At 47.3% G+C, this 71007-nt stretch overlaps 2 protein-coding genes across 2 annotated transcripts; both read left to right on the forward strand.

Annotated features, from left to right (window-relative positions):
• The first annotated feature begins 753 nt into the window (after positions 1-753).
• LOC138154592 (Golgi integral membrane protein 4-like) lies at positions 754-50674 on the forward strand. Its single transcript, XM_069079559.1, has 17 exons — positions 754-896; positions 1025-1217; positions 9807-9950; positions 31763-32243; positions 37878-37952; positions 38312-38361; positions 39394-39447; positions 39954-40104; positions 40671-40753; positions 41315-41455; positions 44039-44275; positions 44833-44987; positions 45879-46063; positions 48230-48297; positions 48387-48557; positions 48664-48729; positions 49391-50674. The coding sequence occupies exons 1-17, from the start codon at positions 754-756 to the stop codon at positions 49469-49471; spliced, it is 2478 nt and encodes an 825-aa protein (XP_068935660.1). The 3' UTR covers positions 49472-50674.
• A 4307-nt stretch (positions 50675-54981) lies between these two features.
• Positions 54982-59742, forward strand: FNDC10 (fibronectin type III domain containing 10). Its single transcript, XM_069078376.1, has one exon. The coding sequence runs from the start codon at positions 55013-55015 to the stop codon at positions 55760-55762; it is 750 nt and encodes a 249-aa protein (XP_068934477.1). The 5' UTR covers positions 54982-55012; the 3' UTR covers positions 55763-59742.
• Positions 59743-71007: the final 11265 nt, after the last annotated feature.

A 71007-nucleotide genomic window follows, 5' to 3' on the forward strand; every position in this document is an offset into this window, starting at 1 on the left:
GGCCATGACTTCATCTGAGACTGGAGTGCAGGAGATGGTGGGGGATGATGCCTGAATGATGTGAGATGAGGAGGGAGGGAGGGAGGGAGAGGAGAAAGCTCTTGGAGAAATGCCTCTGCTTTATTCAGTGAAATTTGAGGTAAGATTCTGGGCTGCAAGGGTCTGGGGAGGGGATGCCTTGGGAAGCTTGAGGAAAGGTAAGGTTTGGAAGAGTGCTTGTCGGGAGTGGGATAGCAGGCTGATTAGGGGAGGAACAGAACGCTTGCCTCGCTGCAGTGAGATTGGAGGATACACGTTGGCTGTTGGCCCAATCTGTGCACGTCAGCTTTCTGATCACATGATGTTTGGCCGAAGGGAAGGAGCAAACTCACCTCATAGGACCTTGGGGATATAGATTCAGGACAGATTGGGGCCTGCGAAGCACGCTCCAGGCGAGGCCATTGAGGTCCGGGGAGTTGCTGTCACTTGTCCAAGGCCACAATGGTCTTAAGTGACCGAGCCAGGATTGGAGCCCGGGTTCCCCGGGTCCAAGCCCGGGTTCCCCGGGTCCACATCCGCCACTCTTTGCTCTGCTTCTTGTCTCTCCAGATCAGCCTTAAGCCAGGGGAGGACAGGAGCCACAGGACGCCCCAGAGGACCCAGAGCAGGCTTTGCATAGTTGTATAGTGCTGAGCACTGGTGCTCACTAAAATATAGCAGGAGCTGGGTTGGCCTGCACCCCTGGAGTGTAGGTGGGGATGACCTGCATGGTCTATGCCGTTGAACGTGTGCAACGCTCTCCTGGCGACCTTTGAGGGCATGCACAGCTCTACCCTGAAAGGATCAGCACTTTGGGGGGATGCAGTAAACCTGGGCGGCCCCTTGGTGCTGCTGCTCCCCACCAGGGCAGCATTTGGGTGGGCTAAGCAGAAAGGAGGCCCGTGCTGGGCTCTTTCCCCTTTTGTTCATTGTGGCAGTCTCATGACTTCTAGGCCAGGTGTACCTAGGGTTGGAGATTCCTCTTTTCTTCTGTTTCTTTCCTGAGTATCAGTCCTGAGAAGGATGTTTTCAACTTTGTGGGTTCTGAAATTCGGGGTCCTCCAGGTTCTCTTCGGATGCTGGCTGCCCTTTGGGAGGAGCTTCTAGATGTGCTTGCCCAGCCCACCTTGGCGATGGCCACCAGTGGGAGGTTGAGCCCATTCCCTGACCTAGCTTGTCAAGAGACAGGGCCTGGAAGGGTTGGTTTTGCCATCGGAATGCTGACTCATCCCCCACATCCCACAAGATGCTTCTTGTTTTGTTTGGATGTTTTGAGTAACCATCTCCTGGGAGAATATAACTGTGGTTATAAGTTCCTGATTCTTGTTTAAGGTTTTGTTTGTTTTTTTTTTTTTTTTTGGTCAATGCAGGCTTCTGACCTTTTTGTGTTCTTTAGCATTTCTTGTGTGTGGAGGAAATAAATAACAGGTCTTATACACTGGACAATGAGTACCTTTTTAAAATTTTATTTTTAATTTATGGAATAAAACAAGCATTTCCATGACATAGCACAATCAAAAGATTATTGCACATGAAACTTCAAATCTACCATGCACAATTTGCTATTCCGTTAAAATATTTAACAAAATTATCACGTAAAATTCTTTTTTTCCTCCCCCCAGGTTGCTACCATTACGCACACACATATACACATATACATATGTAAAATTATTCTATACTTATTTCTGTTATCAATTCTTTCTCTGGATGTAATTAGTGTCTTCCTTCATATGTCTTTTATAGTTCCCCCCTCCCCATAAAACTATCATTAAATACCTTTCTAAATCCCCCTTTTTGGGTTGACCCTTAACATGAAGAAAATTTGATCTTAAGTGATTTTATTCCTTCCCCTATTGCTCTGGGGTAGGGGTGTAAATTCAAGAAGAAAAGGGCCTTGATCACTCTCTTTGGAGGCCATGGCCCCCCAGGACTGAACCTGGTCTGTGCCTGTGTGGCCAGAGCTAAGAACTCCCCCTAGTGGAGAGGGAGAAAGTGAGTGTATCAGCCCCTCTGTGGCCCAGCAGGGGGCCTGGCTGTGTTAATGAGCCCCTCCTGCCCTAAGTCTTGTCTTCAGTCTCACTGTGTTTGGTTTCATACATTGGTTCTTTCCTTCAGAGGAGGTGGTACAGTGGGGAAAGGACCCAGTCTCGAGTCAGGGATCCTGGGTTTTAATCCAGGCTCTACCACTTTCTGTATGTATTTTTGCATGTATCATTTCACTTCCCTGAACCTTATCTGTCAAATGAGGCTAATAATACCCATAGAACCCACTCCACAGGACTTTTGCAAGGATGAAATGGAGGTTTCTGACATCAAATTAATGTTTATGCTGAAGCAGCATGGTAGAGAGGGTGCTGGATTCAAATTCTCGTTTTTCCATCTATTATCTATGTGACCTTGGATAAGTTGCTTGTGACCTCTCTGGGTCACAGCTTCCTAATTCATAAAATGGGGGGAGGTGTAGACTCAACAGTCTCTGCTGCCCCTCCCAGCTCTTAAATATCTGTTCTTGTGTTCCTGTGATCTGTCATAATTTTTACATTTCATCTCTCTTTCCTGTCACCAGGAAGCCTGTCTGGAAAGCTGGGGGAGGTCAAGCCACCCCTTCCCTTCCCCTTATTGAATTTTCCCTGAGAAGCCTGGAGTTATTTGTATTCTGATCCCAGGCAAATGCTTCCTTGCATGTTTGGACAGGGTCATTCATCATTTCACTGGCTGTTTTTAAGCCTGGAGAACAGAGACAGGCTAGCTGGAACTTGGACAAACTTCCTGACTCCTCCTCCTCATCATTCTCCCCCAGAACCTGCTCTCTGCTTCTCGGAGTAGAAAGACACTGTATTCGCCCATTGTGCCCAGGGCAAACTGTCTTTATCCATTCCCACATCTCTTGCGGCAATGAGGTCAGAGATTGCTATTCTTGCCAATAATCTCCCACTGTGCTCCCAGGGAATTCTTTGAGTTAAGGGGGGGGGGGGGAGAGCTAGCCTCCAGGCAGCAGCCCACAAAGCTGGGGAGGGAATGTTCTGAATGGGTCGGTGCGTGCCTGCGCTCTGCTGGAAGACCAAAGCCTTTAAAATTATGCCCAAGAACAAGGGCTCTGCTGAGCAAAGCAGCCGCAGCCAGAATGCAGATGCTTGCAGCTGGGCCCTGTGGCTTGCTCCTGCGTGTGAGTCCTGTAGGGAAGATCAGACTTGTTTCCCAGTGCTTGTCTACACAGCCCTGAAGAGTATTTTCTATGCTTGAGTTAGCAGGAAACACATGGGATCCAACCTGGGAATGTATGTCCATTTCCAAGAGCAAAATAAAAGGTCATAGGATAGGGATGGTTAGGTGGTGCAGTGAATAGAGCACCAGCCCTGGAGTCAGGAGGACCTGAGTTCAAATCTAGCCTCAGACACTTAACACTTACTAGCCGTGTGACCTTGGGCAAGTCACTTAACCCCAACTGCCCTCCAAAAAAAAAGCAAAAAAAAAAAAACAAATAAAAAGGTCATAGGATGCTACGTCCCACAGCCAGCATTCCCATCCAACCAGCATTCATTTCTCATAATCGATACTGTATGTCCCATGAGTGGGCAAGACACCTCACCTCCAGCTCAGCTCACTTGGCTGTGCATATAGTATGACAGCGCCTCATTCCCAGGACTGTTGTGGGGAGCAGATGGGATCGCCCGGAAAACTCTTTGCAGATTTTCAAATGCCATATAAATGCTAGTGCTGGTGATGACAATGCACCAGTCATGTGCTCCGCTCTAAAGACAGAAAGGGAAGAAAAAATAATAATAATGGGACAGCCCCTGTCCTGAAGAAGCTTATGTTCTATGGGTAGCTAGGAGGCTCAGTGGATGGAGTGCTGGTCCTGGAGTCAGGAAGACCAGAGTTCAAATCCACCCTCAGACACTTACTAACTGTGTGACCCTGGGCAAGTCAAGTAATTCTGTGTACCTAAGTTTCTCTCACTGTAAAATGCAAATAATAGCAGCACCATGAAATGAGGTAATATTTCTAAAGTGCTTAGTATAACATCCGGCACATAGTAGGTGCCTAACAAATGCTTATTCCTTTCCTCTCTCTTCTACTTTTAACACTTTTAGTCTCTGGGATTTCTTATCCCAGTTCCCTCTCCACTGGCAAGTTGAATCCCCAGAGCTTGCCTACACAGGGTTCTAGGGGTATCCTTGAGGGGTCTGGGTGTTTCTTCTGATGCTCTTGGCTCAAGCCTCCATTCTAGGGTATCCTCTACAGTATCATTGTGATTGATTAGGGCCCCAATATAATTTAACCCATTGATGTCTTCTTCCTATTGATAGCCCATGAACATCAATTAGCTTTTAGGGAGGGACATTTACAACAAAGATATAGCAATAACCAAAGTCTTATGCCCCTGAAACTGGGGGCACCTTCTCCCCTCCTCCCTGACCTTTGGGAACTCTTCTAACTCTTCAAAGCTCACAAGGATAAAACCTAGACACTGGAAGACAAGAAAAATGGAATGCTCCCTGCCCGCCAAGGCCATTGATGTAAAGTTATATTTCCTCTGTGTTCTTGGTTTTATTACCATGGAACTATGCATAGATGGTTCTGGTCATTCTTTTAATTGCTTCTGCTTTGTTATGATTTTACCTGATATTTGATGTTTTGTTTGTTATTTGATTTTCTGTCCTCTTTTTAATCTCACTGATGCAAGGTTTATCCATTTATTAGTCATTTCAAGGAAAAAGCTTTTCATTTAATTTCTATGGGTTTTTTTGGGGGGGGGTTCCAGTTTATTTCTTTTCTCATTTTTAACATCTCCTCTTTTGTGATGATTTTTTTATTGTTGCCGGGTCATGTCCAGTTCTTCATGACCCTATGGCCCAGAGCATGCCAGACCCTTCTATCCTCCATGATCTCTCAAAGTCTGCCCAACTTCATGTTCATTGCTCCTGGGATGCTACTTGCCCATCTTATCCTCTGCTGTCCCCTTTTCCTTTTGCCTTCAGTCTTTCCCAACATCAGGATATTTTCAATGAGTCCCATTTTCTCATTATGTGGCCAAAGTATGTCAACTTCAGCTTTAGTACGTGACCTTCCAGTGAATAGCTTGAATTAATTTGAGCATTGACTGCTTTGATCTCCTTGCTGTCCAAGTGACTCCAAGTCCAAGACTCCCAAGTCTCCTCCAGCATCACCATTTGAAAGTGTTGATTCTGCAGAGTTCAACTTTCCTGATAGCCTAACTGTCATAGCCATACATTACTATGAGAAAAACTACAACTTTGACTATATGGCCTTTTGTCAGCAAGGTGATATAGCTCTGTTTTTCAGTATGCTGTCAGATTTACCATAGCATTCCTTCCAAGGAGCAAGCATCTTAATTTCATGGCAGCAGTTGTTTTCTGCAGTGATCTTTGAGCCCAAGAATATAAAATCTGACACTGATTCCATTTTTCTCCCTCTGTTTGTCAGGAAGTGATGGGACCAATTGCCAAGATCTTGGGGTTTTTGATTCTTTATGTTGAGCTTGAGGCCCTCTTTTACACTCTATTCTTTCACCCTCATCGAGAGACTTTAGTTCTTCCCTTCCTATCCTCAGAGTGTATCATTTCCAGGTCTGAGATTGTTGATATTTCTCCCAGTCACCATAATTCCAGCTTTCGATTCCTCCAGCTTGGCATTTCCCATGATGAACTCTGCATATAATTTTTTTTTTTTTAAGCAATTGGGGTTAAGTAACTTGCTCAAGGTTACCCGGCCAGTTATTTCTGGGTGTGGTGCTGAGTGTCTGAGCCCGGGATTCGATCTCCAGGTGGTCCCAACACTGGAGCTGGTGCTCTTACTCGCTGAGCCACCTGGCCGCCCCAATCTGCATATAATTTCAATAAAGTGACAATATGCAGTCTCATCATACTCCTTTGCTGATCTTAAATCAATCAGTTGTTCCATGTTCAGTCCTAATTGTTGCTTCTTGGCCTGCATACAGGTTCCTCAGGAGACAAATAAGATAGTCTGATTCTTCTCTCTTTGCCACATTTTGTTGTGATCCACTCAGTCAAAGGTTTTATGATAGTGAATGAAGCAGAAGTAGAGGTTTTTCTGGAACTCCCTCGCTTTCTCCATAATCCAGTGAATGTTGGCAATTTGGTCTCTAGTTCCTCTGCCTCTTTGAAAACCAGTCTGCTCTTCTGTTAATTCTCAGTTCACATGTCACTGAAGTCTGGCTTGCGGAATCTTAAGTATAACCTTGTTGGTGTGTGAAATCAGCGCAATTGTTGGGTCATTTGAACATTCCTTGGCATTGCCCTTCTTTAGGACTGGGGTGTAAACTTATCTCTTCCAATCCAGTCGCTACTGTTTTGTTTTCCAGATTTGCTGGCATACTGAGCAGCACTTTAGCAGCATTATCCTTTAGGATTTTAAATAGCTCAGCTGGAATTCTGTCCCTCCACCAGCCTTATTGTTAGCAATGTTTCCTGAGACCCACTTGACTTCATTCTCCAATGAAGTCAGACTCACACCATCACAGTCACTGGTGATGTTAACATCTTTCTTGTATAGTTCTTTGTGCATTGTTGCTGCCTCTTCTTAATCTCTTCTGCTTCTGTTAAGTTGCTACCATTTTTGTCTTTTTTCATGCCCATTTTTGCATGAGGCGTTCCCTGGATATCTCTAATTTTCTTGAAGAGATCTCTTGTCATTCCCTTCCTATTGTTTTCTTGTGTCTCTGCATTGCTTATTTAATAAAGCCTTATCTCTCCTTGCTATTCTCTGGAGTTCTGCCTTCAGTTGGGTATGACTTTCCTCAGCTATTTGTAAAGCCTCATTAGACAGTTTTGCTTCCTTGCTTTTCTTTGTCTGTGGAATGTTTTTTGTTGCTGTCTCCAGTATAATATTGCAAAACTCTGTCCATATTTCTTCAGGCACCATAGCTACTAGATCTAATCCCTTAAGGCTATCTATCATTTCCACTTTATATTCATAAAAGATGATATTTAGGTCATGCCTATATGGTCTGATAATTTTCCCTCCTTTCTTCAATTTAAGTCTGAATTTTGCAATAAGAAGCTCATGATCTGAGCCAAACTCTGCTGCAGGTCTTGTTTTAATTGACTGTATAGAACTTCTCCATCAGTAATCTGATTTCTCTGTTGACCATCTGGTGATGTCCATGTGTAAAGTCACCTCTTGAGTTGTTGGAAGAGTGTTTGTTATGACCAGCGAGTCATCTTGACAAAACTCTATTAGTCTCTGCCCTGCTTCATTTTTGAGATTATACACAAGTACTGCTTTTCTCCACCTTTCATTGACATGAGGGCTACTCCCTTTCTTCTAGGGAATTCTTGCCCTTAGGAGTATATTTAAGTATAATTAAATTCACCCATTCCCATCCATTTAAGTTAAACAACACCCCAGATATCAATGCTCAGCCTTTCCTCTCCTGTTTGACCACAGCCAGCTTATCTTGGTTTATAGATCTTACATCCCAGGGTCTTATGCAATATTGATCTTTACAGCATCAGACTTTGCTTTTGTCACCAGACGCATCCGCAGCTGAGGTACCTTTTGGCTTTGGCCCAGCTGCTTCATTCTTTCTGGAGCTATCCATGCTTATCCTTTGCTCCTCCCCAGGAGCACGTTGGACACCTTCCAACCTGAGAGGCTCATCTTCCAATGTCTCTCTTTTATCATTTTAACACTGCCCATGGGGTTTTCTTGGCAAAGATACTGGAGTGGTTGGTGGTTTCCTTCTCCAGTGAATCACCTTTTGTAAGAACTCCTATCTATGTCTTGGGTAACTGCACAGCATAGCTCATAGTTTCATCGAGCTGCACAAACCCGTCCGCCATGACAAGGCAGTGATCTGGGGGGGGGGGGGAATTGTATGTTATTGGATATGAATTTTCCCCACTGTGTGTTGGTGTAGATCTCAGAAATTTAGATATGCTATTTCATCATTATTCTTTTCTTATTTTTTTAGATAAATTATTTACTTGTAATTTTCAATATTCAATTCCGTAAGTTTTATGTTTTCTCCCATTCCCTCCCCCCTCCCCAACACAGTGTACAATCCAATATAGGCTCTACATATATATTCTTATTAAATATATTTTCACATTAGTCATGTTGTATAGAAGACTTAGAATGAATGGGAGGAACCATGAGAAAGAAAAAACAAAACAAAAAAAGAGAGCAAATAGTCTGCTTCCATCTCCGTTCAGACTCCATAATTATTTCTCTGGATGTGAATGGCATTTTCCATCATGAGCCTTTTTTTTTTCTTTTTGGAAGGGGGAAGGCAGGGCAATTGGGGTTGAGACTTGCCCGAGGACACACGGCTAGTAAGTGTTAAGTGTCTGAGGTCACATTTGAACTCATGTCCTCCTGATTCCAGGACCAGTGCTCTGTTACTCACTGCACCACTTAGCCACCCCTCTCATGAGTCTTTTGGAGTTGTTTTAGGTCCTTGCATTGCTGAGAAGAGGTGAGTCTATCAAAGTCAGTCATCTCACAATGTGGCTGTTACTGTGCGCAGTGTTCTCCTGGTTCTGGCCCCTCACTCAGCATCAGTTCATATGAGTCTTCCCAGGTTTTTCTGAAGTCCGCCTGCTCATCATTTCTTATAGCACAATAGTATTTCAGTACATTCATATACCACAACTTGTTCAGCCATTCACCAGTTGATGGGCATCCCCTCAATTCGATCATTTTCTTTCACATAATTATTGTTTCTATGATTTGTTCTTTAGCCCACTCACTGTTTTGAATTTAATTGTTAAGCCTCCATTTGGGTGGATCTAGGATTGGAAGGGTCTGTAGAGGTCATCTGGTGCAACCCCCTTATTTTACAAGGGAGGAAATTGAGGCCTGGAGAGGTCAAAGGGCATGCCCAGGTGTCAGAGACAGTATTCAAGTCCAGGTCCCGTAACTCCTGATATGGCCCTGTCTCCACCAAACTGCAGTGCTTGATCACGGACAGTTCGATTAAATTAACACTAAAAGATAGTTATATCACTTCACTGTCTCTGTTTTAGCAGGGCCTCCAGAGCCAGTGTCTCACTTTACCACAAGCCTCCTTGGTATCTGCCTTGGCTTTACAACTCTTGAGTCTCTTTGTCTCTCTCTCTGGTCCCTTCCCTTGGTCCCTGATCATCTTCCTAACAACATCAGAGAGATTAGAGTTTCCACTTTGGTCCAAAATGATCTCAGTTGGGCAATCAGGGCTGCTGGATGAAGGGGCTCCCAATGTGTGGGGAAGATCATGCATCTGGAAAGGCTCAGCTGCCATCTTGCCTTCTTGCAGGCTTAATGCTGCAGAAGTCAGGTTAGCTTTTCCCAAGCCAAAATGGTCCATGGGTGCTGTCTTTGCTAGGCTCCTCACATATCTGGAACCTTCAGCATCTGTAAAATTCAAACATTTGTGAGGAAAGCTATTGTTTCTCCGAGAAGACAGTTGTGCTTTTACAGAAGGAAACCTGAGGGCCCTGAAAGTTGGTTGCTTTTTTACTCATTCATTCTGTGTCCACTGAATGGTACAAGCCTGGTTAGGTCCTGCCTCCCCACAGATTTTAGGCTGAGATTCTCTTAAGCTGGGCCCCCAGAAGGCTTGCAGCATTAAGAAAATGTGGAAATATTTTCAGAACAAAAGCAGGATCACTGATATCAAACACAAGCTCAGTGTGAGCTGTCTCTGGCTGAGCCTGGCAGGGGAGCTCAGACGTCTCTTGCTCTAACCCTTTGATGTGACTGTCTCCCCAGGCCTCCAGCCATAGCCTTTACCAAACTGTTCCATCCCCCTCTCTTCTGCTCAGGTCTGGGAGTCCCAGGAACTGGCAGAGAATAGTGGTGAAGCCATGGCAAGGAAGCCACAAGAACCACCCTTCCCTGGCATGTGGGCCAAGCTCCCCCACACCATGCTTTCAGCTTCCTCCCAGGACGGCTGGCTGCCCAGCCAAGTGAGATCCTGGTGTCTGGGCTTCATTCCTTCTCCTTGTATCCTGTTCTCTCTCTGAAACCCAAAGACAGTTGCTCAATTACGTGAGAACAGACCTCTTTATAGCCTCAAAAAATGTCGGAGAACTCTCACCACATGCTTCTGATAGTCTCGCTTTAATTTTCAACACATGTTATCTTTCAGAGATTCTTGGTGTTTTCAATGCAGTTTTGATGCTAAATTTAAAAATACAAACGATTTCTGTATTACCTACTGCTACTGAGTGACATGTGAATTTTTATATGAATTATGCATTATGAATAAAGTTTGCTTTAGTTGGTGGGGAGGGAAGAGGCAGAGATGTGAGAAGGCTCTAATTGGCTTATTCTTGTGTGCTGGGTGAAGCCTCAGCTGATGTGCTGTGTGGGAGGGGAGGTTGGGAGAAAGCATCCTCAGTTAAGAGTTAGGGACCTTGGAGGCCATCTGGTGCATGCCCCTCATTTATCGATGAGGGAGATGAGGCCCATCGAGCTTCGGTGACATGCCCAAAATCACACAGGCTGCACAGCGCCTTCATGTATGTTCAGTCACATGGCCAGACTCTCACCATGGAGCCTACCTTCTGATCTGTTGTATGCTGGATATCACTGGGCAAATGTCACCATGGTTACTAACTCTTTAGTTCTGTGTTTGGTACTTTTAGATGCTGTTCTTCCTTACCTCACATCTCAGTATGCCTCCTAGATGTGCCCTTCATCTGAGTGGTTTTCTCTAGGTATTTGGGGAGCTCACTTTTAAGTCTCAGAGATGAAACATTACTCCCATAGTGAGACAAGCAGATGAATGCTAGTTTAAGCATATAATGGGGGTTCAGGGTAAGGCTTGGACCCCTCACTGCTTTATATTAGACCACTAACTAGATGAATGCACGAATCTTATCTTGTGCCAATTGTGGTTCCCAGGATTTGGAGAGAAAAGAATAGGCCATTCAACAGATTGCTATTTTTTGTTTAACAAATATGTCAAGGCTTGTGCAATATACAAAGCTACTTTCTACCAGGAAGAAAAATATCAAGAAGTTCTTGGTGGTTTTTTCTTTTTTTTGAAATTTTCAACAACATTTTATTTAAATACCATAAATGAGATTTCAAAGGAAGACATAGGAGACACATAGGAAATCTCATTAATGAATTAAATTAATTAAATTAATATGGAAAATAGTCCCCAATAGCTAATGGAAGCTTTTATTCCATATGAAATTGTTAAAATTTATGCTAATTAAGTAAAATGTTGAAAATTTCATTCGTTTCTTTTCTTGAAAATACACAGTTAATGAGATTTCCTGTGTGTCCAAACTTTAGGGACATCCTGTATATAAGCTTTTTTAAAAAAAAAAATTGATTTGTTTATTTACTTTTAGTTTACAACATTCAGTTCCACAGACCCTTGAGTTTCACATTTTCTCCCCCTCCTTCTCTTCCCCCTCACCATCATGGCAGCATGCACTCGAATATAGGATCTACAAATATCTTCACATTAATCATTAATCATGTTGTAAAGAAGGATTATAACTGATGAAATGATCAGTAGGAAAGAGGAAACAAAACAAAACAAGAAAAAGAAGCACAACAAGTAGTTTGTTGCAATCTGCATTCAGACTCCGCATCTCTTTCTCTGGATGTGGACATCCCTTTCTGTCTTGAGTCTTTTGGAGTTGTCTTCTACCTTACATTGCTGAGAGGAGCCCAGTCTATTGAAGTTAGTCATCACACATACATTGGGTCTGTGACTGTGTACAGATTTCTCCTAGTTCTTCTCTTCTCGCTCGGCATCAGTCTCTCCAGGTTATTATGAAGTCTGTCTGCTCCTCATTACTTATAGCACAGTAGTATTCCATTACATTCATATACCACAACTTGTTCAGCCATTCCTCAGTTGATGGGCATCCTCTTGATTTCCAATCCTTTACCACCACAAAAAGAGCCACTATAAATATCTCTGTACATATGGGTCCTCCTCCCACTTCTCTGATCTCTTTGGGATATAACCCTAGAAGTGGTATTGCTGGGTCAAAGGGTATGCACTTATTTATTTATATAGCCCTTTGGGTATAGTTCCAGATTGCTCTCCAGAATGGTTGGATCAGTTCACAACTCCACCAACAATGCATTAGTGTTCCTATTTTTCCACATCTTCTCCAACATTTATCGTTTTCCTGTTTTGTCATCTTAGCCAATCTTACTGGTGAGATGTGGTACCTCAGAGTTATTTTGATTTGCATTTCTCTAATCAATAGTGATTTAGAACATTTTTTCATATGCTTAGAGATATCTTTAATTTCATCTTCTGAGAATTTCCTATTCATATCCTTTGACCATTTTTCTGTTGGGGAGTGGCTTGTATTCTTATAGATTCAACTCAATTCTTTGTATATGTTAGAAATGAGGCCTTTAGGGGTGGCTAGGTGGCACAGTGAATAGAGCACTGGCCATGGAGTCAGGAGGACTTGAGTTCAAATCCGGCCTCAGATACTTAACACAAAAACTAGCCATGTAACCTTGGGCAAGTCGCTTAACCCCAATTGCCCTCCAAAAAACAAAAAACAAACAAACAAACAAAGAAGTGAGGCCTTTATCAGAGATACTGGTTGTAAAAATTCTTTCCCAATTTTCCACTTCCCTCTTAATCTTGGTGAAATGCCAAGCAAAGGCAACTTCCCAAGGTTCAAAATACCAGCATAGCTGCTCTCCATTTTATTCAGTGACAAATTAAGAACAGAGAAAATCAAAATATAGCATAATTCAAAATACAGCATTCACCAAGTGTAATTCAATAATTTCCAAGTACTACTCCACCCCTGGACATTACATTAATTTAGTCAATCACAAAGTCCTTCTTCTAAGTACTACTCCACCCCTAGGCAGTACATTCATTTAGTTAATCACAAAGCCCCTCTTCTCAAATGATTAGTTTCCAATCATAAGTAAAGTACATTCATTTGGTCAGCCACAGAGCACAAAAAAGTCAAAAGTTTCCCACCCTCGGATCACAACGGAATAGGCCATCCATCCCAGAGTTACAACAAGCTTAAGCACAGCATTTAATACCCAAAGAGAGGTCTTTTCTTCATCTTAACCCGAGGCAAGTTCTCAGCAATCTTTGTTCCTGGGGAGACAAAGCTTAGCAAGGCCTCGAGATACATTGCCAGAGTCCTCATTAATTCATTCTCTGTCTGCAGAACAGTCCTAGGACCCCTGAAAACATTAGCAAAACCCTCTTCCAGGATTTCTGTAAACATACAAAAAGAAAATCCTTCTTCAGGGCTTCTGAACCAACAGCAAGGTTCCAGAACCTCTGCAACAACAGCACTGGCCTTCACCAGTGGGCGCAATTCACTCTCTGTCTGCAGAACAGTCTCAGGACCCCTGAACCAATAGCAAGGTTCCAGGACCTCTGCAACAACAGCACTGTCCTTCACTAGTGGACACTATTCACTCTCTGTCTGCAGAACAGAACCTCTGCAACAACAGGACTGTCCTTCACCAGTGGACGAATCTGGCAAAACAACATCAAAACAGACAGACAAAGTACCAGCATAATAGCCATGTCTCCTCAGTCCTTGGCAGCTCTTGGTGGCAGCTCTCAAATTCCTGGGCAGCTTGAACTGGCCCTCAGCAATCCTCTCCATCTCTTGGCCTCCACGATGCTGCTTCCAAAAAATTCTTCTGCCTCTCTCTCTGCTTGTGCCTCTCTAAATTCATGTCACCAGCTCCTCCCAGTTCAGCCCTCTCTTTTCATGTCAACAAGTCCATCCCACAAGTGGGATTCACAAGCTCTGGGTTTTAACACAATAAATCCGAAAACCAAGGCAATACAGGGGGATCTTTAAATTCCATTACTGTTATACTTGGTAACACTGGCTTTATTTGTACAGAAGCTTTTCAATTTACTGTAATCAAAATTATCCATTTTGCATTTCATAATGCTCTCTAATTCTTGTTTCATCATAAAGTCTTCCCCTCTCCACAAATCTGACAGGTAAACTATCCCTTGCTCTCCCAGATTGCTTACAGTATCAGCCTTTATACCTAGATCATGCACCCATTTTGACTTTATTTTGGTGTGTGATGTTAGATATTGGTCTATGCCCAATTTCTGCCATACAGTGTTCAGTTTTCCCAGCAGTTTTTGTCAAATAGTGCGTTCTTATCCCCAAAACAGGGGTCATGGGGTTTATCAAACAGTAGATTACTATAGTCATTGGCTACTGAGTCTCATGTACCCAATCTATTCCATTGATCTACTACTCTATTCTTCAGCCAAGTAGTTTTTTTTTTTTGCCTTTTTGGAGGGCAATTATGGTTAAGTAACTTGCCCAAGGTTACATGGCTAGTTTGTGTGTGTGTGTGTGTGTGTGTGTGTGTGTGTGTGTGTGTGTGTGTGGTTGTTAAGTGTCTGAGGCTGGAACCGAACTCGGGTCCTCCTGACTCCAGGGCTGGCACTTTGCTCACTGAGCCACCTAGTCACCCCTCAGCCAAGTGGTTTTGATGATGGCTGCTTTATAATACAGATAAAAATCTGGTAAGGCTAGGCCACCTTTCCTAGCATTTCTTTTCATTAATTGCCTTGATATTCTGGACCTTTTGTTCTTCCAAATGAATTTTACTACTATTTTTTCTAGCTCTAGAAAGTAATTTTTTGGTAGATTGATTGGTATGGCACTAAATATGTAATTTAATTTAGGTATAATTGTCATTTTTATTATATTAGCTCGACCTAGCCATGAGCAATTGATGTTTTTCCAATTAGTTAGATGTGACTTTATTTGTGTGAAAAGTGTTTTGTAGTTGTGTTCATATAGGTCCTGGGTTTGTTCTGGCAGGTAGATTCCCAAATACTTTATGATGTCTACAATAACTTTAAATGGGATTTCTCTTTCTATCTCTTGCTTTTGGATTTCATTAGAGATATATAAGAATGCTGAGGACTTATGTGGATTTATTTTCTATCCTACAACTTTGCCAAATTTGTTTATTATCTCAAGTAGTTTTTCACTTGATTCTCTAGGATTCTCTAAGTATATCATCATATCATTTGCAAAGAGTGATAGCTTAGTCTCTTCTTTCCTTAATTTGATCCCTTCAATTTCTTTTTCTTCTATTATTGCTACTGCTAACATTTCTAGTATGAGATTGAATAAGAGAGGTAATAGTGGACATCCTTGTTTCACCCCTGATCTTATTGGAAATGCTTCTAGCTTATCCCCATTACATATAATACTTACTGATGGTTTTAGATAGATAGTACTTATTATTTTAAGGAAGACTCCATTTATTCCTATACTTTTTAGTGTTTAAAAATATCAAAAAATTGGGGTGGCTAGGTGATGCAGTGAATAGAGCACCGGCCCTAGAATCAGGAGGACCTGTGTTCAAATCTGGCCTCAGACACTTAACACAAAAACTAGCCATGTGACCTTGGGCAAGTCACTTAACCCTAATTGCCCTCCAAAAAAGCAAAAAACAAAAAACATATCAAAAAATTATTGGTGGTTTTTTCAAAGCCAATAAAAAAGGGGTGTGCTGGATCCAGGTTCCAGAGAGCTTGTTGTTAATTTTTAGTGTGACCATTAATACTTTGGAAGTCCACAAAGCCTACAAATCAGGGCTTGATTTATTATTTTGTTGATTGTCTCTACTTTAAAAAGTGATGGAAAAAATATTAATAATGCAGATTCAACTTAAAAGTGGGTCCTGTGTACATTCCCCTATGCCCCCTAGAGAGCCACTTGTTAAACGTCTATCAGTAAGTAACTGTTGTATGAGATCTGACTCAAGGTCCATTTCTTGGATTAACATATGGACCTTTTTTTCCTCAGAAAACCAAGGTAATACCAGTTCTGAGAATCAGGAACACTTCCATCAAGATATATCCACAACGAAAAAGCAATGCCAAGTCTTTAGCTAATGACTTTTCCATGCAGAGGATGGATGTTCCATGGGCAAAACACAGAAGGAAGTCTTAAGTTGGTACATTTTAGGTAAGTTAGATGAGCATATTTTTTTTAGTTAAAAAAAGATTAAAGGTATGATTTCTATGAAAACAGTGGGTGACATACAAAAATCTGAGGACATATGAAATCAGCACAAATAATATTTATAAGGTGATATTAAGAAAAACAAACACTTGTCTGGTTTTCTTAATATCACAGAATTGGAGAATCTAGTCCAGGGGTGGGGAACCTGTGGCCTCACAGATTCCCCACCCCTCCTCTAGTCAGATTTACACCAGATGAAAGGAATTCCTACTTTTGCATACCCACCAACCGCCTTTTGAGACAGACAGCCCATTCCACTTTGGAACAGTTCTCATTGTTAGGAGGTTTTTCCTAATATTGAGCCTATATTTGCTTCTTTGCAGCTTTCTGCCATTGCTGCTGGTTCTTTGGCACTGAGGCCAAATGGAATAAGTCTCTAGCCTTTCCTCTACATGATAGCCCTCCAGAGCCTTGTAGATAGCTCTGCTGTGATTCTGGGGTCCTTTCATCTCCAGGCTAAACATCCCCATTTTCTTCAGCTACTCCTCATCCGATGGGAACTCCAGGCCCTTCGTTAGCCTGGCTGCCCTCCTCTGACCATTCTTCAGCTCATCAATGTTCTCTTCAGCTATGGTGCCCAGAAAAGAACACAGTGGTGGAGAGAAGGTCTGACAAGGACAGAGTACATTCAAGGCTATCATTTCCTTCTTCCTAGAAGGCTGTGCACAGCCCTTCTTAATACAGCCCAAAGCTCATTCGCTCTTTTGGCTTCTGACTCCTAACAGGGTTCCAGCCCACTAAAATTCCCTGATCTCTTTCAGAAGAGCTGCTGACTAACCATCCCTCCCCCATCCTGTGCTTGTGAAGTTGAGTGTTTGGGCCCAAGTATAGGACTTGACATATATTCCTTGACATGAATTTTATCTTGTTAGATTCAAACCAATTGTTTGGCATATGAAGATCCTCTTGGATCCTTGTTCTTAATTGAAGACATGCACAGAAGCTTTCCAGAAGAATGCTGCTGTGAACAGCTTTTAAGGTTCTGATTACACAGTATAGTGAACACTCTTCCATACAAATCAAAGCAAAACTTTCACAGAAAATCAAGGTACAGCATTCACAATATTACAACTTATATTCATAACAGCTTATCATTAAAATGGCCACATAGTTTTCGCCAAAGTGGTCACAATATTTAGAACAAAGAACAATCATCTCAAAGTACAATAGTCAAAGTCTTCCACTCATGGGGCAAAGTCTTGATTAACTCAATCAGTCATATATTCAGCAATCAATTACTAAGTATCATACACAATCCCTCCACCCCTAGGTCACCAGTAAACTACAATTTCATCTTTACTCAGTACCCAAGGAAAGGTCTTTTCATCTTGACTTGGGGCCTGTTCTCCCATTCCCTGGATCCCCTTCCATGGTCCCAGATTCTACCTGGATTCACCAGACTGTCACCTGGGTTCAATGGCAGACGGTTCCCAGTTCCTTGTCCAGCTCTCTGAGTAGGTCCTGCTCCACACTGAAGTTCACAGGGTTTGGTTTGTATCAGATCCTTCAAAATTTCTGCTCCAGGGAATTCAAGGCTCAACCAAGCCACAAACAAACAAAGTCTCAGCATCCCTGTCATGCTTCTCCCGGACTCCTCTGTCACCTGGGTTCTTCTTCAAATTCTCAGGAAATTCTGGCTCAGTTCTCCATTCTCTCTTCTGTAGCTGCTCTGCCACCAGATGCTGGTTCTAAGAAATTCTGACTGTGCCTCTCTGGGGCTTTTCCTTATATACACACAGCATTAGCTTCCTGTTTCAGCCAACCCCTTCCTGTACAGGAGACAGGAGTTCATACCTTCTGTCTCCCCAACAGAGGCTTGATCAATTACTAAGTGCTAACTAAGTACCTGCTACCTAGGCCAACATAAAGGGATCTTCAGATTCAAATTGCCTTACCATCACATTCTGCCCCTCCCTCTGCACATCTGGTCAGTTCACCATCTTTGTCTTTATCCAAATCATTAATTAAAATGTAAAGCACAGAGCCCTGCAGCACTCTACTGGAGACCTCTGGCTGCCTTGACATTGAACTCTTAATATAATTTAGTAAACTTGTCTCCAGAACGAAAGAGAGTTAATCTGGAATGACTTGTTGTTTTGAAAATTTTATTTGTTTATTTATAAGCAATTATCTCTCTCTTCTGTTGTTCCCACTACCTATCCAGCTGACCAGTAAAACTAAATTCACATAATCAAATAGAGCCAGTGCTCAAGTTGACCACATCCAAAAATATTTGTCTCATTCTGGATTTCAAGCTTGCCTTGTGGCCAGAAGTGGGTGGGGGGCAAGGAAGGACTCTCAAGGCCCCTGGATTTGTGGTTTATAATTTCATTCTTGAGTTCTAAAGTCTTTCCAAGCTGTCACCGCAGTTGTGGTCCTTTCTTCAGTGGGATTCCATTCACAGAAGTCTTCTCGGCTTCCTCTGAAAGTGCTCAAGATTTGTTTGGGTGAAACTTTTCCAGTTTCATATAAATCCCCATTGCTGTGACCTCTTCTGAGGGAGGCACTGACCTCTTGTGCATCACTGCTCCTCTTTCCAAGTGTTCTCCAACCCTCTCTTTAATGACCTGGTCTAGACTTTTCTCAGCATTGAAGTTGAGCTCACTTTCCCATAATTGGCAGCTTTGGTTCACTTTCCTTCTTTGAAAAGCAGGATAACAGTTGCCCTTCTCCCAGTCTTCTGGTGCCTCTCTTATTTTTCACGATTTTTTTATTAACAGTGGTTCAGCCTTCACAGCTGCCAGATCTTTCAGAGTCCAAGAATGTAGTTGATTGGGGGCAGGGGACTGGAACTCACCAAGGACAGATGGTGCTCCTTGAGTATCTCCTTACCAATCAAGTCCCTGTTATTCACTTTTGTCTCATCCCTTCCAAAGTAAAGGGCATTCTCCTTCACAGAGACACAGAAACAAGTAAGGTCTGAGTAGCCCTGTCTTCTCTTTGCCATCACTTATCGTTGGCTCATCTACCCCAAGAAAAGATCCTACATCTTCCTTAGTCCTCCAAAGATGGGTCTATTGAGGAAGGATGTATTTTTATGTTTATTTATTTTTTATTTATTTTTTGCTTTTTTGAAGGGCAGTTGGGGTTAAGTGACTTGCCCAAGGTCACATAGCTAGTAAGTATGACAAGTGCTGAGGCTGGATTTGAACTCAGGTCCTTCTGACTCCAGGGCCAGTGCTCTATGCACTGCACCACCTAGCCACTCCAAGGATGTATTTTTAAAAGAAATGTTTGGGGTTTTTAGTCAGTTTTATGGTTATCTTTTATTATTATGTCAATTAGATTGTCAAAGTATTATCCTCTATACAAAGAGAGAAAAAGGTTTAGTGTATAACAAATATATCCAAAAAGTCTCACATTATGTGTATTGTTCCACACCCATAGTCTCCCCCTTCTCCACAAAGAAGCTGAAAGGGGTGCCTTCTTATATTCCATTATTGGGACCAAGCTTGGTCACTATCCTTTGACAGCATCCAGTTTCAATTATTATTTTGTGGGGGGTTTTTCCCCATTTACATTGTTGTCATGATTGTGTGTTTGTTGTTTTCCTGGTTCTGCTGCCTTCAGTTTGTATCAGTTATATAAGGCTTCCCATGATTCTCTAAATTCATATTGATGCAGAAAATGAAATATGGGATGACAGAAAGCAACCATGGGTTCCAGGAGGTTTGGGAATAAATCAGTGTTTTACTAATCAAAACTATGACCCCGCATATTTGAAAAATCATAATACTGTGGTATTCCAGAGAGGATTAGGCCAGAGTTTGAATTTTTGCTCTGCTGTTTATTGCCTGTATAACTTTTGGCAGGTCAGTCAACCTTACTGGGCCTCAGTTTTCTTATCTGCAAAATGAGAAAATTCAACTAGATAACCTCCAAAGTAGGCGTTCTTAACCTGGGGCCCATGAATTTTTTGAAGAAATATTTTAATAACTGTATTTTGATAGAATTGATTTCCTTTGCAATACAGCATATTTTATTTTATTTTACACATTTAAAAACATCATTCTGAGAAGGGGTCTAGAGGCTTCACCAGATTGTCAGTTGGGTGGCACAGTAGAGAGAGTACTGGGTTTGGAATCAGAAAAACCTGGATTCACATCCCACCTTTGGTAATCTGGAGACAATTCCCAGCTGGCTGGCAGCGCCCTCCTTCACAGGGGTTTGGCAAGGTTCAGATAAGATCTCACATGTCAAAAGGAAAACATTAGAGAAATGTCAGCTCTTTACTCCAAGGTTCTAAAGACATGCCCCATGTTTTATGTGCTGTGGCCATTTCAGCCAATTTCAAGGTAAGGAATGACCTCATTCATCCTGCTCACTCCTAACCCCCCATGCTTAGAGATAAGGCAGGAGAGCAATCCACAGCCTATTGGTTAAATGGAGCTCTATTTCCCTTTGAGAATTTGACAGCTTATACCATACAAAGAAAGACTTTCAGAGCAGCTTCTACTCTTGAGGTTTTCACAGTTTTGGGATCCTGAAAATTCTAGGTTGTTTGGGTGGTTTTTAAAAATAAGGTTTTAGAAATATCTTTTGTTTACTAATTTATTGATTTGTTTATTTATTTATTGCCAAATATGTCTTATAAGATTTTATCCAGTCAATCTGGGTATTCCAAGGCCTTTCTTTAAGAGATGTTGGGGAAAAAAATCTTTGTTACATGGAATGGCGGCCTGAGGCAGGGCATGAGGTGGGGGTGGGGGTGGAGATTTAGTCAATGCAAAAACAAAAGGTACCAATTAACATTTATTTTTTAAAAAGAGACTTTTGCTAATGGCCCTCCAAATCCCTTATATTTAATTCTCTGTGCCCATATTGCATCTTGCTAGTAAAATGTAAGTTTACTAAGGACAGAGACAGCCTCATTTTTGTTTCCTGATACATGATGGGTGTTTGATAGAAGTTTGACCAACTGAATCGACTGGTCACCAAGACCTAGCCACTGTGGTCAGAGACCAGGCCTTGTGTAGCCCTCCCGCCAGCCAGACCTGGCTGAGGCTGAGGCCTTCCTTGGGAGAGTCAGTGGAGGAACTTCAGACCAATCCAACAAAGCCTAGCCTGCCTTGTGGCTCATTCCTAGAAAGGGATGTTACAGGGAATGTCTCAAGGGGGACAGTGGGAGTGGGAGGAGAGCAGGTCAGCAAAAATGGCGACTTCCCTGCTGTCCTCAGGAAAAGCAAAGGACCAGAACCGGAAACCCTGGCACCTTTCCCAAGCACTGGGATAGGAAGCACTGCCTTTTCATTGACTCTGCCACGTTAGAGGCTCACAAAGAACAAGGCTTGGGTCTTTGGGAGCGGCTCCAGAGTCACCTTTGTCTTCTGGCTCTAGTGTGGGCCAAGGGCAGAGCCGCAGCTTCAGGAGCTGGGAGAAGAATTAGTGTCGGGAGGTATCAGTGAGACCCGCCCATTCCATCCTGGTGAGGAAGCACTGGGCAGAGGAGTACAGGTTCTTAAATCTGACCCAGTCATGGAGTCCAGCCCTCTGCATTTTACAGATGAGCTAACAGGCCCAGAATGAGGCAGTGACTCCAATCAGTTATTAGCATTTGTGTCAAGGCCCGTGTGTTTTGGGGGCTGTCCCCTGCATGTAGCAGGGCTGGGTCTGTAAGGCTCAGGGGGGCAGAATAGACATCTCCAGCCAATTCCTCCCCAGTGTTTTTCCAAGGGAGGCTTCACTTCCTGCCAGGAGCAGAAGCAAAGGACTGGGACCAGACGACTGGCCACTCTGCTCTCCTCTCAGTGCTTGGGAAAGGTGTCAGCGTTTCCGGTTCTGGTCCTTTGCTTTTCCTGAGGCCAGCAGGGAAATCACCAACTAGAATTATGTCTTTCTACTCCCTTGAATATCATTTGTCCGGGGAATAAGTTTTTCAGGTTCAAGCTTTGTGACAGTGGTCACTGTTCATTATTGGGGAGGAGTAGGACCCCAAGCTTTCCCCCCCAAGACTTGAACCCTTTCCCACCAAATACCAGTTCTGTAATGAACCATACATAGCACTTAGCCAAGGAATCCATTAATCCAAATCAGTAGCAAAACAGAAGTCAGAGAAAGTGTACTATGCGGAGAAGGGCCAGACAATCCAGAGAGAAGGAGCTTTTCCACTGGGACCAAGATTACTCAGCTCAACCAAGAGATGGAGTCCCTGAGCTCTGCCAAAGGGAAGTTCCCATAAGCCTTTTGTGTTGCAAGCTGGGGGTAGAGGCATGATGGAGCTTGCTCCCTCCTGTCATGGTGGTGTCTTCCCAGCAACCTGAAGGGAGGTTGGCATCTTCCATCTTCTGTCCAGGAGCCAGGAGCGCCTCAAGTCTGAACAGACTCTGCCACTGGAAGCCAGTTTGGAGAAGCCTTCAAGCCTCAAGAGAACTCAAGGGCTTTTAGTGTCCTCCATTCTTCCCACACAGGATGGACATTCGTCACACAGGACAGGCATTCATCTCCACCAGTTAGGAGGAAATCTCACACCAATGAACTTTGGGACTCGGGTTACATTTTTTTAAATTTTATGAAGCTTTAAGGAGAGTTTTTTAGACCAGCATGGTGACACCATGTCTTCTTTCCTCCATTCTTTCTTTTATTTTTTTCTTTCTTTCTTTTCCTTCCTTCTTCCCTCCCTCTTTCTTTTTCTTTCTTTCTTTCTTTCTTTCTTTCTTTCTTTCTTTCTTTCTCCTCCCTCCCTCTTTCTTTCCTCCCTTCCTTTTTCTTTCATCCCTCCTTTTCTTTCCTCCCTCCTTCCTTTCCTTCTTCTATCCCTCCTTTTTACCTTCTTGACCTCCCTTCTTCCCTTTTCTATTTCCTTCCTTCCCTCCTTCCTTTCTCCCACCCTCCCTCCTTCCTGTTTCCTTTCTTCCCTCCTTCTCTCCTTTCCCCCTTTCTTCCTCCCTATCATCCAGGCTGGAGATGCTTCAACCAGTTCTAATTCTGACCAGCCCAGGAACTTTGGTCTGCTCCCCCCCTGCCCTTTAGGCAGCCTGATGGTATCCCCTCACCAATGCCAACACACAATAAGCTTCAGCCCTCCTGTAACTCAGAACCCCCAAGTTCAGGTGATCCCTTCCCCAACTCAGAAGCAGAGAGTGCCCGAGCATGCCATTCTGGCCAACACCATAGGCTTGGGCAGCTAAGTAGCAGACATCTTCCAAAAGCGCCTGCACTGTTATTTCTTGCTAAATATCTACAATGTTACTGGGCAGGACGTCACTGATACCTCATAGAGGTAAGCTCACAGACCCCCTGTGGTGCAAACAGGCTTGGGCACAATGTTTCAACTTCCAGAACAAATCCCTGAGGTTTTTCTTGAATGGCTCTTTTCTTCTCTTTAGCGTGCGCCCCCTGCTGGAGAGTTGGGGGCTCTCTCTGTGCCCCTCAGTGATGGTTGTTAGAATGATCAGACGTAGATGAAGTGTCTAGGAAAGTGTGTGTGTATGTGTGTGTGAAGGTTCTGGGCTGCTACCTAACACCAGTTTGTGTTAAAGCACTAGATGTGGTGTACTGTATAACTTTTGGGATGGGGCAGAGATGTGCTGGTAAATATTTAACATCTGGAAGGAATGACATACTATTAGGTTAATCTGAATTATTACCGTTTTCTCCATCATTGTCTTAAGTCTAGGCAATGAACAAATCAAGCCCTCATTCTTAGCCTTTCTGAGGTATAAATGCCCGCACTGAAAACTGAACAATCCACCCAGTTTGACCTGGCTCCACTCTGCCCCTGAGCAGAGCCTGAGATAATACTAGTCCATGGGAGGGACCTCTCAGTCAATGAACGAGCATTTATCAAGCCCCTCCTGTATGCCAGGCACTGGGTTATGTGGTTCAGAGACAGAAAAGATGTAATGGACCTTGTCATCAAGGAAATGACATTCTGGTGTGAGGGCAAACAACAAGTATATATATGAGTAGATGCAAAATATATACGCAGTGAGTACGAAGTAATTTGGAGGCAGGAGGGCCTAGCAGCTGCAGAGATCAGGGAGGGCCTCATGGAGGAAGTAGCTCTTTAGGTGAGCTTTTAAGGGAGAGAGGACTTGGGAGAGGGAGAGCAGTGCAGGAGGGCACTGTGGCTTCTGAAGCTGGCCAGGCACATGCCCCACTGCCCTTGAGGGCATGGCACAGTGCCCACAGTGGCACTGGTCACAGGATGCCCTCCCCTTCCAAATCCCTTGACTCCCACCCATAACCCAGTGCTTGAAAATTGTATTGTTTCAGGATGAACGAATGAATGAAAGAGTAAATATTGGCAGTGGTGGCTGATGGTCAGGGAACTGCAGGTGGCACCTGGTATTACTGTTCTTTGGGGCCCAAGGCAGACACCAGACCCTCCTCTCTTACATCTATTCCTCTGTCTCCATCAGACCCATTAGTTCCTGCTGTGTCCCCAAGGTTCCCTTTAGCCACAGGCTCAGACAGCATTGTTAGGCCTGGCCCCAGGATCCTTCCTTCCTTTCCCTTTTTATCTCTGCCTAGCATAATGTCTGATATAAATCAATAAACATGTATTAAGCACCTACTATGTGCCAGGCAATTTGTTGGAGATACAATGACAAAAATTAAACTTTCCTTGCCCTAAAACACCTTATATTTTATTGGGGCAGGGGGAGAGGAAGAACAGCATGTATATACATAAGGAAATTCAAAGTAATGGGGAGACACCCATCAAAAATGAAGGGCAGAGGGAAGGGTGGCGTACGGATAAGGAAGGTTTGGAGCTGACAGTGGATGGGGAATGAAGGCCAGGGAAGGCAGCCTCTAACCCAGAATCACAGGGATTTGGAGAGAAGTCACAGTCCAGCAGATTGCCACAAACCTGGCAGTAACAAAAGCAAAGTAGGGGCGGCTAGGTGGCGCAGTGAATAGAGCACTGGCCCTGGAGTCAGGAGGACCTGAGTTCAAATCCGGCCTCAGACACTTAACACAAAAACTAGCCGTGTGACCTTGGGCAAGTCAGTTAACCCCAATTGCCCTCCAAAAAGCAAAAAGAAAAAAAGCAATGTTGATTGTTGATCAGTTCCTGAGGAAGAGGTAGAAAATGGGAGAAAAGGGTCAGGGCAGGTGTCCAGTCTCTGGGCCTTCCCAAAGGTAAAGGCAGGGATGATCAGTGGAGTCCCAGTACCAAGCTGCTTAGAGAGGAGTGAGGCATGATGGAGGTGCTCCCCTTCAGCTAGGGTGCCTCTGCCTAGGGACTCAGCTACCTGAGGTGGGGGAAGGTGCTTAGGTGGGTCTTTTCTCCTGGACTGGTGGCCTGTGTGGAAGAGGAGGGAGGGCAGGGCAGCTGTCCTGACCCTGGCTTGCCTGCTAGTCAAACTGAGGGTCAGTGGTATGCTAGGGTCAGTGAGGTGAGTCCTCATCCTCCTCCAGGGTACCAGCAGTCTTTCCTACTTTGCTTCATAGAATGACAGACCAGGAGTTACAAAGGACCTGTGTTAGACAGCATGTACTTCAGCCCCTGTTTTCTAAAGCTGAGGAAACTGAGGGCCAGATTAAGTGATTTGGTGGTCACAGAAATGAGAACAGGGGTTAAACCTTGAGAATTGAACTCTTCCTCCAAATTTAGTGTTCTCTCTAGCATTGGTATGACCAGGCCCCGTCCTTTCCTGCTGCTTGATGCTCAGGTAGATTCCAGGCCTGGCTAGACTGCAGGCTGGCCAAGGATCCATGGACTCAGCTGACTGCCCCCTTCCCTACTGGAAGGAAGTCCAGGGCAAGTTCATCTCTTCTCCACCCCTCCAGATTCCCCTCCAAGAGAGTCAGCTCTTAACTCCACCTTAAGCATAGAATGTCATAGTTGGAAGGGACCTCAGCGGCCGTCTGGCCCAAACCATACCTGACAAAGAATCCCCACTTCAAAATTCCCAACTGATCTTTCCTTGTTGTTTGTTCAGGCAGTTACAACTCTTGATGACCCTGTATGGGCACATACATGGGCAAAGATACTGGAGTGGTTTGTCATTTCCTTCTCCAGCTCATTTTACAGATGGGGAAACTGAGGCAAACAGGGTTAAGTGACTTGTCCAGGGTCACACAACCAGTAAGTGTTTGAGCCACCTTTGAACTCAGGTCTTCCTGACTTCAGGCCCTGGACTCTGTGCACTATGGCGCCACCTAGCTGCCCTTTCTGTCTTTGCTAGCCACCTCCAATGAGGAGGAATTTGCTATGTCCTTTAGAGACCCGCCCCAATTACCACTAGCTCTAATTGTGAGGACTTTTTTTCTTTACATCCTGACTGGATGCCAGAAACCCTCACAGAAGGGGCATTGTGGGGAGCCCTTTCCTACAACCTCCCTGACAATGTCCCATACCCTTCTCCAGCTGGTTGCTGACCCTGCCCACCCCCATTCTCATGAGAGGTAACCCAAAGCCTGTACCCCACTACAACCTTTGGTCCTACTACCCCCTTCACAACAGTTTGTGGGCCAGGCCCTTTGGGTCAAGCATGGCCACTCACACCACTTAGATGAGCAAGGAGCCACCAACTGTGGTCCTTCCAGTAAGACAGAGGACCACTGGACCTTGTTCTCTACCCTGTCCTCCATGCCCTGGGCATGGCCACCCACCCTGCCGCTGAATCCTCCTACATGGGCTGTTTCTCCCAGGTAGAATGGGAGCTTCACTTAATAAATACTTTTTTCATTCATTCATCAAGCCAAATGCCCTTTCTCTTTCCCCAAATCCCAGCCAGTAGGTTAGGGCTGGCTTGAACAGGTAGGCCCTGTTTCTGCCAGCACCTTCCTTTCATCTTCAGACCTCAGCTGGGGCTTCACTCAGGCTCTGTGAAGGGGGCTGGAAGCGGAGAAAAAGAGGATGTGCCATTCCAGAGGAGGAGAGAAGAGGGCCAGGGAGAAGACGTGAGGAAGAGAGGGAAGGGACAGCAGATGGCCCCACTACTCTCCCACAGTTTGTGATGCACAGCATGCCTCCCTGCCCATTTCTGCTGGTGTCTTGTCTACGGTAGAATAGAGCTGCCCAGAAAGATGACGGCCCTGGGGATGGAGATGCTACTCGCAAATACGCCTTGTCTAGTGGATGCCTTCTGGGATAGAAAGCTCTGAACACAGGCTGAGATGAGTCAGAAAGGGAAAGAGCAGGGCTGGGGAGTGAGCCCCAAGGTGAGAGAACATCCTTAGGGTGGGGATTTGGAAAGGAATGAAGGAGAAGAGGAGAAGGCAGCAAGCTGATCTAAACTGCAGAGACTGAGGAGGAGGAGGAGGAGGGGCCAGCGCAGTCTAAGGTATTCTGGGCCAGGAACCTGGCAATGTGATTTGCATTCCTCCTAGGCTTTTGTGACCCTTTAGTCTCCTGCTTCTCCTACCTGGCTGACTTCTCCTTAGTTTCCTTGGCTGAATCTGTCCCCCACACTGGAAAAGGGTTCCTCTTCTTCCAATGCCCCCCCCCCCCCCCAGCAAGGTCTGTCTGTCCTGGATTCTCTTCTCTCTACACTCCTTCTCTGGATGATCTCTCATGAGGTCTCATAATGGCTTTGATTATCTTCTCTATGCTGATGACACCCAAATCCACATAGAATGCTGTATTTTCTGTCCTCCATCTCTCCACCCCCCATCCCCAGCTATTCAGGATATTTCAACCCTATAGGAATTTTAATCTCTTGTAATGGAAAGAGTACCAGATTTGGAGTCAGAGGACCTGTATTCAAATCCTGGATTCCACTTCCTTACTTGACCTGCCTACCCATTACTACCTTTTCCTGTCCTCCCACACTGGCCTGCTTTCTGTTTCTGTATCATCTTCATGCCTTTGCCTTGGCTGTCCTGAATGCCTGGAATGCTTTGCCTCCTCATCTCTGTCCTGGCTTCCTTGGTTTCCTTTCAGGCTCAGATCTAACCACACCTTTTGCAGGAGGACTTTGCTGGTCCCTCCAGCACCTTGCCCTGAGACTATCTTCCACATCCGTGTGGCCATTTACATCTATGTTGTTCCCCCCTCTCCCCAGTTGGAAGGGAAGCTCCTTGAGGGCAGGGATTATTTTCTTTTCCCTGGCATATAGTTACTGCTTAATAAATCCTGGTTGATTGACTATGTGACTCTTGGCAGTTAATTCCTCTGGACCTCAGTTTCCTTATCTGAAAGGTCCCTTCCAGCTCTGCATCTCCGATCCTATGATCAGTGTCTGTGTTATCTTCCTTCAGCAGAATGTAAATTTTTTGAGGTCAGGGACTTTTTTTTCCTTGTTTGTCTTTGCAACCCTAATTCCTTAGCACATGACAGTTATTTAATGTTCATTGAGTTTCATTTCATTTTAATTTCTGTATGCTTTGTCTACATTGAGTCAGTCCTTCCCCTCCCTCTAGCCCACCCTGGACACAGCTACCAGGATGAGCTTCCTAAAGTGCAATTTGGGCCGCATCATTTAACTTTAGGACCCTTAGCTGGCTCTGGCTCCCTATTGCCTCTGAGCTAAAATGCAGACTCCTCAGGCTGGCTGCACCCTGTTTTATAGACTTCTTTCGCAGCACTCTTTGTGCTAGTGATGAGCCCTAGCCCATGTGGTGTTTCCCAAACCTGGCGTTCCCCCTCTTGTCTTTTCCAAGGCTATCCCCTCATGCCTACAAGGGCCTCCTTCCTCATCTCTACCTCCCAGCATCCTTCCTTCCAAGTTCAGTTCATGTACTGCCTCCTATGGGAAGCTTTTCCTGGTTTCTCCCCAGGTATTAGTACTCTCTCTTCCTCCCCCTCAAATTATCATCTACTTGTGTGCATATCCTTGACCTTTTGTGCATTTTGGATCTCTTAGCAAAACGGAGGTTGCTTTTTCCTTTGGTCTTCATATCTCCAGTGCTAGGTACTGGAGCCTTGCATGCAGTAGGTGCTTAATAAATGCTATTGGCCTGTATTATACACTCTCTCCCCCAGTGGAGAAAATAGAGTTTGGCACCTAATAAAGGTCTGTTGAGTTTAAGGGCCTTTGAAGTTATAAAATGTCAGGGAGGGACCCCCTTGGTCACTTAAACCAGTATCTGTTTGAAGCTTGAACTCCCACTGCATTCTCTGGAATCAGGTTCTGCTTAAACACCTCAGGAACCCTAATGTCTGTGACTCTCTGTCTCTAAGGGCTGGACAGAGTGCCCTGGAATAGAGCAACTTCTAGCAAGGTCTGTGCCTACTTTGTGGTTATGCAGAAGTGCCAGCAGCACATAGTAGGGCCTTCATTCATGCATGCTTGTCTGAGGTCACACATCGTGTTCCATTCTGAGCCCGGAATCCCGGCTGTCCATTTGAGAGCCTAGAGACCCAGACAGCGATTCTAGTGGGGAGGAACAAACAAAGGTCTGGGAATTCAGAGGTTCTCTGGGCCTTTTCCACTGCAGCAGCCACAGCTGCCTTATCCTTCCTAGGCTGTGTCTCTGGCACTGATCCATGGCAGGAAAGGAAAACCCCAGAAGGGACAGAGTTGCTCCCTGCTGTTCCCAGGCCAGGGAAAGGGGGGGCCACTTGGAAATAGACTGCTGAGCAGAGGGCTGTACAGGGGGATAGGGAGGAGAAGCAGCCTTAGAATGGGCACTCTCTGGCCAGCCTCCCTCCTGTCTAGAGAAGGGAGAGGAGGTGGGAGGGCCTGGGGCTCCTGGGTTGGCAGGAGCAGGTCTGGGAACCGGATGTCCTCTGCCTGGTGAAAAAGGAAACAGACCAACTGGGGCTCCAGGGAGTTGAGAGCAGACCTCCATGAGGGCTGGGGGGGTGGAGGGTGGGGGCAGAGAATCTGACTGGTCAGAGTGGCTGCAGGGCGGGGAGGTGGGGGGGGGGCATGTTACTGTTGTTCTTCCTCCCCTTCCCTTTGACAAAATCAAGCTGGGTTTAAGTTTTGAGCTTTCTCCCGAGCTCTGGAGGGGACACATCTGTCTTCCACTGGGCTGAGACCTGAATCAAACAATGGCTGACCCCTGGAAAGGATAAACATGCTCTCCCCCTTCTGAGGACCCCAAAGAGATAAGGGGGGAGGGCAGCTTCCTTCTTTCTGGAGTGGAAGGATGGAGAGACAGAGACCTTTCTGATCCAAGGAAGCAGGAGTCTGCCCCTCCCACCCCCAGCTGCATTTAACAATTGATTCAGAGAGGAAGGGGGAGTCTGAATCCAGAGCAGCAGCCTTGAACTGGCCAGAGATTTAGTGGAAAGAGTCCTGGATTTGGATTTAGAGGATCTGGGTTCAAATCTCACCCCTCTGGGACTTCCTGAGGGACCTTGGGCAAGTCCTTAACCTCTCTGGGCCTCAGTTTCTACATATGTAAAATCAGAGGGTTAGACTAAACAGCCTCAAAGGTCCCTTCCTCTTCTAAATCTGAGATCCTATGAATAGGAGACAAGAAGAGACTTAAGTTTGGATGGAGACTAGATTTTGCCACCACCTTGTTGTTTGACCTTGGAGAGGTCACTTTTCCTTTGCTGGGCTTCAGTTTGACTAATCTGTGCAATTAAGCAAGCATTTATTAAGTTATAGCTATGGTCAAGGCACTGGACCAGGCATTGGGGAGAAAAAAGATAAAACAGTTCCTGTTTTTGGGTAGGAGGCAACATTTAAACAGATAAACAAAAAAATGGGATTTTTGTTTCAGGAAGCCAGAAGTGCATTAGCAGTATCTGCACAGGATATATAGAAATGTGTGTATGCAATTCTGATGTATCTAATCTAAAGGTTGTCTGTACAACTGCAAATGAGGGGACTGGATGTCCAAGGGACTTTGCAGCTTGGAATCACTGAGCCTACTAAACTAGATAACTGAGGAGATAAATCACAGGACTTGGGAGTTCAAATACAGCTTCAGACACTTGGTAGCTGTGTGATCCTGAACAAGTCACTTCACCTCTGTCTACCTGAGTTTCCCCATCTGTAAAATGGGACTAAAAGCACCTACTTCCCAGGCTTGTCAGGATCAAATGAGATAAACCTTAAAATGTTACATCAATACTAGCTATTATTTTCTTCATCACCATCATGATGTCATCAGAGAGCCCTACCAGCTCAGGGGTATTAGGAAAGGCTTTGTGCAGGAAGAGGAGGGGAATAAGAGGGTAGCATATGGGGGGGAGACTCTGAGATCACTTCCCCCTTCCTGCCCTACCCTGCCATGATCCTGCAGGTCCCTTCCAGCTCCAAAGCCAATGACTGTAAGTCATTTTCACAAGATCATAGGCAGAACACTGGGAGAGGGCCCCCAAAATCACCCAGGCCAACGCTCCCATTTTACAATGAAGAAACCGAGGCGCACAGTGTGACTTGCCCAAGGGGCACTGGCCGACCTAAGGCTGAACTCCGAGGCCACTGCTCTTTCCATAGCCCTCCCAGGGCCTGTTTTCTCACCAAATGGAAAGAACCCCCTCCTCCCCCCTCACCCCCCCCCCCCCCCGCCTTCCCCTTGAGGAATAAAAACCATGAACCAGTAGCTTGTGGGAGATCCGGGGGCAACCGATCTCGAGGGGGCAGAGAACCCAGCCACGGCCCTGGGCGAGCCCAGCAGCATTGCCAGACTCGGAGCCCGCAGAGGTACTCGCGTGCCTACGTAGGAAACCTCTGGCCTCTCCTGGAGCACCTGGGGGCCAGGCCGACCCCGGAACCTGACCTCAGAAGATGCCCCGCCCCCTACACATCCCCTCGAGGAGGGTGACAACGAGAGGGGGCCGTGGCACCGTGCCCCGGCCGGGCGCCTCGGGGCGCAGCCTCTCCCAGGCTCCTCCTAGGACCCTCGGTTAACTCCGCCCCGCCGGTCCCTCTCGCCCGTCCCAGGGCGGGGCCGGTCCCCGGTGCATTGGTTCGCCGCCGTGTCAGTTTCCCGGGGGGTGGCACTGCCGGCCGGGAGGGGGCGGGACCCCCGAGGCACAGGACCCGGGAGTCCGGCGGGGCGAGGCCGGGCCGGGACTGCGAGCGGCGGCGGCGGCGGCCAAAGTTTGGCCGGAGCGGGGGCAGCGTGTTCCCCATCCCTCGGGGCGGCCGCCGGAGCCAGAGCAGCTCGGACATGCCGCGTGGGGGGCGCTGAGAGCCGGCCCGGCTGGGCGGGAGGCAGGGGGGCGCCCGGGGGCCATGGGCTCGGGCGGCTGCTCGCGGCGCCACAAGGGGCTGGTGCAGACGGGCTTCCTGCTGACCGCGGCGCTCGGCCTGCTCGGCGGGCTGCTGCTCTACGGCCACCTGGAACAGAAGGCACGGGCCGCCCAGGCGCTGGCCGCCACCTACCGCGGCCAGCAAGAGGCACTGTCGGCGCAGCTACAGGGTGAGCTGGGGGCGGGGGTGGGGGACCTGGGGACTGGGAGGGTGCTGGGGACTGCGGGGGGACCTGGGGACTGGGAGGGTGCTGGGGATTGCAGGGGGACCTGGGGACTGGGAGGGTGCTGGGGACTGCGGGGGGACCTGGGGACTGGAAGGAGGCTGGTGTACCTGGGAACTGGGATGGGACTGGGGGGCTACCTGGGGCCTGGGAACAGGGGCTTTGTGAGATTTAGGGACTAGGGGGATGGAATTAGGGGTAGGAATAGGGTTACTATGGAGGTCTAGATGGGACAGGGACCTGGGGACTGAGAGGAGTCAAACCTCTAGTGGGACCTTGAGGGGCACTGGGGTGCAGCCCAGGCTGCTGGGGGACTCTGGGGACTAAGAGGGGGTGTAGGCTGCTAGGGGGCCAGGGGATTGGGGGAATCAAATTAGGGTTAGGGTTACTAGGGAGATCTAGGCGGGCCAGGGACCTGGGGATTACAGAGAGAAGCAGCTAGAAGACTGGGAGGAAGTGAAGGGACTTAAGGGGTAGGGGCTATAAACAGTGCAAGCTAGAGGGCAGCTAGAAAACCAGGGCCGGGGGTAGCCACTGCGGGGCTGGGGGTTGCAGGGAGCCAGGCAGGAGGCTAGGAGGCAGAAGAGGGAGGAAAAGCTGCCCCAGGACTTGTAGGGGCTCATGAAGATGGGGGCTCTAGGGAGAAATTGAGGGACTTGGGGATTACAGCTGTGTGTGTGTATGTGTCTGTCTGACTGTCTGCCTTCCTGTGGCCTCCTGCACCGGTTGTTTTCTGAGTGGGATCTGGAACCCTCACCATTGTGTCAGGCAGGAGCTAGAGAGACATCTTGCCTGAGATCCCATGGCTGAATTTGGAGGGGAAGGACTGAACAGAGAATGGTTGTCCCAAGGAACTTTCCCTGCCTGGCTGGATGGCCTGGGGGAGGGATTTGCTAATCTCTGACTCAGCTGTGCCAACCCTGTTCCTAACACCCCCCCCCCCCCCAGGCTCTTCTTCCTGTCTCCTCTTGGGCCTTGGGCAGGCCTGTCTAAGAGTTAGTGTGTGTGAGGGGGAGAATGTAGGGAGGAGCCCATGGTTCTTAGCATCCCTCTCTCCCTTCTTTGGCCCTTGAGTTCTGTTACTGATTCTATAGAGGCAGAAACAGAGAGCCTGTTTGGGAGTTCAGACTAGAGGGCTATTGGGAGGGAGGGTCATTGCCAAGCCCATTGGTGTCTCTGTGCTTGGGCCCAGGGAGATCCTGTCATTCCTAGGGACAGAGAGAACCAGGAAGGGTGAGGAGGGAGAAGGGCCATGTGAGGGGCTCAGAGCCAATGGAACTAGTGCTGCTCTCCACCCTGGGCCTGTTGGGATTTGTAAACACCCTCCTGCTCACTTCCACCTTGAAAGACTCATCCCATAGAGGTCTTCTGGGTGGGGAGCCACAAGGAGTTTGCCCAAGAAGGGATCTGGATCCTTCAGAGGTAGAGATACTGAGGCTGGAAGTGGCCCAGTTGTTTGAAAGGGATTGCAAAGTGAGCCAGGCACTAGAGACCCAGAGAAGGCTTCCAGTGTCCCCACAGCCCTCCTGCCCTCCCCCACTTCCCCCAGCCAATTCTTCCTGTACCAGGTCATTAGCTTGGTCCTGGAAAGATTCATCTGAAAGAGCCTCTCTAACTGGCCCTATGCCCAGAGCAGTTACCTGGTCAGGGCTCCACCAGCCCTCCTTCCCCCAGCCCCAAACTGAGGCCCCTGAGTAGAGAAGGTCTCCAAGGACAAGCATCTTCAGAGTCTGTTCAACCTTCTGCTCCTCCTGAAGTCAGTAATTTGGGATCTCTGACCTTCAGTCAACCCTCCTCCAGTGTGCCCACGTCTGTGTCAGGCACTGAATGAAAAAATACATTCCCTGCCCTCAGAGCGCTTACACTCGATGGGGCTTCTTGTCTCCCCAACCAGAGTGCTGCCCATACAGTGAGAAGAGAGGGGCCACAAGGCTGACTGACAAACCAGGCAAAACTCAGCCGTCCTTCAGATAGGACCGTAAGTGTCTGCCCTCTTCTTCCCAACGGGCTGCCTTGGCTCCAGCTTCCTTTGTGAACAGCCAGCCTTGAAATAGCAGCTGGCATAGAGCACAATTTGAAACAAGGAGCACTGGAATGTTTTCAGCCACAGCAGCCTTGTTGGAATAAGTGCACTACTGCCCTGGGGACTACTTGGAAGGGCAGCACTCATCTGAGACGTGGTTTATTTAGTAAGCAATTGATCTCTATCACATTGCAATGATATTGGATGGGTGATCTGCATCCTAGTAGTCAAGAGGTGGATGAATGGAGGCAGGTAAAGTCATCCCACCCCCACCCTGAGGAAGCTAGACCTGCAGATGAGCCTTGAATGCTCCAATAGGCACCTGTCACTACACTGGGCAGTTGAGATATGAAGACCTTGGGCAAGTCCTTTCTCTTTTCTGGGCCTCAGTTTCCTTACCTGTAAGAAAGGCTGGAGACAGCATGCTGAAATGAAGAGACTTGAATTAGGAGTCAGAGTATCTGGTTTGAATGGACCCCTGGATCTGCCTCTTCCTCAGCTGGGTGACTTTGGACCTGAACCCTCCTGAGTCTCAGGTTCTTTACTTGAAATGAGGGATTTGGGCTAGGTTATCTTCTCAGTCCTATTGTCCCTTGTAGGGGAGCCAAGCCACCTTCACTCCTAATTCTGCTCTATCTCTAAAATCAGCCCAAGCCCCAGATGTGTGTGTATGTGTGTGTGTGTGTGTGTGTGCGCGTGTGTGAGTGATCCTTGGCCTTCTGTCACCAGCCCCTTTAGGCCTTTGTCCACTGGACATAAAGATGGAGTTTTTCCAAAGGACTTTTCCTAGGTCCCAGAGAGGGAGATAAAAGTCTGTCCTTCATAATGCCTTCCTTCTTTGTTAGCACAGGCTAGATCCCACCTAGCTGGCCCTCATAGCCAGACCTGGCTTGTCAGGACTTCCTGAATAGTTGTTTGGGGTCACTGAGTCCCACCCAGATCCCATCTTTGACTGCTCCTGTCCCTGTTCTCCATTCAGTCCTCCTGACTCTTTCCTTGTCAGGATTAGTGATCTGGGAGGAAGTTATGGGTTATTTGAGCAAGAAAGAGATGCTTGTATTCATTTGTGAGCATGAAAGTAACTGACATTTCTGTGATGCACAAGATTCACAGAGTGCTTTAAGGACATTATCTCATTTGATCCTTTACAACAAGCGTAGGGGTACACTAAAGGTATAATAATATTATCCCCATTTTACAGATGGGAAAATCGAGGTTCCAAGGGGAAGGGACTTGTCCAGGGTCACACAGTTGGAGTGGCAAGATTCCTGTAGTGAATAGAACTGAACTGGGAATCAGGAAAAATTGAGTTACCTCAGAAACTTACTATCTGTGTGACCTGTGGCAAATTACTCTGGGCCTTGGTTTCCTCCTTTGCAAAGTTAGAACATGTTAGCTTGTAGCTTAGATGTGTAGATCAAGTGAAGTAATATTTGTGAAGTGTTTTCCAAAACTTAAAGCAGGCTAGAAATACAAGTTATATTTCTATTATTAGCATTCTTTTTATGGTTATAATTGTCATTCCTCATTCCCAAATCCAGCCCTGTATCTATATAGTATCAGGTGTGTGTTTTGTAGGAGCATACTCATGTTTTCCCATGTATGTATGTATGTATGTATGTATGCATGTATTAGCAGGACACGGGGAGAGAGAAAGGGGCTGGTTACCTGATAGAGTTGGCCCTTGTTTCTGGGGCTCTGAGCATAGACCAGCAGAAAGGCTGGAGACTGGGACAGGAACCTCTCCACAAACTGTGTGTGTATGGGGGGGGGGGCAGAATTATCAGATTTCAAGGTGGGAGGCACTTTAGGGATCATAGAATCCAACAGTCTCATTTTATAGAGGAGAGGTTGGGAATTCCCCCAAGGTTCCCATGGCAGTCAGTAGCACAGTTGGGATTTGGACCCAGATTGCCTGACTCCAAAGCCCAGGTTCCTTCCTCTTCCCCGGGCCTTGCAAATGAGAATGTTTTTCTGCTCATGCCCTTGGAAGTCTGGAAAAAAGCAGGTGACCCGAGTAGGTTGATGAAGCCATCTGGGGTTCTTGGCTGGGGTTCACAGTCAGGGAGAGGCCTGGGCTCCCACAGACAGCTCTGTGTGAGGGGGCACAGCCTCCTTCTTGTCCTAGATTCTTTGAAGCCACTTACTCATGACGGACGCTGTGTCCTCCTGAAAAGGAGACTGTTTGGGAGGCCAGCTGCCCTGTCTGTCCTTCCTGGAGGGCCCCTAGCCCTGTATCCACCTCTCCCCAGCACCAATTGCAAGGCTTCCCTTGAAGAAGAGGGTTTAATTATCTTTTGGGAAGCCTTCCCTGTTGAACTTTCCCTTTGACCCAGGTTAGGGATGAGACCTCTCTTCATCCCTCACTCATGGGGTCTTCTGAGAAGGGAGGGAGTCCATGGCCAGGGTCCCAACCAGAACTGAGAGCTGGCAGGAGTCTCTGAGGTTTGTCTAGGGCAGCCGGTAAGGAAGTTGAGACCCAGAGGGCTACCCAGGCAGTAAGGGATTCAAACTCAGTAAGCTTTGCCTCCAAACACAGAACTCTTTCTTCCCACTCCCGAGAGCTGCCTCGGTGGCTAGAATTGTCTGTCCAGTCTTTCTTGGGGAGAAAATCCATGTCAGCCAGCCTGCTTGATCAGCCAACTTCAGTCCTGGCCAAGGCCTCATTTGCAGAGTTGTCTTGTTTCTCTGGTGCTTACCAGAGAGGCCCAGCTTCCAGGTCCTGCCCCTCAAAAGCTCAGTCATAACTTGGAGTCTCCCATCTGGGGTCCAAGACTGTATTCTGTCCTTGGAAATCAGGCAGCAGCATCAGAGCAGAGAGAGGGCAAGAGCTAAGGCTATCCCTACACTGTCTTTTCCTCCTTCAGCTGAAGGCCAGGAAACTTTGGCCTGGGGCCTACTCAGGGAGGTTGGAGCAGGGCGGGGCCTGGGTTTTTTCAGTGGGAGTTTGGGGAGTATTCTGTTTCTGCCTCCTCTCAGGACCCTAGGGAGTCCCTTGGCTGGGGACTGGGTAGGTAGAGGGCCAGTCCTGATGAGAAACAAGCTGTATTCTGTCTCTGTTGGGAGCCAGGGTCTGGAGAGAGGAGGGAGAATCTGGCCAATGAGCCTAGGAGGCAGTGCCGGGCCTGGGGGGGGCTGTAATTTTCCAGATTCAGAGGTTTCCAAGCAAGAACAGAAGCTTTTCAGGAGTTGGCAGTGTCTGTTTTCAGAATATGTTTGTGGCCTGTGACTTGGCATGGGGAGGGAAACGGGGGTGGGGGGGCAGGTAGGAAGGGAGGGAAGGGACAAAGAGAAGGAGGAGGGCTGTAAGTCTCTGGGATGTGTGTATGTTCTCTCCCCCAGAATGCTTAGCTCACTCCCAATCCCCTCCATACCCCTAACTCCCCCTGGAAAATTGTGAGCCAGGAAAATGTATAGCAGTGGGGTCTGATGGGTAACAGGAAGTCAGAGCAAGCCCTCAGTTTGTCCATTGAGGAGATGGACACATTTCTCTCCTTTCACTCATTCATCTTCACCTGGGCTATCTTCCCCCCAACCTTCTGGCCTTTTCCCCACAGTGGTGTATGAACATCGGTCCCGCCTGGAGCGGTCCCTACAAAAGGAACGGGGGGAGCACAAGAAGACCAAGGAAGGTAAGGTGCCTGTGGTGGCTCTGGGGACTCCAGACTGGGGTTCCCACCCCAGGGACTCTGAACATCCTGATTGGGGAGGGATGCCCTCCATCCCATAAAGAGTCAAGCCTGGCCTTACCTCCAGGCTCCTTGGGTCCCTGGCTAATATGATCATTGGATGGAATGGGATGGGATGGGCCTGTGTCCTCCATGGGTGACTTCTGGGCTCCTGACTCCTCCCAGACTGGAAGCTGTGAACCTAGGGAGGAATTCTGGTGACTCTGTCTGGTGTGATTCCTGAAACTAGAGAGTGGGCTAGGGTGGGAAGAGAGAGTCTTGGCAGTGGGATGGGGTGCATGCCAAGGCCCTCTCCTCTCCAGATTTCCTAGTGTACAAACTGGAGGCACAGGAAGTCCTCAACAAGGAAAAGGTCAGTGGGGCTGAGTGGGGGTGGGGGGGCATTCTGTACTCTAAGAATAGGAGGGACCCCCCCACTACTGAGCTGTAGCTGGTAAGTGGAGAATCTCTGGGGTCACATGCCTGCTATCAGAGCATAGCATAATAAGGATGTTTTGGCATCTTCTGGGGATATAAAGTGTGTCTGATGGCTTCACAGCCTGGGATTGATGGGGTTGGAAAGGAGGAATTAGTGAATTACAGTGTTTGAAAATAAACCCAGCTCTGTGGCTTTCATTATGATAATGGGCAGTTCTGTGGACTGGGAATCAGAATCCCTGCATCCTAATCTTGATTTTGCCTCTAATTTGCTGTGTGACCTTGAAAAATCACTTCTGCCCCCTTTGGGTTGGGGGCGGGGGGCAGAACTCTGCCATAGAATTAGGGGTGGAGAGGGTTTGGACTCAATGATCTTTAAGGTACTTGAAATCGTAATATTCTCTGTTCTGAGACCCACCAAACAGCCAGTTTGTGGGCCTTTGTGATTAGCATGATTATGGTTTATATGTGAATGGCAGTTCCCATAATTCTGGTCAGTGACCTCAGTTTAAGCAAGGTCCTGATGACCAACAGACTTGGCCAGGGCTGGGTCCTTCATTGTGACAAGTAGCCTGTGACTGGTCAGTTGTCTGTGGACCTTTAGCGAGCTGATGCTCCTTCCAGACACGAGCCCATGATCGACGCTATGGGCACTCTGGGCCGTTTTTGTGTCTTGGACTTCTCAGGAAGTCTGGTGAAGGCTATGGGCCCCTTCTCAGAATCAGGTTTTTACATCTTAAGATATATAGAATTACAAAGGAAACCAATTATATTGGCAATGAAGATAGGATTTTTTTTTTCCTATCCAAGTTCACAGACTCTCTGAAATCTGTCTACAGACCCCTTGGGTGTCTATGGACCCCCAAGTTAAAAGCCCCTGGTGTAGAGAGATGTGTTCGCACCTACTTACCACTGTGTTTAATGAAATGTCTGTTCTCTCTTCATGGACCTGGGGCCTGGGCTACAGCAAGACTCGATGAACCGCTATGGGGCCCTAAGCTCCCAGCACAGGATCCTCAAGGCAAGGAAAACAGGGGAGAAGGGAAGGGACTAGAGTAGGGACAGCTCCTTTCCCAGTCTCAGGATCACCCCCTTTCCCCACTGCTCTCTGGGACCCTGGCCTTGCTCCCTCCCCAGTGTCCTAAGCCAGGCCCAGGGCTTGGGGGCTGGGTGTTGGCCAGGGTGCTTGGACGCCTGGTTCTGATATGGCCCCTCATCGTGCTGGGCAGGGCTGTACTCTGGGAGGGGTCTTGTGTGGCAATGCAGGTGGCACCTGTCTGGGTCAGTGAGTTTCTCCACCAGGATGGCAGAGCCAAGGAGGTGGGCTGAAGGTGGGGGCTTGACTCAAGCCCCGGGGAAGGAGTAGGCCCTTGGTTGTGGGGAGGCTGCTGTGCTACATCGTCTCTCGGAATCTCTCTGGTGTTTGAGGACCCCGAAGGACTTGGCTCTGGGGGAGAAGAAAAGTCTGGGATGGGGGGAGGGGAGCTGGTGCTTAGCCTGACGTGGGGGCCTCCCTTCAATTCCCAGAACCAACATGAGGATGTGAAGAAGCAGCTACTGGACCTGCAGCTACAGCACAGCGGACTGAGGCTGGAGCATCGGAAGGCACTGGAGAGCCACGGGCAGCGCTATGCCCAGCTACAGCGTGAGAAGGACAGCCAGGTGGCCAGTCTGCAGGGTGAGGCCCAGAAAATCTGAGGGGCAGGCTGGGCCCCTGGCCCCGGGGAGCCCAGGCTGAGGGGCAGGCAGGGACCCTGGCCTCAGAGAGCCCAGGCTGAGGGGCAGGCAGGGCCCCTGGCCTCAGGGAGCCCCTGGCTGTGGCTTCGGGGGAGGTGGGGCCCCTCGCCTGAAGGGGAGGCAGGCCCTTCTCTTTATGGAACCCTTGAATGACGAGAAGGTGACACTGCCCAGCTTGCATAGAATACTTGGTCTGAAGGGAAGGGCCAGTCTCTTCCATGGGGGAGCTGCTGCTGCTCAGAGGGCAGAGATTGCCCTGTTTCCAGGGGACTGCTAATGTAACATGTCCTAGCCATGAGGGAGGATTGAAGGCAGGGGGAGAGGACACATCTATACAAGAAGCAGACCTTTGTCTCAAACCAGGCCTCCAGTGAGCCAGCATGAAGCCCTAGCCTTTGGAGAGCCCTGAGCCTGTGCTTAATCTCCTTTGGGCCTGACAGGTTGCCAGGAGGCAGCAGAGGGGCTCCCTTCCCTAGCCTCCTCAACTCTTGACTCTTCTACCCACAGACACGGTGTATAAACTTAGAGAGGAAAGCAAGCTCTTGAGGAAGGCTCACCAGGACATTCACACCCAGCTGCGGAATGCCCAGGTGAGAGGCGGCCAGCTGTGTCCACCATCCCAGCACAGTGGAGAGAGGCCCAGGCTGGGCGCCCAGACACCTGGATCAAGATTCTGCCTCTTCCCTGTCACCTTCTCCCTGTGGGATCCCTGGGCAAGTGATTGGACTTCTGTTGCCTTGGTTTCCTCAGCTGTGAAATGAGGGAGTTGGACTCGCTAGCCTCAAAGGCAGCTTGGAAACACAGTACATAGAGCCCTGGACCTGCAGTCAGGAAGATCTGACTTCAGATTTGGCCTAGTTGTGTGACCCTGGGCAAGTCACTTAACTTCTACATGCCCCAGCTGTAAAATGAGGATCATAACAGCCCCTCCCTCACAGACTTGTTGTGAAGATCAAAGGAGATATTTGTAAAGTCCTACACAGTAGGTTCTTAACTCATGCTTGTCCCATTCTCCCCTCCCCCTTCCCCTCTGAAGTCCATAAATCTCTGACCTTTTGACCCTCCAATGAGGGGAGAGAAGGGCTGGTTTTTTGAGTGGTGAGGACATGGCCAGGTTAACCCTATCAGCCCCACTCTGTCCCCTCTTCTAGTCCCAGATGGAGGAGTTCCGCCAGCTCAAGGAAGCCTTGCAGAAGATGCCCAGCTTCCAGGAGCCCCGTGCCAGCCGGCAGCAGCAGCAGCAGGTGGTCCTCCAGGCCCCAAGGCAGCAGGCTCAGCTCAGGAAGCCTCAGGTAGAGAAAGAGCAGGGCTTCTCTGAACTCCTGAGAATGGGGGTGGCATAATGTGAGGGTCTCCCACTGGGAAAAAGCAGTCTAGAATTGAGAACTCCAGTCCTAAAGACCCCTTGTGCCTTAGTTTGTTCAACAGTAAATGGGATCCCCTCAGGGACCCCCAGGGATCATAATGTTTTGTTGGTTTACTCGGATCCTAAGCCTGAGTCCAGTACCACCCAAGGCAGTCACTCCTTCGAGACAGCTCACATTATTAGGAGATTTTTCCAGACAAGCTGAAATTTGCCCTTTTGTGCCTTCCACCTATCGGTCCCACCTACTCTGTCCTCCAAGGACAAGCAGAAAGTGGCTACTCCTTCTGCCACATGAAAACTTTTTTTATCTAGTATGACTAGATATTGTGATGTCCTGATATGAGCCTTCTCTTCTCTACTAGAAACTAGCCCGGTTCCTTCTGCCAAAAGGTTTTTCAACAAAATCCAACACCTGCTTATTAAAAATACTAGAAAATATGGGAATAAGAGGGCTTATTTTTTTAACTTAATAGTATTTTGGACTTATTCTTAATATGATAAATGTTATCTATCTAAAGCCAAGGACAACTGTTATATATAATGGAGAAAAGTTAGACATCTTTCCAGTAAGACCAGGCATAATGCAAGGATGTCCATTATCACCACTACTGTTTAACATATTAATATCTGTTGTAATATGCTATAGATATCTCTAAACTATCTATAGCAATAAGAAAAGAAAGAGAAAGAGAGGAAATAAGCTTAGGCAAAGAAATGTGATACAATCATTTAGTCAGAAAACTCTAAAGAATCAATCAAAACAATAAATTCAGGAAGTTGCAGTACATAAAATCTGTATACATCATCAGCATTTCTATATATTATCAACCATTTTCTTCTGCAGAACCTCATAAGGCTTGGATTCAATGCACCCTTAGGCCTTATGCACATCATTTATACTCAATGGACCTCAGTTTTCTCATTTGTAAAATTAGGGGGTTGATTGAACTTGGGGACTTATAAGGTTCCTTTTAGCTCCAGATGTATGGTCCTGTCTTCATCCCGGTCCCTCTACCTGGTACACTCACTCTCCAGCTGTCAGTGGCCTTTCTTAAGTGTGGAATCCTAAACTAAACACCCAATTGTCTAAACATGTCAAATAATAGACATTAGGAATATTTCCCAACTTATTCCTTTTTGGGAGTCTGCTTAGAAGTGGTAGTTGAAGCTATGGGACTGTAGCAAGAAGACAGAACCCAGAGGAGACCTTTGTTGAACAGCTACATTGAGGGGTCCTGAAGAAGGTGAGAATCTTCCAAAGGGGAGAGAGAGACAGCTCTGACATTTCAAATGTGCCTTATTTGACTGCAAACTCCCTGAGGGCAAGGACTAGCTGACATTTTTCTTTGCATCCCCAGCCCCTCAGGCAATGCCCAGCATATAGTAGATGCTGAAGAAGTAGCTTGAAGTGATGTTGAAGAAGAGGGTTTCCAGTAGGGAGGGGGTGGTTAACAGTGTCAGACACTACAGGGAATTCATGAAGCCTGAGAACTGAAAAGAGTCCATTAGATGGAGAGGAGTATGGGGTGGGAGAAGAGGGGAAGTTCGATTACAAAGGGTGGAGGAGACAGGGGCACTAGGGGTACGTGGAATAAGGAGACATTTATCAGTGAAGGCAGGGAGAGAGATGAGTTAGCAAGGTCAACAGAAGGAAATTTTTGGATTGGGGAGGTGGAAAAGGGGAGAGATTGAAGATGTGAGGGGTGGAGTAGAGAAGGGAGAGAGACAGAGAGAGGAGTGAGGGAGAGGCAGAGACAGATACACAGAGAAACACATGGAAGGAGGGGAGGGGAAGGAATATGTGTTGAGTGCCTACTATGCGCCATGCCCTGTGCTAAGAAGACAGTGAGAACAAATGAGGTATTTGTTGAGTGGTGAGCTCAGAGCTGGTGCTTAATAAATGCTCCTTCTCATCCCCTTGCCTTCCCTCCCACTCACTGAGGGATACAAAGACATTCCAAACCCTGCTGTCAGACCCCTGATGGTCCTCCCTAGCCTTTCACCCCCTGGAAGATTGTTTGTACTTGTATACATTTTGTGTGATCTGCTCTGGGTTCATGCGGTTCCCCTTTGAGAGGGTATGAACACCCTAAGAAGAAGGACTCTTGTGTTTGGGGCCTTCTGTTACCTGGTCCGATAGCTAGCGCTGTTCCTGGCACTTTAGGGGCACTCAGTGAATGAATGAATGAATGAATGGAGTAAAATGCTAGGTTATCGGTGTTTGGCAGCTGTTGACAGGAAGAAGAATAGGCTTGCAATATTTACTTTAGGGGAAGTGTCAGAGTAGAGTAGAAGTATCTCTTAGCAGGGAAGGCCTGCCTGAGGTTATGTGCCAGGATTTTGTAGTGGGTAAAATCAGTTTGATTTTGTAACTTCTTTCTGTGATGTTCAGCTGCCCTGGGGAATAGAGTGGAGAAACTGGACCTGACCTGGTGATCCTGGGTCCTGAGAGCCTGGGGTGGGATATCTGAGCTGGGCCCCAGCCTGTTCCCCTACCTTCTTCCTGCAGGTGTTTGTGGCCACAGGCTCCAGAGTGGCCCTAAACCCCCAGGAGCCAGAGTTGGCCCCCCGCTGGAACCCTCAGGTTGCTTTGCCCCCCGCAACACGGGCCTTGCCCCCAGCTGGGCCACCTTTCTCAGACCTGAAGTTGCCTTCTTCTGGGCCCCCTGCCTGGCCCCAGAAACCCATCGAGGGCCATGTTCTCCGCTTCACCAGAACTGTTAACAGCCTTCCAGTCAGGCCCCCAGTATGTCTTTCCCCTCCCCCCCCTGCATGCTCCGGGTGGTTCCCCCACTTGTGGATGTGACTGCCAGGGTCGGAAGTCATTTAGATAATCACTTCTCACCAGCTGTTTCCTCTTCTTCCTCCCCAAGCCTGGAGATGTTTTGTCTTGTGGAGGGAAGGGAAGGCAAGGCAAGGCCCCAGGGGGTAGAGTCACAGGAGCTAGAACTCTAGAGTGATCCCTGCTTTTTTGGAGCTCCTGGATCACTTTGAAATGGGTAGTCTCTCAGCAACCAGAGCTGGGTCTCTGGCTTCTCCCTGGGAGTCCTAAACCCCAGAAACCAGTTAACCAGAGTTCTAGGTTAGTCATAAAGTGTATCACTAGAAATCCAATAACCTTCCCCTTCAACCTTAACTCTTCACCCCAAGGTGTACTCTGCCCTCCCTCACCAGCTGATAACATTGGCTGTACCCTGGAGACCAGAATAAGAGCTGCTTAGTGAATAAAGAAGAGATTTTGGGAAAGAGGCGGGGGGGAGGATCTTTGGCCAGGAATACTGAACTGCCTCCCCCCGCCCACAGATTCAGCAAGTAGTGGTGGTGGCAGCCCCGGTTTCTACCTCCCCTGAGAGACCCAGGCCACGGGGTCGGCCCCCTCAGCAGCAGCCTCTCACAGGGCTGGAGAGAGAGCCCCAGGCCCTCCCAGCCCCTGGTAGCCCCCAGGTACAGATGCAGAGGTGGGTGCTTGGGCTGGGGCCAGAGGTGGGGGGAGAAGAGGGAAACGGGGCCGAAGGGATGAGCATCTCCCCCAGCTCCCTTTGATAGGCCTGACCCCCAACAGTTGAGAAGTCCTTCCTGGTGCCAAGCGCTAGGATCTCTGCCATCTTTGACAGAAAAGTTGGGTGCTAGCTATAGTGTCTGAACAGCCTGGTCCTTCAGTATTAGAGTGGTTTTCAAAAGATCCATATAAGCAGAACTGGGGCCTCTTTCCAGGAGAAAATGTTGAGATTTATTTTCTCCTATTATATAGTAAATATACTTATGTCTAAAGTGTTTATCACACATGGCAGTTTTTGAATACAGGTTGGCTTAAATTTGTTCTTATTTTCTCTCTGAGGAGATTTTGGGCTAGATTTGGAACCAAAGAACCTAGATTTGAATCCTGGGGAGCCTCAGTTTCCTCGTCTGGAAAATGAGGGGGTGGGATGATGACCTCAAAGGTTACCACCGGCTCTAAACACCTAAGGCTTTTCCCCATCCGGGATGCATCTTGGGACTCTTGGATAAGTATTGATAGTTTTAGTCAATATATACCAAGGATGTCACACACCCAAAAAGTGCTTGGGAAATGCTGCTGTTGAGATTCCGGCATGCTGGAGATAGGAATGGATGGAGAGGGGCTCAGAGAAACCTGAGGTCAGGGGCCATTTAGGAGCTCCTTGATCACTCATTCTGTCCAAGTCTCAGTAAGATAGGAATGATCAACTGTAGCTCCTGCCTTGCAGGTTTGTTAGAGAGCAAAGGAGAGCTTTGCAAATGTTACAGTGCTAGAGTAGGTGTTATTAGCAGGTCTCTCGCTGGTGAACCCTCCCTGAGATCTAGCCCTAGCCCCCTTTTCCATTCCCTAGCTGGCAAGATATTGTCAACAGAGTGAATGCCCAAGAGAAGAGCCAACAATATCCTCCAAGCAGCCAGCCCCTGGGGCAGGGCCAGCCTCTTCCACCCACCAACCCAGGGGAAGGGGCAGGGCATCCGGCCCCCACCAAAAAAGCCCCTAGAAGAGCAGCACCTGACGAGGAGGAACTAGAGATGGGTAAGTGTGCCAGCCTCAGCCCCAGTCTGGCAGCAGAACCATGAACCCGGGTTAAAGGGCCCTGGCCCTTACTGTCTGTGAGACCCTGGGCAAATCACCCTCCTCCTCTGCCCTCAGTGGACCGGATCTCCACGGTCCTTTCCAGCTCTGTTCTCCGAATCAAGGACCCCTGGTGCTCAAGTTCTTTGGGGCCTTGTGTCCTCCCCTTGGCGAAATGGAATGAATGCCCTAATGGCCGAAGGGGACATACATCGTTATGTAGTGGGATACATCGTTACACATTGTCAGGTATATTGGTTGGCAATCAGGATAAATTGTTGCAAGTCAGAAGACACAGAGTTACATACCAGGAAATTTTTTTTAATGTAAATAGTATTTTATTTTTTCCAATTACATGTAAAGATTTCAGTGTTCATCGTTTATAAGATTTTGAGTTCCAAATTTTTCTCCCTCCCCAAGACAACAGGCAATCTGATATAGGATATATGTGTGTAGTCATGTTCAACATTTCCCCGTTAATCATGTTGTAAAAGAAGAAACAGAATGAAAGGAAAAAGACATGAAAAAAAAAAACAAAGAAAGAGAAAACAGTCAGCTTGGATCTGCATTCGGGCTCCATAGCTCTGACGGCATTTTCTGTCATGAGTCCTTTGGAATGAATTGTCTTGGATCATTGTATTGCTGAAAGAGTTAGGTTAATCATAGTTGTACAATGTTTCTGTTACTGTGTACAGAGTTCAGGAGATATTGTTATCCATTGGGACACGCTGCTCCATGCCTGGAGACACTGTAACAAGCCAGCGGGCCGCACTGTTACACATTAATGAGCCTTTGGGCCAGGAGGAGGCTCTCCAGGCTCAAGCTCTTGACCTTCCCATGATTCCCTTTGTCCTTCTCTTGAAGCAGCCATAGGGAATCATAGGAACTGCCCTGATGAGACTTTCACTTCAAGTCATCAAGCACTTATTAAGCCCTACTATGTGCTAGGTATTAGGGATACAAATGGGAAATAGCTCCTTCCCCTCAAAGAGGATCCATTCTGCTGAAGGGAAGAAGGAGATACAAAATATAGAAGATGCAAAGTAATTTGGGGGGATAGAGATTACCGCCAGTTGGGGAGCGGCCTTGGTAAGAGGCAGCACTGGACCTGGGCTCTGAAGGAAGTGAGGAACTCCACAAGGCAGAGGTAAGGAGGGAGGGCATTCCAGGTATGGGGTTCAAAGGCACGTAGGTGGGAAATTGAAATTCACATACAGGGAATACCAAGTGGGACAGCGTGCCTTCAGCACAGAGTGTAAGAGAGTTCAATATGAAAAAGTCTTATGATCAATCACAAGGTACCAGCTGTACACTAGGCAGCTAGATGTTGCAGTGGATCAGGAAGACCCAAATTCAAATCCTGCCTCATATACTTATCAGCTGTGTGACTCTGGGCAAGTTACTTAGCTGCTTTCTGCCTCAGTTTACTCCTCTAAAAATGGGGATAATAATAGCCTTTACCTCACAGGATCATGAGAATCAAATGAGTTATCATATGTAAAGCTCTTTGCATAGAGAGCTATATAAATGCTAGTTCACTGTATCCAGCACTTTGCTATGCACTAGGCTTGCACAGATAAAAAGTTCCTGCCCTCATGGAGCTTTCATTCTTTCTGACAAGATCACCTATTAACAGAATAGATGCAGATGACCCAGGTGCCAACCGTCCAGATTGTGAAGGGCTTTAAATGCCAGGCCAAGGAGTTGTATCATGATCTTTTATCCTAGGTGTCACTGATGCTTCCTGAGCAGGGGGATGACAAGGGTAGACCCATGAACTAGAAAAAACAAATCTGCTGTGTGGAAAGATGGATTGGAAATATAAGAGAGAGAGAAGCTGGATTGACCAGGCACTCCTGGTCAGAAATTCTTCCTCAGGTCCCCACCCCATGACTTCATCCAAGGCCCATTAAAAAGTCAGCCAGATTGGTTAAAGGGTTGGAGCCCTGAATTGATGGGGTTCTGACTGGGCCCCCAGCATAATGGGTGACTAGGGGGAGGTGGCATTATCCTCTCTCATTCTTGGTCTCCCTTTCTGGACATTGATTGGGGTCTTTGGCTAGGTGGCATACCCCCTCCCCAGTTAAGGTTGTGTGGCTGATTCTTCTGCCCTTCCCCTCCCCCCAGATGCTGGCATGATTGAGCGGGAGGAGAACATGCGGCTCAGGAAGGAGCCAGAAGCCCAGGGCCCAGTGGTGAGTACAGGATCCCAGGGGCCTGAGTGCCTGGGGGTTGTCTGGGGTGGCACCTGGAGGGCTCTGCCCACTCTTGCTTCTCTCTCTAGGGACCTGATACCCTTGCAGACCCTGCCCATGACCCCAACAACCAGGGTGAGGATGAGTTTGAAGAGGCCGAGGTAGAGCAGCCAAGGCTGGAAGAGGGGGCCCCAAGACCCCAGCAAGCTCAGGAAGCCCAGGAACAGGGAGCAGAAGAGCAGGGCCAGGTGATGGAAGAGGTGAAGCCCTGGGCAGGGGGAGGTGGGTACCAGCTACTCTGACTGAGAGGCTGAGGCTCTCTGAAGCCCAGCCTTGTGACTTCTGCCCCTTGGTTTGGGACCACAGGCTGGAGCAGGACCCCACAGGACTGGCACTGAGCTACTGAATGATTACCGGGATGATCAGGAACTGGTAAGGCCTGAAGGACTGAGGGCATTGAGGGGCCTGGTCTGGGGGCTCCCAGATAGGCCAGTTGTTGGGAAGACAATGGGCTGTGAGATGCTCCCCCCTTCTCAGTCTTTTTTCTGGAGTCGGAGGTCTAAAGGTCTGGAGGTCATGACCAGTGCCTAGAAGAAAGGCACTGGTTTTTCTCCTTAGCTTCATAAGGAAAGATGGAAATGATAATTTGTCAGTCACTTACAATATGCTAGCCCCTAGGCTGTGTTGGGGTACAAATACAAACATAAGATGATAATTCTAGAGCCAAAAGGGACCTTAGGATTTATTTAGTCTGACCCTCTCATTTTACAGAGAAGGAAAATGAGGCCCAAGAGGTCCAGTGACCTGCTCAGGGTCACAGCTAATAGAGAGCACACTGGCTTTGGAGTCAGAGGGCTTGGGTTCAAGTTTGTCCCCTGATATTTCCTGTGACTTTCGGCAAATCACTTGACCTCATCTCTAAAATGAGGAAGTTGGACGAGATGACCTCTGAGTGCCCAACCAGCCCTCGACCTTGGAGTCTGTGATTCTGAGTGGCCGAGTCAGGATTTGAACCCAGGTTCTCTGACTAAATTCTTTGCTCCTTCTACTTCCCACTGATGTCTGATGTCTGTGTATCCCTCCTCTCCTCTAGGATGAGAACCCTGACCTGGAGCTGGTACCTGAGACCAAGAGTCACCCAGAGGCCCCTGGCCAGAAAGATAATTACTACTGACCCTCCCCTCCCCCTTCTCCTGAACCCCTCTGCTCCCTATCCTCCTGAAGGGACCTGTGGAGATTAGATAGTATAAAAGGGTCAAAGTCCAGGCTTCTATGTGAGAAGAACAGCGTCAGCTGCACCTTTCCTCTGCCCTCCTGCCCCAGCATACACTACAGGGCACCCCCTTTCCTTCCCTCCTACCTAGCATACACTATGGGGTACCTCACTTCCCCAGCATACACTATGGGGTACCCTACTTCCTGCCTTCCTACCCCAGCACACAGTATAGGGTACCCCCCTCCCTGCCCCAGCACAAACCCTGGGGATTATTCTGCATTCCTTACTTATTTCTCCAGGACAGTCTGAGACTGTGTGGGCCATACAGCCTTTAAGGAGAACAGCTGAGCTAGGAAAAAGATCCTTGTGGCCCTGGGCATTGCCCCTTGTTCTCCAGCCCTCAGATATCGGCTCTCTCTGACCCACTACCCACCCACATCCTACAAGTCCCTAATGTTGGGATTTGGACAGCTCGGGGCCTCAAAATCAAAGGCTTCTTTAGAAGTAAAATAGGGCAGTGGGGCCATGAATCTGACTTCCTTTGGAGATGAGGATGGATTGCAAACCAGGAGCTGTTGAGGGGAGGGTGATGATTTTCATTTCCAGCTTGTCAGCCTTGTCTTTAGATCAGGAGAGAGAGAGACAGAGACAGACAGACAGACTGCCTTGAGCACACATGTGAAACATGAGTAAAAAGGAATGTCTTTCCTCTGCCAACTAAGCTCATTGAGGCTCCAGCTGGGATGGACAGAAGCCTACAGGGCCAAGACTGAGTTGTGACAGACAAATCAAGGACTCCAATGGGTGCTGGAGGTGAGAGCCTGGGAACCAGGACCTGGTTCAGGCCTAGGGGCTTCCCCATTTCCTTTCCCTGACATTTCTTCCCTCCAGTCACTTTCTGGGGATTGGAGTCTAGGGGTGGACTGTCATTCTACTCACCCCAGGGGCCCAGGAGGATAGAGTCAGACCCTAGGTGGGGGTGCCAGACCTAGATTCTCTGTGGCCAAGGCCCAGTAGGGTAGAGGGTCAGGCCCTTGATGGAGGCTCTGCCCTGATTTAGGACATTCTGAAGCTAGGCATTCTGAAGCTTCTCTGTACATAATGTATAGTCAAGCCTTAATATCCATTTTGTACACACAGAAAATAAAATTTTGAGTTAAATTCACTGTCTTTAGGTGTTTGACCTGGGAGAAGGAGACATGAGGCCCTGTGATGTGGGCACAAATGCCATGCTTAGTCCCCACCATCACTAAGAGGTGCGGAGTTTTTCTTGGGAAAAGGAAAAAGATGGGACTTATCCTTGTCTGTCACCAATAGTGTGTGTGGGATTTCCACATAACAGAACTGTTCCTGCTCTTTCATTTCTCCCAATCAGAGAGAATGGGCCAGAAGTTTGAGGTCCGCCTCAGTTGACAGTTGAGTTGCTGGATGGTGTGTCCAGTAACTGCTCCCTCTCTGCAGGCTGCCCAGAGCCCTCTTTACCCTTCGCTCACCCAGAGCAGCAAAGTGGGGCGGGACCCACAGGGCTATGCAGTCAGAGGACAGTGGTGTAGATTCCGCCTGTAGTGCTCACCTGTATGGCCTTGGGCAAGGAATATAAATTCCCTGACTGAGCCTGTTTCCTCCTCTGTACCATGAGACAGAGGACTAGGTTAGATGACCTCTAAGGGCTGTTTCAGCTCAAGATCTCTGATCCAGTGATCATCCCCCAAATCCTTCTCTGATGCTTCCATCAAGTGTGGAAGGGACTGAGCCTAGGATCTTTCTGGAAAAGGTTGCATTCATTTCCCTATAAGCCCCAGTAATAACAATGCCATTTATATAGGGAAAGTCCTCCATGAATCCTCTGTCCTGTTACATACTCCCCAAGGTAGACTGAGGTCATTTCCCCCTCTGGGCACTCTGCTGGAGGAGAAAGCCACAAGGCTCTAAAACTAAGCTGTCTAGTCTCCTGGGATTGACCCAGTTGATGGCAGACCTCTGTTTTGGCCACACTTTCCTGCCAAGGTCCTCTTCTTCAAGTTGCATAAGCCAAGCTGCTCTGACTGTGAAGGTTCCCCAGAGATTCCATGGGGAATCCTAGGGGAGATGGAGGGAGTGTGAGCCAATAAGAAGAGCTCACGCTCCACCCCCCACCCCTACTCTGCAAGCCCCTACTTTGGGAAACTAAGCAGTGCACGGGCAACTGAGGGAGAGGGTAGCTTCCATCTCAGGGACTTTAAGGGCCCCACCCCAAAGCTCTGCAGAATCCACAAGGGGCAGCGCTGCAGAGATGCTGGGATTGGGCTTAACCATCTTGGATGGGAGCTCTCTCTAGAGAGCTCAAAGGACTTTTCAGATGCTTCTCCCCACTGGCTGTCTGGTTCATTCATTCATTCATTCATTCATTCATTCATTCATTCACGTATTTCCTTAGTGTAAACTTTAGACCTAATACCTTACTCTAGGTCCTATGGAAGACACCAATAAGCCACTTGTGGTAAAGTTCAGTCCAACAAATTGTAGTTAATAAGGATTCATTAAATGCTTACTGAGTGGCCGGAAACTATGCTAGGGGATACAAAGAAAAAAATCCCTCTCCTCAGAGAGCTTATATTCTACTCGAGAGATCAAACATGTACCCAGATAAGAGAGAGATTAAAATGCTCTGGGATGATTTGAGGGGGAAAAGAGGCCTAAGAACTGGAAGCATTTGTAAAGGCATGAGGGAGGAGGTGGTGGGAACCTTGAAGGACAATCACCATTTAGCAGGGGGCTGTATGGGGGGGGGGGGAGCTGCGATCACACTCTGGAGCTAAGTGCCTGAATTGCCAGTCACAAGGCTGGCCATGGTGAATGAGCTATTTATAGGGGGTAGTTTGGAATAATGCAAAGATCTCCAGACCTGGAGTCAAGAGGCCTGAATTCTGGATCCAGCTCTGTTCCCTACTCACTATTTGACTTTGGACAGTTACTTTGAGGGGACTCTCAGCTTTACATATCTGTAAAATGAGTTGAATTGCACTGTCTCTAATTCTGATACCTTGGGATCTCATGATTATGAGTTCATGGGGGAAAGAGATCATAGTGAGCTAGAGCAGTAAAGGAAAACTTCTTGGAAGAGAAAGAACCCATTTGCCTTCCTCCCCAAATGGCTGGCTGGTTCCTTCCCAGCACAGAATGGTCTAACTGCTACTATTAAGGCTAGCTACTGGTTAACTCACCATTCCCCTCTCCACACCTCCCCCCAACCTTATATCTCCAACCTTTGGGAAGTTTCTCTATGAAGAAAATGCAGTGTAATGGAAATTCAACTCAACCAACATGTCCAGGCATTAAAAATACAAAGATAACAAGACAATCCCTGCCCTCAAAGGGTTTCCATTCTCCAAGAGGAGATGACAGTCTTACATATATGTTTAAGAAAATGCAAAGGTATCTGAAGAGGGAGAGAAAACTGACTGAGGGGATAGGGAGAGCCTTCATAGAGGAAGTAGCACTTGGCCTGGGGCTTCAAGCAATGAGGAGGAAGGGGCTCATGCTGGGTATTAGAACCAGCCAGTGAGAATGCCTGAGGGTTGAGGGGGGCAGAACAAGCCCCCTTATCCAACGGGGCCAAAATGTCATTTTTGTAGGGGAATTGTGAGAGGAAGTGTGGTACAGAGGATAGAGGACCAGATCAGGAAGACTGTGACTAGCTGGGATCACACAGCCAGTATAGATCAGTGTCACTCATGCCTTCCTTAGTCTGAGGACTGCCGGAGGCCAGCTTTCTGCCTATGTGGGGGATGATAATCCAGCCATAAAATTTTAGTATGTCACAAAATTTTGGAACTGGGAGAGAGGTCTTGGGAGTTCGATCTATACCCCAGGAACCCCTCATTTTACAGATGAGCTTCTGAAAAGGTAAGGGTCATGCCTAGGGTCACATAGCTAGTATTGCTTAGGCAATATCTGTGCTGTTGGACTTGGGGTCAGAAAGACCTAGGTTCAAATTCTGCTACTTTCTAGTGGTGTGACCTTGGGCAAGTCAGTTCAGCTCTCTGTGCCTCAGTTTCCCCATCTGTCAAATGGGGCTAAGAAAACTTGTTGAACTCACGGGAGTGATTTGAGGCCCAGATGAAACAGTGTGTGTAAAGCTGTCTAGTTTCCTTCAAAGCCCAGTGGCGGGTGACCAGTTCACATCCCTTCTACCACATCTGCCTTCCATGCCTGAGATGCACTCCCTCCTCATCTCCAACTCTTAGAAGGCCAAGTTTCTTTCCTTCAAGGTTCAGTTAAACACCATCCTTGACAGAGGCCTCTCCCCTTCCTTCCCTTACCTCCTTTTGGTTTTATACCTGTTCGTGTGTGTACATGTTATGTGTGCACACCCTGTACAGTGCAAGTGTCCAGAGGGCCTGGACTATTATTCCAGGTTAGCCCATCAGGTAATTCTGACCTGTGTCATTAAATATCTGCTATGTGCACTGTATGATGCACTGTACTAAGCACAGAGGCATCCAAAGAAAGGGAAGGGAAAAAACCCATAAAATCCAGTCTTTGCGCTCAAGGTAGGTGCAAATAATGATGGACAGACAAGCTAGAGACTTGACAAATTGGAGATAATGGGGGGGGGGGAACAGGGAGGGGGAAAGGGAGAGAGAGTTTCTTCACCCTTTATACCAAAAAAATCCCAAGTCCTGTCCCTATGCCCAGCCCCAGTACTCAGCACATAGTAGGTCCTTAATAAATATTTATGGATTGATGCAGTCAGTTATTCATCATTTTACCTGGGGAAAGCACACTTAAAACTTCAGGACCCTCCCTACGATTGTCAGCCTTTCCCAGGGACACAGAGAAAGCTGTCCTGGGCAGAGGAGGAGCTCTGGGGCGCCCTCCCGAGGTTTCCCTTTCCGGGTCTCTTTTTCTTCTCCCTCTCCCCAAGGAGCAGGGCGACGTCGAGGCGAGGGTTAATGTAGGCTCCGCCCCCACCACGGCGGTGCGGCTCGGGATCCCGCACTGGGCGCTGGCGGGGGCGGGGGAAGGCCAGCAAGAGGAGAGAAGAGAAGAAAAGGGGAGACTAAGGGAAGGGAGAAGAGACTGGCGGAAGGGAGGGGAGGGGAGGGGAGGGGAGGGGGGGGGGCGCGGGACGGGCTCAGCGGTCTGCCCGCCCGCCTCGCCAACGCGCCTGCCTCCCAGGCTCTGGCGGCGGCGACGGGGGGCGGAGACGCGGGGAGGAGGGAGCCGGCTGGCCGCCGCATCCGCAGCGAGCCGAGCGGGGAGAGCAAGAGGACCTTCCGCTGCGGATGCAGGACCGTGGGAGCCGGGGCACTGACTGAGCGGAGCCCCCCCCCCCCCATCCTCCCGCCTGGGAGATGCCCCGGGGGCACGGCAGCTGCTGTCGCGGACCCGGGCCCGGAGACCCGCGCTGCAGCGGCTGTCCCAGCAGCCGCCACCGCCGCCCTCGTGACCTTGGCCCAGGGCGCGAGGCGCCGCCGCCCCGGGGGTCCCCCGCCTCTCGCTGAGCCCCCAGCCGCGATGAGAGCGCCCCGCCAGCCGGTGCCTTGGCCCTGGCTGCTGCTGCTGCTCCTGGCCCCGCTCCCCCGCGTCCGCGGCGACCCCGTGCCACCGGTGCCACCGCCGCCCAGCCCGGAGCCCGAGGCGGAGCCCGGCCCGGACCCCCCGTGGTGTCCCTACAAGGTGCTGAGCGAAGGCCAGGAGGCAGGCACCGGTCGCCTGTGCTTCCGCAGCCCGGAGCCCGATTTCCGCTGCCAGCAGCGCCTGTGCAAGGCGTACCGCTCGGCGGGGCGCACGCTGGTGGCCAACGTGCTCCGCAACAGCAGCGTCCTGCTGCAGTGGCGCCCGCCGCCCGCAGCGCCGGCCCGCGAGCTGCGCGGCTTCGCGCTTAACTGCTCCTGGGACGGCAGCTACACCCGCTTCCAGTGTGACCGCGTGCAGCTCGGCGCCTCTTGTCGCGACTACCTGGTCCCCGACGTGCACGACAGCGTGCGCTACCGCCTGTGCCTGCAGCCGCTGCTGCGCCGGCCTCGTCGGGAGCCCTCCCCCCCGGGCGCCCCGCCGTCCCCGACGCCGCCGCCGCCGCCACCCGCCGAATGCGTGGAGTTCGCGGCCGAGCCGGCTGGCATGAGGGATATCGTCATCGCCATGACGGCTGTCGGGGGCTCCATCTGCGTCATGCTTGTGATCATCTGTCTGCTGGTGGCCTACATCACGGAGAACCTAATGCACCCTGCTTTCGGGCGCCCCAGGGGCCGGAGACAGCCCTGAAGGCCTGGCCGCGGGGTCGGGCCGCTGCTGCCCTGGGGACAGCGATCCCAGGCCCAAACAGCCTGCCAAGGCAGGTGGGCAGAGACTGTGATTGTACTTGGCCCCTGAAGTGGGGCCAAGTACCTTCTGCTCTTTCTAGGACTTAGCCCTGAGGGCCCCCCCCCCCCCCACCATGGAACTGGACTGGGTGATGTGGGAAGGGGATTGTCGTCGAGCTGGGCAGGGAAAGCCTAAGGCCCAGAAAGCATTCTTGTTGTTGGGAGGGGGGATGCATTTGTTTGAACCCAAATCAAGTCCCTTTCCCCTTGTCCAAATCTCTCTATTCACATACCCCCCTACCCTGCCTCAGGTCTCTGACCCAGCTTCCTCTACTCCAGTCCCTAGAACTGGGGCCAGTGCATTGGAAGGTGGAGTGCAGACTACCCTGAGACCAGGAAAGGCTAAATTGGAAGTCTGAAGAGGCAAGACCCACCCCTTTCCCCCTAGCCCCAGGTGACAGGGGGCTTGTGGCCCCTGGGGTAGGGATCCATTGGAGCTGGGGGACAGGAAACTTTGAAAACATCAATCCTTTCCCCGCTGGCCCTTTCTTTCCATCAGTGTTCAGTGATTTTGACTACATTTCAAGCCTGACTGCAGCTTCTAGGGCAGTATTTGGGATGGAGGGGAACTTGCCCCTCAGAGAGGGAGGGGGAGGAGGCCAAATAAGGAGACTCAGTTTACTGTCCAGTGTGTGAGCAGGGGCCTCGGGGGTCCTAGGCTAGTCAGCACCAGCACACAGCCCTTCAGATTCAGCTCTAGAGACAAGATATGTTTATTCCCTCTGAGGGCACCTCTTCTCTCCACACCACTCACCACCACATTAGAAATACCCACTCTGAGCTGCTTCAAATCCCTACCAGTTCCCACTTTTCCCTTTTCAAATTGTCAATTCTCTGAAATCTCTTTGCATCACCTAATCCACAGACTCCCAAACACCTGGCTGGGCAATACCTCAGGAGGCCCCTTGGTTAGCCTTTGAGAATCAAACTCAAATTCATTTGAATTTTCAAAATTAAAGCTGTGCCATCTGTGTGGGAGAGAAAAAAAATCCATCACCTAGAGGGTGGGGTCAGGTAGCCTGAGTGCATTTTATAAGGAAAGGATTCCCCTCCTGCCCTCTGTGCTAAACCTTCTGGGTTGCCTTTTCCCTAGAGGTTTGAAGGCCTGTTGAGAGACCCTCCCCAAAGTTCACCATCCTTGGACCAGAACTGGCTCCTTGCACCTAAAATTGCTTCCCAGGGATAATAGGGAGCAGCTGAGAGGTTGGTCTCTCAGTGTGTTCCAGGAGTGAGAAGGGCAGATGCTTCCTCCCCTCTGGGGACCTTGGGGAGAAGGGTTTTGAGCAGAAAGTTGCTTCACAATCCACCAAACTGGTTATTGCCTATGCCCATTATAAAAGATTGAGCCCAAGAGCCACAGTACAGGAAGGGTGGGCTCACACCAAGTGCCTGTGTGGACCAACTTCTTGTTTGCTGGGGGGGAAGCAGGCCTGACCAGTGGGAAGGTGGACTGAAGGACTTCCTTGCCAAGGGGAAGGGGTGTGGGAAGGGAAGAGAAGGCTTTTCCTAGTTCCTCATCTGTTCCACCATCCCCATTGCAGCCTCTTCTATGAGTCTAGTGACTAATATAGATAACCACAACCTTGCCGCACAAGGTGGTCTAGGAGGTGATTCAGCCCAGTCTTTGCCCTTTTCGCCCCCCTCCACACCCAGCCTGTAGCGAGCTTGGGCTCTTAGCTGCATCACTCCAATATCTACTATTATCTCGTGCCTTAGGGTGGAAAGTTTACCCTGTGGAGACCCGCCCATTTGTCCATGTGAGGAGCTGTGTCCATCCAGGATCTGTGTTCACTTATGTCAGGAGCCAGTTAACCCTGATGGCCTTTGCTTTTGGCTAGACTAGTGTAAAAAATAGTGGATTTGGAGCTGTAGAATCTGGGTTCAAATCCCTTGCCTGCCACTTGCCATGTGACTTTGGGCAAGTCACTTCATGTCTTGGGGATTCCATTCCTTGTCTATACACTGAGAAGAACTAGAGTAGCTGACCTACAAAGTTCCTTCCATGTCTGAGTCTATAGATCTCTGATCTAGTTGACTTTGGCTCCCTGGGACTGGCAGGTTATGCTCTGTGGTATGTGTGTATGTGTGTGTGTGTGTGTGTGTGTGTGTGTGTGTGTGTGTCTCAGTCTGGTTGCTGCACGTCCCTCCTTCCTCACCTCCTTCCTTTTCCCTAATCAGATCTTGCCTGGTAAGATTATTAGCACCCCCTTATTTTCCTGTTTCCCCAAACACATATTAACTACACTGTGGTCATCTACCTTCCATCCCTGTTTCTGCTTTTCCTCTCCCCAACCACTAGGAAGTGTAATGAGTTAGTAATGAATTAGCCTTCTGGACTAAAGTTGCTTCTGGATAAATTTTCCCCAGAGGTTTGAGGGCCTGTTGAGAGAGGCAGATAGCTACATCCTCTGTAGCTTTGTGTTTTTCCCTTGCTGTGAGTATCTTGTTACTGGTATTTCCCAGCTAGGGATTGGGGCTGGTTGCTAGGGAGGGAGCCCACAGCTCTCCCGGGGCAAGGCCAACTGATCATCTGGACAGTACAGGAGTGACTTGAGATTCAGAAAACAGACAGAAGGAAAAGCTCAGTCTATGGATTCAGGGGAAGAGCCAATTCCCACATCACTGCTGGTTAGGAGTAGCTTTAAATAAATCTACAGCTGTGGCCAGTGCTGCCACCAACTGGACTTAAGGGCTCCATTCTGAGGCTCAGCTACCAGGCTACAGCTGGACATTGAGACCCAAAACATCTGCCCATGATTCGGTAAGGCCTGGATCATTGGGGTATGGGAATTGTCCAAGAAATCACCTGGACCCTTAAGTGCCAGGAACATGGGTTAGCCAGGAGTCTCCACAACACAACAGTTCCTTCTAGGCTAAAGAGGGACCCAGGAGGCTGTAAATTGTAGAGGAGTAGAAGGAAGACCTCTGAGAAAGTAATTCTCTTGTCTTTGGGGAAGCAGTATACGTGGACAGGGGAGCCATGGGGATTCTGACTTCTTCCCTGGAATCCCTCAGCATCTTAGACAAATCCTGTTCCTGGACCCAACTCTTGGGGGAAGCTTTTGGCCTACCCTTTGCTGCCAAGTGGTCCATACAACTGCTTGGTCTAAGCATCAAGGCTCAAGAGGGATTGGTCACCAGGTCAGAAGTCATTCATTGTTTATCAACCCGTCTAACCCCATTCCCTCTTTCCTCCATTGAGGGAGAGAGGAGGAAGGCAGAAGACTTCAACCTCCTCCCTACTTAGAGATTCATTCCCTACCTCTTCCTGGCTGATCGCTCTGCCACCACAGAAGTGACTATACCATATATTCGTGTAATGTTTGCTATTGGAAATTATCTTTGTTTTTCTGTCTGGATAGATTGGAGGAAATATTGCTGTGTAAATATTGGGGGTGGGATACTTATTTATTAAGGGATGGTGTATTTGGGTTGGTTTGGGAAGACAATTTAGCCCAAGAGACGATTCCTCTTTCTCCCTAGCTCTTTCTTAGATGTTCTGTGCCTCAACTTCCCCATCTGTGAAATGGGACTGCCTGCCCTCCAGGGCTGTTGTTCATGGGGAATGTGAACAAGGACAGCTCCTTTCCTTCCCACCTTGCTCCCCCAAGGGGCAGTGTCTGCCCATCAGTAACCTTGGTATTGGGGTTTACCCCCACTCCTGCTTCGCACTGTGTCCATGTGTCCAGCCTGTCTAGTGTCCATGTGTAACTACAGCCCTCTGGTAGGGGAGTGGGGGAGGGAGGAAAATGTGATTTCCCAGGTGTGGTCTCCCTTCTCCGGACTGTGGGGCCTCTCCAGATTTGCTTGGAGGGGCAGGAGATTAGAGGTTCACTGCTCCTGTCCACATTGAGCCAGCCTGCAAATAAACTCGTGTTCTCAGTTCTGAGTGTTGGTTCCAGATGCATATATGCTCTTCTGTCCCCTGCCCTACCTGACAACCCAATAGGCCCATTCAAGGAGAGTGAGGCCTCTGGGGATTCAAGCTGAAAGCTGAGTTGGGTGCAGGGCCAGGCAGTTATGTTTGGTGGCATTGAGGGGGGCTGGGGGAGGACAGACAGCTCAGCGGCTGCTGCAGCTAGAAATAAACCAAATGTCTCTCTAATGACCCATATGAGCGTGCTGGAGAAGGAAAGGCAGCAATTAAGGGCTCCCAGAATGGAAGGGGGAGGTGGGTCCCCAGCACCCCACCTGGCCTTCCCACAAACTGCAGACTGAAGCCTAGGGCAGGTCACAGACAGCCCAGAAATGTGTCAGGCAGGCTTGAGCCCTGTCCTTGGTACTGACGGGTTGGAAAATGCTCAGAGTGCTATAGGGCCTTCAGCCATGCTCTGTCCTTGCCCTGAGTAGGACTGGCTCAGTCCCTTTTCTTCTCATTATAGCAAATGGGAACCAGGGGTGTGTGTGGGGAAGGGGTCTAGGCCAGAACTATAATAGCAGTTTTGGCACTTAGGGCAAACAGCACCAAACACAGTCTCAAATTAACTTTTAATTTAAGTTCAGTTGAAGGGGACAGAGGAGACCCTAAGACACTGTCCCATGGAGAAACACAGATACCTTGAGGAATGAGTATCAGGACTGGATTGGACATGGCATTCACCCAGGGTGGGGTGCTACCATAGTGGGGAAGGAGTTCAACATTTGGTAGCTTCACTTTTTAACCATTTTGTTCTTAATGTGCTAAAATACTATAGAAAGGATACATAGATGCTGTTAGTGCCTGGGTCCAAGCTCTGATCAGGCTACCTTTCCTTTGTCAGTAAGTCCAAGCCCCTGGAGAAGATGGGTTGGCCCCCAACAGAATAGGGAAATTGGGAAGGGGGTACGATCAATGCTGGTTAGGATTAACCATGTGAATTCCTTGAATAATGAATATGCCATTGGTCATGAGGACCTGGGGGTTTAAATCCCACCTCTACCATTTACTACTTGTTGATAGTATGACCCGGGTACAGGGATGTCATAACCTCTTTGGAGCAGCAATTTCTCTTCTCATCAAATGACGGTGATCTCCATTACCCTTTGTGTCTCTCAAATGTTTACTTTTTTAAGGGCTTGTCCTTCTCTGGCAGACTGCCTCTCACCTTTAATTAGGACAGCCCTGCAGAAGAAAAAAAAAGCATGGTGCAGACAGGAGAAAGCAAGAATCTTAATTATCTATGGTCTGGATGCCTATATTTACTAGATGTGTGACCATGGATAAACACTTAACTGTACTAAGTATAGGTTGGGCTAGGTCTCTTCCAGCCCTAAATGTCATTTTTCTACAGTCCTATGATAAGAGAGCAGAGAAGTAAGCAAGCTGTCAGTGTGAATATCAGGGACAAAGTTTTAATAAACCAGAATTCAGGAATAAGAAAGGGATGGGCAAGGCAGAGAAATGAACAGCTTCTTTGTTCCAAAGGCTCACAGGATTGTGGCTTTAGAGCTAGTAGGGATCTGAGGGGTCACTGATTCCAGTCCCCCACATTTGAGAGAATCAGTGGCAGCCACCAAGACCTGGGAGAGGGGAAGTCCATACCAGCACATAAACACAGGTAGCATGTGGGGGTGAAGCTTGTATCTACCCTCACCTACCCTCTGGGTCTCTCTCCTCCTTTTCCTCCCCATCCTTCAGCTAAAGGGCCCAGCTAGGCAGGGGAATTACTCATCCCTGGCAAATGGCAGATAAATTACAAGGGTTGAAGGGAGGGAGGGGAGCAGAAGAGAGACTGACATTTTCAGGGCAGTCTGGCTTTCTGCCCAGATGATTAGGGAATGGTCCAAAATCCGCAGATGTGGCAGGGATGGGAATGGGGGATGGGCTGAGGTGGGCCTGGCTTGACTTCAATATCACCTAGTCCTAGGGTAAAGAAACAAGGAAGAGAGAGGAGGGAAGCCCTGGGCCCTGTAGCCAGCAAGCACTTAATAAATATTCAAATGAATCGAGCACCAGGCTGCTCTGTGCTACACTGACCAACCAATCACCAAATATTCCTTAAGTACCGACTGTGTACTGAGTGGTACTAGGTACCAATAGTGAGCCAGGCAAGTCAAAGAGCATTTATGAAGCACCTGCTATGTACTAAGCAGGAAGGGACAGTAAAGGTCAGTTTCTGTCCTCAAGAAATTTATCTCCTATCAAGGGTAACACTCTGTAATGATAAAAAATGATAGGTTATATTTATATAGCGCTTTAATATTTGCAAGACACCTAAGACATATTCTCATTTTATCTTCAAAACAGCCTTGGGGGGAGGAGCTGTTATTGGCCCCACTTTACAGATGAAGAAATTGAGACTGAAAGTAGATGTGACTCAGCCATGATCAGACAGCTAGAAAGTGTCTGAGGCAGGATTTGAACTCACACATTCCTGACTCCAAGCCTGGGAATTCTTTCCAGGATACCACATTACTTCAATATATATGTATGCATGCAGGCATACATACTACTTTTTCTGTTGTTTTTCAGTTTGGATCTGACTCCTCATGACCCCATTTGAGGTTTTCTTGGCAAAGATACTTAGAGCGGTTTGCCATTTCCTTCTCCAGCTCATTTTATAGGCGAGGAAACTGAGGCAAGTGGGGCTAAGTGACTTACCCAGGGTCACAAAGCTAGTAAGTGGCTAAGGTCTTCTTGAGTCTAGGCTCAGCACTCTATGGCGCCCCCTAGCTGCCTCAGGTATATTACAGTGGTGTGCTGGTAAATGTTTAACGGCTAGTGTTGGGGGGTGGGTAAGATGTATGCAGGACACACTTTTAATTTTAATCTGTCTTTTTAAAAAAACATTTTTGCATCACTTTCTTAAGGCTACACAATCAACAAAACAATAAATCAAGCCCTTATTTATAGTATTTGTTGATTTTGGAGACACTGAAAACTTGATAGTAAGATGCATATTGGCAAGCTTCAGCATAGCCCAGGATATAGGATAGCTATATGGCAGGAAAGACTTCACTCAGGAAGTGGTGCTTGGAAGAAACTTAAGTATTCTCTGAACATTCCCCTTAAACTCCATTTCCCTTGAGCATATTTACCCTGGACTGAATCTGAAGAAACGAGTAGAGGGGAAGGACACTTGGGTTCTCCTCACACTTCCCCCGCTGACTTACAAGTCAAACGATACACACACACATAGAGATACATATATAGACAGATATACATGTATACACACATATATACTACATGTAGATATATACACACATACAAATATACTATATGTACATATATGGAGATTTACATATGTACATATATAGATATATACATGTATAGAGATATACATACATATACTATATATACATATATAGAGATACATCTACACATATATACTATATATACATATAGAGAGGTATCCCTTGAAGTTCCATAAAATGTTATCTATTATTATTATGTAATGGGCTACTGCTCTTCTCTTTTTTCTTAACATACAATATTTTATTTTCCCCTAATTACATGTTAAAATAATTTTTAGCATTTGTTTTTTAAGTTATTAGTTCCAAATTCAATCTCCTCCCTCCTCCCTGAGATGGTAAGCAATCAGATATAGGTTATACATGTGAAAGCACATAAAATATTTCCATATTAATTATTTTGTAAAGAAGACTAGAATAAAAGAAAAAGAAAGAGAAAAATAGCATGCTTCAGTCTGTATTCAAACACTATACGTTCTTTCTTTGGAAGTAGCTTCATCAATCCTTTGGGATTGTCTTGGATCATTGTATTGCTGGGAATAGCTAAGTCATTCACAGCTGATCATTGTACAATATTGCTGCTATTGTGTACAATGTTCTCCTGGTTCTGTTCACTTCACTTTGCATCAGTTCATGTAAGACTTTCCAGGTTTTTCTGAAATCATCCTGCTTGTCATTTCTTTTTTTTTTTCCTAAAGCAATCAGGGTTTAAGTAACTTGCTCAAGGTTACACAGCCAGTTATTTCTGGGTGTGGTGCTAAGTATCTGAGCCCAGATTTGATCCCCAGGTCATCCCAACACTGGAGCTGGTGCTCTTACTCTCTGAGCCACCTGGCCACCCCTAGGCAATTGGGGTTAAGTAACTTGCTCAAGGTTACACAGCCAGGTGTTTCTGGGTGGGTGCTGTGTCTGAGCCTGGATTCGATCTCCAGGTCATCCTGACACTGGAGCCGGTGCTCTTACTCACTGTGCTACCTGGCCGCTGCTTGTCATTTCTTATATCACAATAATATTCTGTCACAATCATATACCACAGCTTGTTTAGCCATTCCCCAATTGATGGGCATCCCCTTGACTTAAAATTCTTAGTCACCACAAAACTACTGCTCTTCTTTTGACCTCAGTTTTTCCACTAGATCCACAAGTAAAATGGAAGGTATTGTTTTTACTGTACTGCATTAATAAGGTTCATTTCAATTCAACAAGGATTTCTTGAGTATCTACTCCTTGCCCAGAACTTTGGAGACAAAGTTAAAACATTTCCTGCCTCCAAGAAGTTCACCTTTTATTGTGTAGAGGAGTACAGAGATAAGTAAATATGAAATATTTTCAGTATTGGGTAGGACAAGATGAACACTACCACCTGGGGAAATCAGTACACTAGTCGAGAAGCATTTACTTAGGTTCTGAGTATTACACTGTGCTGTATTAGGGGGAAAGAGACAAAAATATACATGTATATGGGCTCCTCTCAGGGCATTTGCAGAGTTAATATAATCTGTCACTAAGATATACGCCAGAATAAATATAAGATCGTTTTGAAAGAGGGCACTAGTAGATGAGATAAGGAGGAGCTTCATGGTGAAGTTGGCACCTGAGCCAAGCGCTGAGGGAAGTAAAGGAGGAGATGGGGAGGGGGCTCCTTCCAGGCAGAACAGCCAGTGCAAAAGCGTAGACATTGATGGAGGAACAGCAAGAAGCCCTGTTTGGTTGGACCATAGCATATAGGAAGAAGACTATATATTTCTGGTGAGGCTAGAAAGGTAGGCTGGGGCCAGATTGGGAAGGATTTGAAAAGTCAAAGACATTTGGGGTTTTCTACTGGGGGCAATAGGAGACCACTGGGGTGTACTATATAGGAAAATGAGATAGGCAGACCTTAGAGAAAATCACTTTGGCAGCCATGTGGGTAAGATTAGAGTGGGGAAGAGACAAAGCTGGGAGACCAGTTAGAAAGCAATTGTAACAGATCATCAGGTTGTTCAATGTATTGATTCGTTTTGCTAATTTGTTTTCTTCTTCTTCTTCTTCTTCTTCTTCTTCTTCTTCTTCTTCTTCTTCTTCTTCTTCTTCTTCTTCTTCTTCCTCCTCCTCCTCCTCCTCCTCCTCCTCTTTGCCCTAAAAATGCTTTGTTATAACAGATACCTCTGGGAGAGAGAGAAAAAAGATGTAATTTAGGTGATGTAAAAATAAAACATCTCAATAAACTTTATTTAAAAAAAATATCAATTAAAAAAAGGCTCTTGGTGATGAAGACCCAAACTAGGCAGTGCCTGTATGAATAGTGAGAAGTATTTGGTTGTAAGAAATATAGTGAAGGTAGAAATGGCGAGATATGGCAGTTGAATGGATCCAGGTTAACAGACAGTGATAAGTCAAGTTTGAAACTGTTGTAAACCCAGGAGACAAGAAGGAAGGTAGCACCCTCAACCAGAATAGGGAAATGCAAAAGAGGGGAAAGTTTTAGGGAAAAAAGACAATGAGTTCTGTTTCAAATATGTTGAGTTTGAGATATTCACGAGACATCCAGTGTCCAGGTCCAGGACTGGACCTCAGGAGACAGGTTGAAGAATTAAGAGAGGGCTTTTGAGGAAGGGGTGGGGCACTTGAGCTGAACCTTGAAGGGAGCTGGGGATTCCAAAAGATGGATGTGGAAGGGGGGGAGGTCAAAACGAGAGGGGGGGGGGTGACTATTTCTTTTTTCAGATGTCCTACTCCTAAGTATTGTGTATGTATGAGATATTGGATATGTATGTAGGGGAGAGAGAGAGACAGAGGGAGGGAGGGAGAAACAGAGACAGAGAGGAGAAAGACAGAGAAAAGAGAGAAGGAGAAAGAGAGAGTGAGTCACTAGTGAGTATTTAACACAGAATATTGGATGTATATGTAGGGGAGAGAGAGAGACAGAGGGAGGGAGGGAGAAACAGAGACAGAGAGGAGAAAGACAAAGAAAAGAGAGAAGGAGAAAGAGAGAGTGAGTCACTAGTGAGTATTTTTTTTTTAAAGCAATCGGGGTTAAGTAACTTGCTCAAGGTTACACGGCCAGGTATTTTTGGATGGGTGCTAAGTATCTGAGCCAGGATTTGATCCCCAGGTCATCCCGACACTGGGGCCAGTGCTCTTACTCGTCAGCCACCTGGCCGTCCCCACTAGTGAGTATTTAACACAGAAGCGAAGATTCTTCTTACTCTGTCTCAGGTCATTACTTTCACTTAGCTTTCTGACTGAAGGTTGTGAGCAGACCTGCGCTTGAATCCCCAGAGCTGTGTGTGGTTTTTTAGAGACTTGAAGAGACGCACATGTAAACAAATGCATGTACATACAATCATCTATAAATGTACATGTAGCATGTGTGTGTAGCACTGGTTGTCGTGAGGTTCAAGTGAGGCAATCACTGTGGAGTGCTTGGCACAGCACCTGGCCTACAATGAGCACTAGATAAACGTCGTTGCTGCTGTTGAGTTCAATTGTGTCCAGCTCTTCATAACCCCATGGACCACAGCATTCCAGTGCTGTCCATAGGGTATGCTTGGCAAAGATCCTGGTGTGGTTTGCCATTTCCTTCTCCAGCAGATTAAGGCAAACAGAGTTAAGTGACTTGGCCAGGGTCACACAGCTAGGAAGTGTCTGAGACCTTCCTGACTCCAGGCCCAGCCCTCCATCCACTGAGCCGCCACACTACCTCCTATATAAATATTGGCTGTAATCATTATTATTTATCCATACTTCCCAAAAGCCTTGGTGCAACTTTAAACCTTAACAGCTTAAGTGATGTTATTTAGGTTAATAAGCTTTGATGCCTTCAGATTGCACTGAGACTTCTGGGACACCTTCCATGGCACTTTATAACGTACAGAGTACTTTACATACGTTATCTCATTTGATCTTCACAGCAGCCGGGTCAGGAAGGTGCTATATTATCACCATTTAACAGATGAGGAAACTGAGGCTGAGAGAATATGTCACAAACCCCTTTAGTCTACCCAATATGATCCATCCATCTCAAGAATTATATAGTATCAAGAGAATGTTCTAGGGCCGTTCCATTATGGAATGAGCGGCACCAGTCACCCCCCGCCCCCAAGGTTACTTTGCATTTGCACAGTATGTGTTTTGTGCACGTAGTTATTTTCATGTGTCTTTCTCATCAGAATTCGAGCTCCCTGTGGGGAGAGACCATGTTTTTGCTTTCTTTGTATCCCTCGTGCTTAGCACAATGCACACAACATAAACTTAGCCTTGTAACGAGGCTAGCCATGAGGTTGCGAGCTGGTACAGTGGAGTCAGGGAGACCCAGGTTCAAATCCTGCCTCGGACACTTACTTAACTATATGTCCCTATACAAGCTTAGTCTTTTTTTTTTTTGAGGAGTAGTTGGAGTTAAGTGACTTGCCCAAGGTCACACAGGTAGTTTTTTGTGTTAAGTATCTGAGGCTGGATTTGAACTCAGGTCCTCCTGACTCCAGGTCCAGTGCTCTATTCACTGTGCCACCTAGCTGCCCCTCTCTCTTAGTCTTAATCTACTCATCTGCAAAATGGAGATAATAATAGCATTTACCTTCCAAGGTGGTTTTGATAATCAAATGAAGAAATAGCTGTAAATGCTTTGCAAACCTCTATATAATTGCTTGCTGCTATTTTTATTAACTTATCAGATGCTTATGTGCCTTTTATATTTTTTCCGTCCTTGCCATTATATACATAGGCTTCATGGATATCTAAATAAATCCTAGTATGGCCTTCTTCCTTCTTTCCCATATCTTAATTATGTACATAACTAAACACAATACCACCACCAGGAGCATCTCCCCCTGACCTTTACCCCTCATCCATTCCAAAGGCCTCCAGATCTCATGAGGTTCCTCCAGACTGGTAAGACACTGCATCCATCCCCCTCTCTCTGCATAGCAACATGTTCTCAAGCAGGCCTCAGTTTCCTTCTCAGTAAAATCAGGGTGTTGGACTCAATAGCCTCTTATATTCTTTCCAACTCTAATTATATATGATCCTGATTACTTTATGAATAGTGGTCAGCAAGTCTGTCTTGAGGAAACCTGTAATATCTGGTTTTCTGGGCCATTATTGCCGAAGTGTTATTTAATTCTTATGTTTTTATTATATTTATGAATATATGATATTTATATTTATAAATATATAATATTTATATAATTTAATATTAATAAATAGTGCTATTTAATATGTTTTGCATGACTATACATGTATAACGTATATCAAATTGCTTGCCTTCCTGATAAGGGGTGGGGTGGGGTGGAAGACAATTTGGAACTCAATTTTAAAAACAAATGTTGAAAAAAATTTTTACATGTAATTGGGGAAAAATAAAATACTGAAGAAAAAATGAATGCTATCTAAGCTATTAAAGTTTAAAACTGCATCAAGACTTTTAGGACCAATACCACTTTTAGGGCTGTATCCCAAAGAGATCATTTAAAAAAATAAAAAGGGAAAAGGACCCACATGAACAAAAATATTTATAGTAGCTCTCTTTTTGTAAAGCATTGAAAATTGAGGGGATGCCCTTCAATTGGGGAGTGGCTGAACAAGTTGTGGTATATGAATATAATGGAATACTATTGTGCTATAAGAAATGATGAGCAGGCAGACTTCAGAAAAACCTGGAAAGACTTACATGAACTGATGCTGAGTGAAGTGAGCAGAACCAGGAGAATATTGTGCATAGTAATAGTAACATTGTTTGATGCTCAACTATGATTGACTTAGCTCTTCTAAGCAATACAATGATCCAAGACAAAAGACTCATGATGGAAAATGGTATACACATTCAGAGAAAGAACTATGGAGTCTGAATGCAGAAAAAGAATATTATTTTCTATCTTTTTTGTTTTTTATTTCTCATGGTTTTCCCCCTTTTGCTCTCATCCTCTTTCACAACATGACTAGTGTGGGAAGATATTTAATATATATAACCTATATCAGATTGCCTGCCATCTTGGTGGGGAAGGGAAGGAGGGAGAGAGAAAATAATTTGGAATTCAAAATCTTATAAAAGTGAATGTTGAAAACAAAAATTAATTAGTTATAAGGGGCGGCTAGGTGGCGCAGTGAGTAAAGCGCCGGCCCCAGAATCAGGAGGACCCAAGTTCAGTTCTGGCCTCAGACACTTAACACCCACACAAAAAAACTAGCTGTGTAACCTTGGGCAAGTGACTTAACCACAATTGCCCTCCAAAAGGCAAAGAAAAATTTAATTAGTTATAAAAAGACTTTTGGGACACTTTGTATAAATAATAATAGCCAATATTTATAGAGGAGGCAGCTAGATGGCTCAGTGAATAAAGAACTGGGCCTAGAGTCAGAAGCCATAGGCTCCTGTGGTCTTGGTAGAGGCTCTGATTGGTCCTTTCAAACGCCCTACTGTTGACATAGTCCACTGCAATGTTTGTGAAATTCCTGTGTGTGTACAAGGCTAATCTGATAGCTCCTGGTGGTGGGCCCTGGGCGGGCAATCAGATAGTCCAGGAATGCCTGGTTGGTATTAGACATTGGTTAAATTGAATTGAAGAAAGCAACAAAGGCTATGAGGTAAGCCCTTGAATACAGCAAACCTGTTTATTTACCCAATATACAGCCCTATTATGGTCCTCTGTGTGTATGAAGTTTTGAAGTTTTGGCTTTGGCCACCAGTAAAAGGTGGGGCAAAGGTAGCTTTCCTCAGCACATTTGTCTCCTGAATCCCTCCAGGGGATTCTGAGCTGGGACAGTATCAGGGAACCTAGTGAGATGGGCTGTTCATGTTGTTTGAATGCAAAATGTACACTTGCCCAAAAGACTATTTTATGGAGAACTCACACAGGACAAGCGTTCACCTGGTGGTCAGAAGAAGCGATACAAGGACACTCTCAAGGTCTCTCTCAAGAACTTTGAAATTGATTGTGTGACATGGGAGACACTGGCACAAGACCTCTCAGCATGGTGTGCCCACATCAGAGAAGGTGCTGTGCTCTCTGAGCAAAGCAGATTAAAACAGCTCAAAGAAAGGAAGGATGTGCACATTTAGAGAATCCACCCCAAATGTTCACAGGGAATATTTGTGCCTGACCTGTGGGAGAGCATTCCAAGCTCGTATTACTCTGACCAGTCACAGGCAGACACAATGAAACTTGACTGTAGCAGAGTGAGGTCATTTTGGTCCTCTTTGAGAATGAAGGACAGCGACCAACCAACTCGTGAGGTGTCTAACAATTGAAATGAAGGCATTCTCTTCCGATACTAGTGTCCTCCAAGAGGAGAGAGATAGGCATACAGACAAGGAAATAGGAAGAGAAAGACAGGGAGAGAGAGACAGAGACAGAGAGAGACAGAGACAGAGAGACAGAGAGAGAGAGAGACAGAGAGAGAGAGAGAGAGAGAGAGAGAGAGAGAGAGAGAGAGAGAGAGAGAGAGAGAGAGAGAGAGAGAGAGAGAGAGAGAAGAAAGGGGAGGCAGGCTCCTGGTAGAGGTTAAGGTATAAGGGGGGCCCTTGGATCTCTGAAAGGAAGAACTAGGCAGCATCAGTTCCCAATGTCCCCATAATCATCAACAATTTAGAGCTAAAAAGGGACCATCTAATGTTCATTTATAGGTTATCTTACCAGTTCCTTCATTTCGTATATGAGAAAACTGAGGCCCAGAGAGTCTAAGTGAATTGTCTGGTGACACACAGGTGGGAGGAATCAGAGGCAAGATTCAAACCCAGGCCCCCTGACTCCAAAACCCATGGCTCTTTCCCCTATATCAGTGGTTCCTGATGTTTTTTGTTCTTCAAGTCCCTTCCAACAAAAAAACTGTGCTGTGGACTCCCAGGGTAATTTGGTATACTATCCATAGTGGCTTTTTTTAAGATTTATTCATTAGGTGCTTTCCATAATTTCATAATGTTTGCTCACAAAAGCTCCAAATGAAAATGTGAATTATATAATTATAATTATAAAATATAAAATTTTATTCTACCTCTGT

Source organism: Petaurus breviceps, unplaced genomic scaffold, assembly GCF_028583685.1.
Source record: "Petaurus breviceps papuanus isolate PSGF00001 unplaced genomic scaffold, PetGlider_PUasm1.0 91041, whole genome shotgun sequence".
NCBI lineage: Eukaryota > Metazoa > Chordata > Mammalia > Diprotodontia > Petauridae > Petaurus > Petaurus breviceps.

Coding starts and splice junctions, on each gene's coding strand:
- LOC138154592 (XM_069079559.1), top strand. CDS start 754: ATGCCGTTGAACGTGTGCAACGCTCTCCTGGCGACCTTTGAGGGCATG. Junction 32,244..37,877: donor ACTGTCGGCGCAGCTACAGG/GTGAGCTGGGGG, acceptor TTTTCCCCACAG/TGGTGTATGAACATCGGTCC. Junction 40,105..40,670: donor CCAGGTGGCCAGTCTGCAGG/GTGAGGCCCAGA, acceptor TTCTACCCACAG/ACACGGTGTATAAACTTAGA.
- FNDC10 (XM_069078376.1), top strand. CDS start 55,013: ATGAGAGCGCCCCGCCAGCCGGTGCCTTGGCCCTGGCTGCTGCTGCTG.